Consider the following 72,089-nt stretch of genomic DNA (forward strand, 5'->3'; position numbering starts at 1 on the left):
ACGCCCTCAAAGTGTTAAAGTCCAGAGGCGACCGAGCCTCTAAAATTATGGAAGGCTCTCCCCTCCCACGTCAAATTGGCCCCTTCCATCGAGACTTTTAAATCTCGCCTTAAGACCCACCTTTATACCTTGGCTTTTTCTGTGATGTGTCTCAGTTGTTTTCACTGGTTGTACTTTGTATTATTGTTGTTGTAGTTCTGGGTGGTAGCTATAGTGTATTTGTTTTGATTTTCTCCTGTACAGCACTTTGTAAATCCTGAGTTTTGAAACGTGCTATATAAATAAAGTGGATTGGATTTACCCCCAATCCCACCCTTTGACACTGAGTGCCAAGCAGGGAAGCACTGGGTCCCATTCTTATGACCCTGATGGGGATCGAACCCCCGACCTCCCTGCAGTCTCGGGGTAGAGTTGACACTCTAACCACACACAAGGCTGCACTGACTACACTATTTTGGTTGTTATGTCCCCATGTGGAGGGCTCTATGCGTGATCGTGTCGGTACGCATTCGTAGCGTAGCCTCCGAGGCTTTATCGGTATAAGCCAGATGTGTAATAAAGCGGGAGAAGGTGGTAATTACAACGTCGGGGACTATGGCAAGGACACACAGAGGTCCCCCCCCCCCCCCCCCCATGCACCCCCCCCTCATCGGCTGCGGATGAAGAGTTGTAAATGTGACATGGAAGTCATGTGCTGCGTCGTCCCCCCCCCCCCCCCTTCCTCCACGCTGGGAGCTTGTAAACTCTCCGCCGCCGCCAACCACAACCGTGCCCTGCTTGGTTTGGCACTGTCATCGCCAGCTCATTAAGTCTTATTAGTCCCATAATTTGTACCCATCATGTGATGAAGATCTTTTACAATGGAGCATTTGATGCTGACCCCTGTGTCCTGTGTTCCTCTGTGTGTGTCCGTGTGTGTGTCCGTGTGTGTGTCCGTGTGTGTGTGTGTGTGTGTGTGTGTGTGTGTGTGTGTGTGTGTGTGTGTGTGTGTGTGTGTGTGTGTGTGTGTGTGTGTGTGTGCGCGTGTGGTTTCAGTCCCCCACAATGCTTTGCGTCACTCTGTGTTTATGTGGATGTTGTTTTTATGCGACATTTCTCGGTTTATTTGTATTTTGTCGGTGGTCTCTCTGACTGTGTGTGTGCGTGTGTCTGTGTGTGTGCGTGTGTGTGTGTGTGTGTGTGTGTGTGTGTGTGTGTGTGTGCGTGCCCGTGTTTGTGTGGTAGCTTTGTACTGTAGGTTATCCCATTTTGTGCCGGAACCGCTTTTGTTGTTTAAGTATTATGTTGTACTTTAGCTATTGAAAAATAGCAGATCTACAAGTTCATAGTGCGGCACCGAGTGCCGCGCTACGAGCTTGTAGGTCTGATATTTTTGAAAAATCGTGAAAATGTGGCGCAAATCTTTGAATATATATTCTTTCAGAGCGAACGTTTTTAACTCAAATCTTTGCTTCTGGGGGGTCCCTGGAGGCTGGAACAACATATTTTCAGATGGGGGGTCGGCGGCAAACCTTCCTTTTGAGAACCACTGACATAGAATCATGTTTTTTTTTTAGAAAACTGTCAGGATTTAGAAGACATTTAGTAGAATCTGTCCTCCGGTCTAAACGGGTTATATGAGTTTACGGAGCCTTCTTCCACATCCAGAGCTCGTAGAGACAATATACCAGAGTGCAGCAGCAGCAGCAGGAGGAGGAAAGAGTCCCCGGCCAGGACGCCACGCTTGTGATTCAATACGCAACACCCCCACGGACCCACCCAGGCTCAGGGGGAGTGCAGACGCTGATGAAAAAGTAATGTTCTGTGTCTGTGAGGCACCGCGAGGCCCACCCGCACCACTGTCACCAGTAGCCCCCCTTTCCCCCACCCCCCCTCTCCCCTCGAACTTACAGTATTTAGGACTGAGCCCAGATTCTACAAAAATGTGTTTTCTGAAAAAAGACCATGTTTCGTACGTCAGTCGTTCTCAAACATTTTCATGTCAAGGACCACCCAAAAATGATATGTATAATTGCCCCGCCGACCCACATCTGAAAATGTGTTGTTGTCGTCCCCCCGTCCCCCCCCCCCAGAAGCAAAGATATGAATTAAAATTATACAACAGGTCCTTTCGAGGAAGCAATCTGATTGGTTGAAACAGCCTTCTAGCCGTGGTTCAAACGAGCACCACTCCACACCTAATCAAAACAAAGAATTCAGCTGCTCTGTTTTCCCAGAGCGCTAGCAAACTCGGTGGCTAGGCTAGCTAGTTTCTTGGGACATTTGTGGTCGTTGTGACTATACATCTGTCATTAAAAAGATGTTTTTTCAGCGATTTTCTTAGTTTTAAGGGTAACTGTTGTATAATTGCAATATTACACTCGAGGGTGTGGTTTAACGTGATTATTGCCACTTCAGTGTCTCGTACGTCTCGTTCCTGACCGCATCACTGTCGTGTCAATAATCATGTTAAACCACACCCTCTCGTGTAATATTGCTTAAACGTTCGCTCTGAAAGAATATATATTCAAAGGTTTGCGCCACATTTTCAAGATTTAAAAAAGAAATAGCAGACCAACAAGCTCGTAGCTTGTAGGTCTGCTATTTTTCAATAGCTATAGTATAACATAATGCTTTAAAACACGAAAATGGGTTCCCGTACAGAATGTGTTAAGCCCAGGCCAGTAGTCTCTTCTGCCAGCCCAAACCTGGGTCCTCCTTTCCTTCTGCAATAAATAAATGACTACGTTACCCAACATGCCATGCTACAGGCTCCGTCTCTATAACATCTCTCACTTTGTCACTTTCTCTCACTCACGTTTTTCTTTCCCTTCCCCACCCACGCACGCCCGCACGCACGCACGCACGCACGCACGCACGCACGCACGCACGCACGCACGCACGCACGCACGCACGCACGCACGCACGCTGCTTCTATTTACAACAAATCATTCCGTTTAGAGTTATGGGAGAGTGTGTGGTTGAACCCATGTGTGAATGGGAGTCAGTGTACAGTCACACGTGAGCCATGATGTGGTCCTGAATACAAATTCTGCAACCATTAAAACCAGAAATAAAATGGTTTTATTATAAGTATGACACTTTTACAACCACAGCACTTTTTGTTTAATCCCTATGAGAACCAATTTAGCCAAAATTGTGACTTAATTAATATGCAAATGTGTGCAGGGAATATTTCTGAAATGATGACCAAAATAAAGGAGGGGGTGGGTGGGTATTAACCCATTTTGGGCGGGAACCCCTTTTGGTGTTTTAAGCATTGAAGAGTGCCGCGCTACGAGCTTTCAGATGTGGGTCGGCGGCCAAATACATATATTTTTGGGAGTCCTTGACATGAAAATGTATGAGAACGACTGACATAGAAACATCGACGTCAGGTCTAAATGGGTTAACAGCCTTTTTGAGTTGTGAGAATGTTTGGGCTGCGTGCGTGGCTTCGTGGCTCGTGTTTCTGTCACAATGCAAGCGCAGCAGTACATTTCGCAAACATGCTTTGCAGAATGGAGCTGGAGGGCTGGCATCCATCCTGCTTTAGCTCCACCGTTCAACACACCAACATGCTGTCAACAAACGCATATACGAACGACAAATCAACGAATACAAAAATAAAAAGATGCCGTTTAAAACGGGCCTGGCGGCGCCATACCACCAGCCTGTGTCAGCTGTATGTCATGTGGGATAGGATTTTATTCCTCAAAATAGCATTTATTTGGGTTATTGAGATACGAATATTGGCCTATTCATAATGAATTATGGTTATTGAAGTCTGATGCCTCTCAAAGCATATCTTATGCACCCCCAAATCACACAAAATGACCCACTCTTGCTGTTCTGATTTTGCATGGTGTTCTCTAACTTACAGCAGATTTCATACAGTATGTCTATTGTGCCATAATCCATAAGTATGTATAGTGCATGGGGCCTTGGGCCTATAATGAATTGCATTTTTATAACGCTTTTCCAAGTGCTCAAAGTGCTTTACAATGGTTCATTCATTCATACATTGGGAGGTGAAGCGGCGAACAGTCGACGCCAGCGTCCTCACTTCCCACATTCACACACCAATGGTGGCGAGCTTACACCAACCAACTCATTGGAGGCAATGTAGGGTTCGGTGTCTTGTCCAAGGACACTTCCACATGTGGACAGGAGGAGGAGCCGGGGGTTCAAACCTCCGACCCACGGATCATTGGACGACCTGCTCTACCTCCTGAGCCACATGCAGGTCAAAAAGGCAGTGCCCATTGGACTGCACACGGCCTGCAGTTCAAGTTGAACTTTTTTTTTTAAGATCAAAGAAAGTAAAACAAATCCCTCCCTTGTTCCTCTCTCTTGTTCCTCCTACGTCTGCCTCGAGCCCTGCTCCCTCCGTCCTTCCCTCACCCTCTTAACCTCGCTTTGCACACTCTCATAACTGACACCTTTAATTTGTGTTAAGAGCGATAATTCAGTGGCGGCGATATTGCGGGCTTGATAAGGAAAGTGAAATGATGGCGGCAGCCTTTATCACGACACGTTCCTCTCTTTTTGTTCCTCTCAGTATGATAAAAAACAACACCTAAATGCCATTGTGTCTTTTCCCCTTGACTCTTTCAACTCTAGCAACTCTAGTTTTCATCTTTTAGAAAGTCATCCGATGATTGATGTACAGGTGGGTTGGGGGGGGTCAGCGGATGGGAGGTATAGGTGGGGTGGAGGCAGAGGTCACGTACGGGTTCGATATCACAGGAGACTCGAGGTCCAGGTGAACGAGGAGGATAGGAGGAGGAGGGAGGGTGGCTAGGGACTCGTCCTGCAGTGAAAGTTAAGCCATTTAGGCCTGACGTCGAAATTTAAAAAATGTCTTCAAAATCCTGACAGTTTTCTGAAAAACCTTATGTTTCTGTATCAGTGGTTCTCAATATTTCATGTCAAGGACCCCAAAAATTATATGTAATAATGCCTCCGCCCCCTCATCTGAAAATATGTTGTTCCAGGGACCTCCCCAGAAGCAAGGATTTGAGTTCAAATGTTCACTCTGTAATAATATATATTCAAAGATCTGAGGCACATTTTCACGATTTTTCAAAAATAGCAGACCTACAAGTTCATAGCGCGCCACTCGGTGGCGCGCTATGAGCTTGTAGATCTGCTATTTTTCAACAGCTAAAGCATAACATAATGCTTTAAAACACCAAAAGGGGTTCCCGCCCAAAATGGGTTAAATCCATCTTCCTCACCTCGTCTTCTTCAGCCTGTGTGCTCCTCTCTGTATACCTGGGTGGCGCGCCGCTGACTCAGCGCAGTTTGTCTTCATCTCCCCTCTCCGAAAGAAAGAGACGAGTACCAAGACTCTGCAACCTTGTTGCAAAAGTTTTACTCAAGGATTTGGTGTCCAAAAATAATCTTTGTTCTTTGTTTGATGTGAGTGAGTGTACTCCACCTTGTTCGAGAACATTGTTAAGAGTTTGAATAGTATAACGTAAATCGAAAAGACTCACCGAGCCGTATACGCTGAAGCCTTCGCTTCAAGCTCTCTACGTTACCTCGCTTGATTTGTTTTTTTTCTCTTTTCAAATTTTGAATGAAAAATAAATGCAAAGAAAACAGGGCTATGTGCACATACTTTTGGAATGGAAGGGGGCCAGATGTAAAAGACCCTTCTTCTTCTAGTCGTGATGTCCACAAGACAGTCAGTTACACACATAAAGTAGCTTATACAGTACATCCACATATTCTTTACAAGCATGGAGGACAGTGGAACGATTTTGAAACCAGAAGAATAGTAGTCAAACATCACATATTAGTGCAAAGCAAAGCAAAGCAAAGCAAAGTTACTATATTTACCCAGGGTAACTGGACTAAGCATCAGATACTTGTTTACAGCCAGGCCCTGCTCATAGAGCATTTCATGGTAGTGGTTTAATGCCTTGCTCAAGGGCACTTCAGCGGTGGTAATTTGAACGTGCCGGTCCGGGGATACGAACTGGCGACCTTCCGGTATCAAGACCGCTCCGCAAACCGTTCGGCCACCGCTGCCACTTAAATATTATATGCAGTCACAGTGTGTGCATATAATATTTTATCTTGGCGTTCGGCTCTGCTACATTTTTCTCCCTGCTCGGCACAATCAAACACCATCATTAAACATTAATAGCAGGGAGATAGATAAACAATAACAACCCCCCATGGGGGACATAAATAACAGAGCCCACCGGTGGTGCTGGGGTGGTGGTGGTGGGAGCAAACATCACATAACCAGGAACCATAGCAGAAGGAAGGCAGGAAGAGCACGCAGTCTAGTGAGCTTAAGTAGCCCACCCAAATTGGTCAGCTGACTGCCACATCAGCCAATGACATGTGGGTCTTTCTTGCACACACTGAATACACCCACATAGTAAAGCAGCATATTAACCCCTTGAGTACTGTATGTATGCGCCCTTAGAGCACGGCATGAAACCCCTCGAGTATATCTGACTGGACTAACTCTGCAAGCTACGTATAATTTATTTACAAATAAACATGGAAGGTAATAATTCAATCAACAGAACACAGAAAGTTCACACTTTTGAGGCATGTCCTGAAACCAGATCTAGGAGTTAACATCCTGTCACCCTGTAAAGTGTAAACTAAAACAGCCTGTAGCCTGTTAGCTGTAGATTGAACCAGCAGTTCAGTCCAGCAAGAGACATATCCGTAAATGAGAGACATTATGTTGGCATGAGAACGGGCACTTTCTCCTATAGAGGGTATGTGTGTGACATCATCATCAAACCAGGAAGTTATGCAGGAACGCCTACTGAGTGGCAAAAAAACTTTGACAGTCCATAATACATCCAAACAGAAAAGTAAAATATGATTGTTAAACAACGTTAAACAACGTTAAACTCACATTGCCACTCACTTTGCCACTCGATTTGCCACTCGATTTTCCATTAAATTTATGCGTGCGCATACCCTCTATATGAAAGCAATCGGGCAGGCACCGGTTTGACTTCTATTTGTTTAAGTGCCTGAAACAAAGTGACATTTCTGATTCTGATGTATGCTTATTTTATATACAGTAATATTGTATTTTATGATCTATTAAGTATCAATGAGACAAGTGCATTGTTGATCTATCTTTAATATTTTCTCCATTAACATTAGTGGGTCTGCATTCATTGTTCTGTAAACATCATGCCTTATTTCCCCAGCATTCATCACCAGCAAACCATTTCAGTTTCGGCTCCCCCAAGTCGCCTTGCCAATTTCCTTAAGCACACAACGCCACAGTGCTGTCTCTGAATTCGTATGCCGTGCACTATGTATATTCAGCATGGCTTCCTCTCCACGGGGGAGCCAGAGAACCATTTGCTGGCCCGGGCCTCGTTTGGCATCCATGGGGCTCCGGCACATACGGAAGAGGACATTAGCATAAAAAGAGGCACATGCGTTGCAGTGCAGCCCGCCAAAAGACACATAATTGCTATTGACAGAATTAACAAACACATTAAGCCATTCTGGGCGAGAACCCCTTTTGGTGTTTGTGTTGTACTTTAGCTATTGCAAAATAGCAGATCTACAAGCTCGTAGCGCGGCACCGAGTGCCGCGCTACGAGCTTGTAGGTCTGCTATTTTTGAAAAATCGTGAAAATGTGGCGCAAATCTTTGAATACCGGTATATATTTTTTCAGAGCGAACGTTTTTAACTCAAAACTTTGCTTCTGGGGAGGTCCCTGAAACAACATATTTTCAGATGGGGAGGTTGGTTGTCAAATACAGATAATTCTGGGGGGTCCTTGACATGAAAAGGGACATTATTTTGTAGAATGGAGCTCAGGTCTATGTGGGTTAAATCCCCACATTAATTAGAAAGTCAAATGTAAAATCTGTCAGGAGTGGCGGCGAGCCATCGTCCATCATCCTTCTCATTGGAGCTTCGTGATAATTCATTTTTGGAGCGGCTAATTTGCTTAGTTTTTCCACTGGACTTTGCAGAGTATATTTATCGAGAAGTTCAAAATATGCATTCTCATGACATGAGCGTTGGCGGTCCTGTAGGGCGAACGCTGTGGTGGTGTGGCTAGGCTACGTCTTCTGAAGATCAATCAAATGAGCTTGTCGTGCCAATTTAGCCTGTGGACAGTTGATTGATAGAGTGTTTGTCTGGTTTAATTGTTTGATTAGCCGATAAATTAAGTATAAAACGGGCACCAGTTACTAAAACAAATACAATGTCTCTTCCAATCAAATGTGACGATCCAAGTCAATTAATTGGGAAATATACGTTATGTATTACTAACAGCAGGGGAGAGAGAGAGAGAGAGAGAGAGAGAGAGAGAGAGAGAGAGAAGAGAAGAGAAGAGAAGAGAAGAGAAGAGAAGAGAAGAGAAGAGAAGAGAAGAGAAGAGAAGAGAAGAGAAGAGAAGAGAAGAGAAGAGAAGAGAAGAGAAGAGAGAGATATGAAGAATTTGAATCCACCATTAATAACTCATCACTTCAATATGTTCTGGGAGAACAGTCCAAATGCACATTTTTGGCAGCAAAATATGTGTGGAGTTTTCATTGTTACTGTATTGCTTGTGTGTTCATTATTGTCGGGATGTTTGTTGCTGTCTCTGTGTGCGCAATGTTGACATTTGTTTTATTGTATGTATGCTTTGGCCAATGTAGAACATATTTATCATGCCAATAAAGCCTTTTGAAATTGAGAGAGAGAGAGAGAGAGGAGAGAGAGAGAGAGAGAGAGAGAGAGAGAGAGAGAGAGAGAGAGGAGAGAGAGAGAGGAGAGAGAGAGAGAGAGAGAGAGAGAGTTTCCTTCGGGAGGGTGCTGTGTTCATTTATAAGTTTGTTTTTTCTGACTACATGAAAATGACACATTCTCGTTATCATTACCAATTCTAATTATCTCTTGTCTTCTCTTCTCTTTTGCATAATCCTGTGTGGCGCTCGCTGGTGGAATGGTCTCCCTCCTCCCTCCCTGCTCAGGTATGTGAATGGACACCATGTTGTTACTGTGATAACACTGTATCATTTGATGAAAAAACACACATTTCCGCATTCATGCATCTGTGCGTGCAATGTCTCCTGTTCTGGTTGCCTCTTTTTTCTCTTTTCTTGTTCTATTGTTGTCGCAATGGAAACCTAAAATAATAGGCCCGTTAACTGAGCCATGACTCGCATAAAGAAAAATAAGAAAAAGATATGTCTTATAGAGCGTCGCAGTCCCGCCCCCTACCAGGGCCCAGGAAATGATTCCACGTTCATTTTCCTCATAGACATTTCAAAAGGTATTTATTTAAAGACCTTTTAAGCGTCGCACAAAGCCAACTCCAGTTGTGAGAAATCATGACAGTAAACACAATGTTTTGGGCCGAACAAATAATTCAAAAGAAGAAGAAAACGGCACTTTTTTTCTTGTTTTTCTTGTTTTTCTTCTTTGTAATTATTTGTTTGGTATACAAAATATTGTGTTTGTTGTCATGATTTGTCACAACTCGAGTTGGCTTCGTACGACGCTTATAAGGTCTTTAAATAAATACTTTTTGAAATGTCTATGGAGAGATGACTTCCGCACACCCGGTAGGTTTGGAGCAGGTGCGATGATGACGAGGCATATACAATGTTGAAGGAGGGACACCCGCACACTGCCACTTGCTGGGTTCAGAGCATTGAGGAAGGTCGCAAGACCGAAACGTTGCTTGCTTTGCTTTAATAAAAATCTCTGAAACCAGTAAGTGGCAGTGTGCGGGTGTCCCTCCTTCAACATTGAAATGTCTATGGGAAAAATGCATTGGGAATTATTTCCTGGGCCTGGCGTCGTCATGGAAGGGGGCGGGACTGGGCCTGGCGTCGTCATGAAAGGGGGCGGGACTGGGCCTGGCGTCATCATGAAAGGGGGCGGGACTGCGACGCTCTATAGAGGGAGGGGGGGAAAACATCACATGTTGCTGCAGGTTGCATTTTACATTCATAGTGCATACAGTGGCCACACCGTACTGTACATGGTAAATGCATGCAATGCTAAAATATGGATTTTCTTCAGAGATCTTATCAGGCCTTAGTGTTATCTTTGACCTGGCATGTTCTGCCTGTTCTCAGGATACACCATCTTCCCACACATAGGCCTACACATGCACATGCACATGCACATGCACATGCACATGCACATGCACATGCACATGCACATGCACATGCACATGCACATGCACATGCACATGCACATGCACATGCACATGCACATGCACATGCACATGCACATGCACAACAACTCCCGCAAACACCATTGGTCCATTTCATTGTTGCTGTCAGGTGAGAATCTTGTGTGGCCAAAACCTTTCAGGAAATGGAGAAAAACTTCATCTAAATATCCTGTATACTGAATCCCTTTTTGCTGGGTTTGTGTGACATTGTAGTACGAGGTTTCTTCCTGACACCGAGCAGAGGGCAGGTGTGTGTGTGCATGTGCGTGCGTGCGTGCGTGCGTGAGAAGCTGTTCAGCAGCAGCTTGGCGTGGTGAGTGTGAACCAACAGGTACAGCATACATGATGCAAGTGCATCGCTGTCGCATGTTAGGGGAATAGCACTGTATATGCTGCTGGTACTGTAGATGTTACTGTGTACGTGCGACGTGCGTGCGAGAGAGAGTTTCCTATTTAGTTCTGCACTTACTATACTTGACTGGAAAGTTGAGATGTTACACTGCTCTGTTTATACATTTCCTTGTCATAGTAAGCCTATTATGAATTAAGTGTACATACATTTGCTTTGGTTTGTTTCATTTGACACTCACTTTGAATTGAATTGAGTGTATTTAACGCCACACAACTTAGTCTGTTCAGACTCTACCTCACCCCTTAGCCCTCCTCCTTATTCTGTATTAAAGTCCGACGTCATTTTGTAGTCCTATGTTACGTCCGGGTCATTTTGTAGTCCTGCTCTCACGTCACGGCTGAAATACTGAAGTATCTCTGGAGGGGGCGCTCACGTCACGGTTAAAATACTGAAGTATCTCTGGAGGGGGCGCTCACATCACGGTTAAAATACTGAAGTATCTCTGGAGGGGGCGCTCACATCACGGTTAAAATACTGAAGTATCTCTGGAGGGGGCGCTCACATCACGGTTAAAATACTGAAGTATCTCTGGAGGGGGCGCTCACATCACGGCTAAAATACTGAATTTGCTCGTACTGTACCTATAACTACGTGTTGCCTATTTAGGTAGACGCTACCTGTATTTATGTTTTCTGGATAATATTTGTCGGTTACTCTGTAGATAGACGTGTGCTGTTTGCCCTTCCACAAGTATGTTATAGCATGTTATTCAGACAGTTGCTGTATGTTGACCTTGTATCCTGCTCTGAAGCACCTGCAAGTTGTTTTCTTTGCACTCTTTTTACGTGACTCTTACCCTGTTGGTTTTGTTGTTGAGGGTCCGTGCCTTGTACTCTGATCTCACATACACTTTGTAAGTCGCTCTGGATCAGAAAGTCTGCCAAATGTCAACATTTTCCGTTGGCTGCATTTAGAATGCATTTATCCCGGGTTACACATACTGTATTTATGTATACCGTGACTCCTGTCCTGTCAGTCGGGAGGCTCTATGAATACGTGCTTCTTTTCCTTAACCCAAACAAACAACAGCCGTTGCAGACTCAGGTTGATGACCCCTCTTTTCTCCTCTATACCGCAAGTGGTCCAGGACACCTGCTCACCATGGCACGCACACATGCACGCACGCACCGCACGCACGCACGCACGCACGCACGCACGCACGCACGCACGCACGCACGCACGCATTATACACATGCGTCCTTCTGCTCTACGTTCATCTGTCTTTTCTTGTCTCTCTGTCCCTTCCTCCGTCCGTCCCTCTGTCCCTGATCTGCACTCAGCAGTGGTGGGAAGTAACCAAGTACGTTTACTCAAGTCCTGTACTTTAAGTACTGTATACAATTTTGAGGTATATTTGTACTTTACTACTTGAATATTTCCAATTTCCAATACTTTAACTTCTAATCCACTACATCTCGGATCCGAATATTGTACTTTTTACTCCACTACATGTTTTTGAAAACTTTTGTTACTAGTTACTTTGTATATTTTGATTAATATTACGTATATTTCACAATGCGTCGCAGTGCATCACGTTGTAAGCTTGTAGATCGTCTATTTTCAGAGCACAACCAAACACAAAATGACTTAGTTCTACTGGATCTCTTCTCTAGGCTACTAGTCCATCCGTAACATTTAAGTCTAGTTTGTATTTGTTGACGAAGTTGTCAATATATTTAATCTTAGTTTTTGTCATCATAGCTGTTTATCAGAGAGTTTTTAAGTTTTTATTTAATTTTCGTCAGTGAAAATCGGTAGTCGACGAACATTTTTCATCGTAGTTTTAGTCGATGAGATCAACACTGATCCACAATTAAATTAAATTACAACAAACCGAGCCGCAGCTACATGTTTAGAACCTGCAATCTGCTTGTTGCGACGTCCATATGTCTCTCTCTCTATCTCTCTCTCTCTCTCTATCTCTCTCTCCCTGTTGATATTTCTGCAGCGTCTCGAGAACGGCAACACGGCTGCGTCAGTAATGAAACAGGAGTTGCGTTATTGATATGGCTCCGATTGAAATGTCAAAAAACGATGCCATTGGGATGGCGGTACGGCTACGTGATTAGGGCCTGAATATTGGAGCTACTAATCCAACCCAAGTGTCCAAATGGACAGGATGTAGAAACATATTATTACACTGTGCAAATGTGCACATACCCCCCCACCCCCCTCCATGCTCCTCCTCCTCCATATTAAATCTTGGCATGATTGATTCAGCCCTGTGTAAAATTCTTATTGGTTCCTGCCAATGATAGAGTGACCGTATTTCCCATTTGAAGACTCCCAAGACATTCGCCCTTTGAGAGAAAAGGTGAAAAGAATCTCTCAATCTCTCTCTCTCTCTCTACCCGACACCCCCCCCCCCCCCCCCCCCCCCCCACTACCTCTTTACATGTCCAATCGTTTATCTATCCACGGCCAAATTCATTTCAATTAGAGCCCGTCCCGCCTTGCCCCCTATCTCTATCGATTGCTGAACCCACCCCCCCCTCCCCCCCTCCTCCCCATGGCTGCAGCCTCCCCGGCAACTCAGAGCACGAGTGCAGCCTCCCTGCACACTACTGCCACTATCTCCCAACAAACACTTATACGTGCACGCACGCACGCACACACACGCGTTCACACGTGCGCTGATGCTGCTGCTTCCCCACCACACTTCACCCTTCCCGCCCCCCGATACACAGCGGGCACCTTCGGCACCGACGTCAACAATAAATATGAGCAGCGCGGCAAACAATTACCCTCTTAATGAGGGATTAATTGTGTCAAGATGGAGTGAGGTCATCACAGAGGTTGGTCAACGCTGTACATTCCTAATGTGTTTATTTCCATTCGTTAGGAACATTAGTCTTTCCCTTTTTGCAAGCAACACTGTCCATTGATTTGTGCTCCTTATTGTGCGTGCGTGCGTGCGTGCGTGCGTGCGTGCGTGCGGTGCGTGCGGTGCGTGTGTGCGTGCACATTGCTCAAAGTGATATTATGAGTGCCTGAGCAGCAGACGTAGCTCCTCTACTATTGACTCCGTGCAGATCAATATTATAAATGCCTTTAACGGTGGCAGTTAAACTCATTTGTCATTTATTGCGGAGGGGGCGGGATCTTCCTCTGAGACGCCACAAATGTATCAATCTTTCCCCCGCGGTGGTTACTTCCTGCACTGGGTCGTCATCGTCATCATCATCTGTTTTGTCACGCAGTGGTGCAAAAAGTACTCGCATATACTTAAGTAAAAGTATCAATATAGAAATCCTCTGTTTCAAGTAAAAGACTGGAATTCAATGGGTAAAAGTAGCCTACAAAAGTATTGGCTTCAATATGGACGCCATGATATTGGCTTCAATATGGACGCCATGATATTGGCTTCAATATGGACGCCATGATATTGGCTTCAATATGGACGCCATGATATTGGCTTCAATATGGACGCCATGATATTGGCTTCAATATGGACGCCATGATATTGGCTTCAATATGGACGGCATGATATTGGCTTCAATATGGACGCCATGATATTGGCTTCAATATGGACGGCATGATATTGGCTTCAATATGGACGCCATGATATTGGTCGGGCAAGCCGTGCTGCTTGATTATGGATCCTGCCGCAAATGAACAAGGAGGCAGGCGCGGCCTTTGCACTTAGACTTAGAGGCAGGCCCACGGCCGTCTTGAGTGACATGTCAGCCAGACAGGCAGGCACCTCTGTTTTTAGCAGAATAGCGTTGTTAACAGAATATAGTCGTTACTTCGTATTTTAACGCAAGGCCATACAAGGCCATACACAAGCGGCGAAGACGGTCGTGTTTGCCTGTTGTCTCTCCTAATGGTACCACATCAATATGGAATTGTGAACAAAATCTTATCCAACGACAAACAAAATATTCTGTCTAGGTCGATTCAATAAAGGGAGAGGGTTCTTCAGAGGTTCGTCCCGGCCTATCCTTCCCTTCACCTTCCTCCTCCTCCTCCTCCTTCCTCTTCCTTGTCATCCCGGGACCCCCATGGCGTCTCCCCCTAAAGCTGCAGTCAGCTCTATTTATAGAGCAGTATAGCAGGGGAAGAAAGAGAAGAAGGGGTAGAGACCATCAAAGCCGGCTCCATATATCAAAGCCGGTCTCTCTCCCACTCCTCTGCTCAGCCTTAGTGTCCTCCATCCCCGGCTCCACCGTACCGTACGTGCAGCTAAAAATGGGAAAAGCCCCAGAAGGAATCCTGCTCTCCCACTAGTGCCCACCGTGGAGGGCTGGTCTGCTGGGAGAGAGGAGAAGATGAGGGTGAGGGGGTGCTAAGGGGGGCCGGGCGGGAGTTGCCATGAGGGAGCAGGCACGTGCAGAGTGTTGGAGAGGCAGGGGCTGAAATCCCATAAGAGGGCACTTTTGGCCAAAAATAGCAGATCTACAAGCTCACAACGCATCGCGCTGCGACGCGTTGAGAGCTTGTAGATCTGCTATTTTTCGGGGTGCAACCCAAGTACCCAACCCTGCACTCTTTATCTACTGGAGATGTTCATGCACATATTATGTTTTTTCCATGTTTATTATGGAGATGTACATACTGGTATACGACATGGATTTTCGAAACATTTTCGAAATGCTGCGTTCAAGTTCAGGAGGGGAAAAAAAAACAATTATCCTGAATGCTGCCTGGCATTTGCATTTCTTTCACCATGTAGTAGTAAATGGTGCATTCATGGTCTGGAGAGGGCAGTTGTTTTACAGACGGGTAAAAATGGACAGGGGCTGAAGCCCCCTTTGATATCTGAGGGTGGCGGTGGGCGGTGGCTCAGGGGTAGAGTGGCAAGGTTGCCAGTTCGATCCCTGTGGGCTCCCCCAGAGTTAGTGTCAATGTGTCCTTGAGCAAGACACTGAACCCCTAATTGCTCCTGATGTGCTGGTTGGTGCCTTGCATGGTTTCCGCTGCCATCGGTCTGTGAATGTGTGTGTGAATGGGTGAATGTAATGCACCATCTATGTAAAGCGCCTTGGATAAAGGCGCTATATAAATGCACCATTTACCATTTATGTGTGCACGTCCCTGCCTGGGAGTGGGAATAATATGATGAGGGAAGAAGGAAAAAAAAGCAAAACAAGTGTGAGCAAGTGAGTTTGCACACATGCTTATGTATGCATGTGTGACTGTGAGTGCCTTGGTGTGGGGAGCGTGCCGCCCCGCGTGTGTGGAGTCGTGAATAGTGGCGGCCCGGGGGTTTGATGTGTTGATGTGACACGGCGCCGCTCGCTGTCGCCCGCCCGCCCGCCGCCGCCGTGGCTAATGAAATTACGATGAGCCCTGGGAGGCCCCCGGTGGGCCGGCCCACCAAGCAGCCTGCATGGATCCATATTAGCCCGTTTTGGGCGGGAACCCCTTTTGGTGTTAGCATTATGTTATGCTTTAGCTATTGAAAAATAGCAGATCTACAAGCTCATAGCGCGCCACCGAGTGGCGCGCTACGAGCTTGTAGGTCTGCTATTTTTTGAAAAATCGAAGAACGACTGACATAGAAACATAGCTTTTTCAGAAAACTGTCAGGATGTAGAAGACATTTTTAGAATCTGATCTCAGGTCAGAATGTGTTAGACATATAGGCTACACACTCCACAAACCCTTCTTGCGTCACTTCTCCCAAACCACGTGGCGCAGAAAGAAAGACAAAAAAACGAGAGTAGCACTCTGGAGAGATGTGGTGCGAAGGCGTCTCTCATGTCGAGAATTTAATGAGGCTTTAAGCCATTCTGGGCGGGAACCCCTTTTGGTGTTTTAAGCATTATTATGTTGAAAAATAGCAGATCTACAAGCTCATAGCACGCCACCGAGTGCCGCGCTACGAGCTTGTAGATCTGCTATTTTTTGGAAAATCATGAAAATGTGGCACAAATCTTTGAATATATATTCTTTCACAGCGAACATTTTCAACTTAAATCTTTGCTTCCGGGGGAGGTCCCTGGAACAACATATTTTCAGATGGGGGTCGGCGGCCAAATACATAATTTTTGGGGGTCCTTGACATGAAATATTGAGCACCACTGATATAACTCTCCAGATTTAGAAGACATTTTTTTTAAATGTCGACGTCGTCGGGTCTAAACGGGTTAATAGGAGCGCGAGCCGAGTGAACTCGCTGAAGTTGCCGTATTGTTGAGGACGGCTGCTGTTCTGGTTCTGTCAAGTTTCACTCGTTGTAGGATGGATGATGCAATGCAAGCATGCAGCATGCACTGGACACTTCATCAGAGTCCATAACGAATGGCCCTTATAAGGGAGAGTGGCGGCCCCATGTATTTTTTGAGTGGTGCAAACCACTCCAACAACTGGCTTTGTTAGTACCCGTGTGTGTTTGTGCCTGTACGGGTGAGAATGGTTGCTATGGTTAGTATGTGACGTCACTGACATAATGTACTATAATATATAGTATAGTTACTGTATAATGTACAGTAACTATAACAATAAATGTGTAGTTGCACCACTCAGTTCACACGGGTGTGATTTTTCGTAGAGGGGTAAAAGGGAGCTCGGACACGAAGACAGAAAAAACTAATCTAAAAATACTAAACTTTCCAATTACAGCTATTTCTGTTCTGATCTCTTTCTGAAGAGATGCCTTTGGAATAGAGAGTATGCGCATGCTTAAAGTGAATCGAGTGGCAAAGCAACAGGCAAAGTGAGTTTAACATTGTTTAATGTTGTTTAATGCAATCAGATAAGACTTTTCTGTGTGGATGAATGGGCTGTCAAGGCCAGAAAGTAGTTTTTTGCCACTCAGTAGGCGTTCCTGCATAACTTCCTGGTTTGATGATGATGTCACACGCATACCCTCTATGGATTCAGCATCATGAAACCCCCCTAGTTTGACACGTCACATGCTACATAAAGCAGGATGACATTTTGAATATTTTGCCTTTGTTATTAATGGTCACATATTATGCCAATTATGAAAATTGCTCAACATATTATGCAAGTTAGCATCCGGCAGTTTCTACATGCTGGGGACCCATACTCAACATAAAGCTAACTCAACATAAAACGTTGGTGTACTCAACATGTCTGGGTTCACAATGGGGCTCTATGGGCTGTCTACTAGACTACTATAATAGATCGCTGGTATGTAAGTAAATGACATAATAGCCATTTCAAGACAAAGTGGCAGAAGTAAATGACTAAGGAAAAATATTTAGTCATCATACACATCATATCAGGGGTCGCATTAAAACAATACAGTAAATATTAGCCAGCATAATCAAATGATCAGATAAGGCAGTGGTCGGAGTGGTCCATCACAATATCATCAATAACCTCTTTAAAATAAAAAGATACAATCATTTAATTTGAAAGTGCTTTGGAGTGAATTCCGGGACCAGTAAGATTTAGTTCTCTCTCCCATAAATCCAAAGCTGAATGAAAAATAAACATTTACAGGAATCAACTTCATCTGCAGATGACCATCTTGGGGGGAATTCTATTTATATATATTTTTAACCCATTCTGGGCGGGAACCCCTTGTGGTGTTTTAAGCATTATATTATACTTTAGCTGTTGAAAAATAGCAGATCTACAAGCTCATAGCGCGGCACCGAGTGCCACGCTACAAGCTTGTAGGTCTGCTATTTTTGAAAAATCGTGAAAATGTGGCGGAATATATATTCTAACGTTTTTTAACTCAAATCTTTGCTTCCCTGGAACAACATATTTTCAGATGGGGGTCGGCGGCCAAATACATATAATTTTTGGGGTCCTTGACATGAAACAGTTTGAGAATCACTGAATACTTGAAACATGGGGTTTTTAGAAAACTTTAGAAGACATTTGTAGAATCGACGTCAGGTCTAAATGGGTTAAGCTTGAACGTGGCCCTAAATGATCAAAGCGGTTCACCGTTCACCGTTATCCAACCTGGAGAGGTTTCCTTGCATAGTTGATCCTCGTCCAAAGCACAGCCAAAGCACAGTCAGATCCATAATTCATCATAGGTATAAATCAAGAAAGAGGATTTCTCTGAAATATTGGAGCATGATTGGAAGAAGTGGATTGTAAACACAACATACCAGTGGCGTGCAGACATTTAGAGGGGCAGGTGCTCAAGTGAAAAAAGGACACCTTGTGCAGCGCGTGGAACCGGCCGGTTGCCTTAATAGTGTGAGATTTATAGATTTTGGGGCCTAAATAATATATTAGAAGCTTTTTTTTTATCAAGAATTGTCACCTGATGTCACCATGGTCCACATACTGTAGAGTGTACACTGTAAGAAAAAAAAAAGGGCAGGGGGTGCTCTAGCACCCCCTAGTGTCTATCTGTGCACGCCACTGCAACATACAGTAACATTTCTCACACAAATACACATGTACGTACAGAATACAGTCATGCATATCCTCACAAATACACATGTACGTACAGAATACAGTCATGCATTTCCTCACAAATACACATGTACGTACAGAATACAGTCATGCATTTCCTCACAAATACACATGTACGTACAGTATACAGTCATGCATTTCCTCACAAATACACATGTACGTACAGAATACAGTCATGCATTTCCTCACAAATACACATGTACGTACAGAATACAGTCATGCATTTCCTCACAAATACACATGTACGTACAGAATACAGTCATGCATTTCCTCACAAATACACATGTACGTACAGAATACAGTCATGCATTTCCACACAAATACACATGTACAGTACAGAATACAGTCATGCATATCCTCACAAATACACATGTACAGTACAGAATACAGTCATGCATTTCCTCACAAATACACATGTACAGTACAGAATACAGTCATGCATTTCCTCACAAATACACATGTACAGTACAGAATACAGTCATGCATTTCCTCACAAATACACATGTACGTACAGAATACAGTCATGCATTTCCTCACAAATACACATGTACGTACAGAATACAGTCATGCATATCCTCACAAATACACATGTACAGTAGGTACAGAATACAGTCATGCATTTCCTCACAAATACACATGTACGTACAGAATACAGTCATGCATTTCCTCACAAATACACATGTATGTACAGAATACAGTCATGCATATCCTCACAAATACACATGTACAGTAGGTACAGAATACAGTCATGCATATCCACACAAATACACATGTACGTACAGAATACAGCCATGCATTTCCTCACAAATACACATGTACGTACAGAATACAGTCATGCATATCCTCACAAATACACATGTACAGTAGGTACAGAATACAGTCATGCATTTCCTCACAAATACACATGTACGTACAGAATACAGTCATGCATTTCCTCACAAATACACATGTATGTACAGAATACAGTCATGCATATCCTCACAAATACACATGTACAGTAGGTACAGAATACAGTCATGCATATCCACACATATACACATGTACGTACAGAATACAGCCATGCATTTCCTCACAAATACACATGTACAGTGTACAGAATACAGTCATGCATATCCACACAAATACACATGTACGTACAGAATACAGTCATGCATATCCTCACAAATACACATGTACGTACAGTATACAGTCATGCATATCCGCGTGTAATTGCTTTTGCGGTAGCAACAACCCTTTTTGTTCAGTTCACCAGTTAACCAATTTTGGGGCGGGAACCCCCTTTTTGGTGTTTTAAGCATTGTTATGCTTTAGCTATTGAAAAATAGCAGATCTACAAGCTTGCTTGTAGGTCTGCTATTTTAGAAAAATTGTGAAAATGTGTTCTTTCAGAGCGAACATTTTTACTCAAATCGTTGCTTCTGGGGCGTCCCTGGAACAACATATTTTCAGATGGGTGTCCACGGCCAAATACAGATAATTCTGGGGATCCTTGACATGAAATATTGAGCACCACTGGTCCACTGATATAGAAACATAGGTATTTCAGAAAACTATCATGATTTAGAAGATATTTTTTTAAATTTCGATGTCAGGTCTAAATGTGTTAATTTAAATTCAGCCTTCTCCTTCATGTAAACCCACCTGTTGCACTCGCCCCTGTGTATTAATATGTTTTTAGACATGTGTTCTATTTGTTTTGTATCATCTTGTTGGATCCAAATGTCTCCACATGAATAGAAATCCCATAGTATTTTACAGTAGGCTACGTCAATACTAAGTCCTGACAAGTGTAAAAGGGTGTGTGTGTGTGTGTGTGTGTGCGTGTGCGTGTGTTTGACTCTGTGTGACTTGCGCGCTGTGAATACTGTATCTATGTCTACACACGTGCACGGGCGGTCTTCCGGGCACAGGCACCACCAATTGCAAGAGTGTCACCATGGACCCTAGATGTAATTAAGAACCTGTCAAGTTGATGTCAAAGGTGTGCGCGTGACACACACACACGCACGCACACACACACACACACACACACACACACACACACACACACACACACACACACACACACACACACACACACTCATATACTGCACCTTGATGGCATTTGCAGCAGCTGAGTTGTGTTTGTGTTCTTCTGTGGGCGGTGTGTGCGTGTGTGCGTGCGTGCGTGCGTGCGTGCGTGCGTGCGTGCGTGCGTGCGTCCGTGCGTGCGTGCGTGCGTGCGTGCGTGCGTGCGTGCGTGCGTGCGTGCGTGCGTACGTGCGTGCGTGCGTGCGTGCGTGCGTGCGTGCGTGCGTGCTGGGAACACTGTATCTATGTCTACACACGTGCACGGGGCGGTCTTCTTTACAGATGTTGAAATATGGCTCCCATATTTCATTACACCCCCAGCATTTGTAAATGCCAACTGCTCTGCTGCATCCCCATTCCTCTCACCTGATTGGACCGTCCCACATAGAGCCTTCAGCTTTTAAGAAATTGAAGGGATAATCCACCAGGTGGTCTGGAGGGGTGGGGGTGGGGGGGGGGGGGGGGGGGTGATAACGGGGTGGGGGGGTTTGGGGGGCTGCTCCGCCAAAACCCTCTGCTCTCCAAATATCGGGAGGAGATTGTAAACAAAGACAGATGTTCCAGTAACCTCCGCACAAAAAGGGGCAATTTTTTTTTGCACGTAAAGACCCTTCACCTGCCGCTTGAGCCGGCTACAAGCCCCCCTGGATGTTCACATGCCGTGTGTGTGTGTGTGTGTGTGTGTGTGTGTGTGTGTGTGTGTGTGTGTGCGTGCGCGTGCGTGTGCGTGTGCGCACACAGACACAGTGGCAGTGGTGGAAAAAAGTACTCAAATCTTTTATTCATGTAAAAGTACTGGTATCAAAATGTATACTTAAAGTACCAAAAGTAGAACGTCTTATGCAGAATGTTCCATTTCTCAAGTTTAAAATGTATATAAAAATCCTGAAAATAGCAGATCTATACAAATTGTGAGCTTCTAGATCGGCTATTTGCAAATGGCCGAAATGTATATATTGGGTTGAAGTGGATAATGTGTATGTTTTGTAATAATAATCAAATCTACAAATCACTACTAAAATGTTCAAATAAATGTATAGTGGAGTAAACGTACAATATTTGCCTCTGAGATGTAGGGCAGTAAAAGTACCGAATATGTGAAATACTCCAGTAAAGTAAAAGTACCTAAAAAAAAGGGCGCGATACGATACCCATAAAGCACCTTTTTACCACAAAGGATGATGGGATCAAAGGGAGAGAAGTGTTCTACCGCTCTGTTCTCTCCTTTACTCCACTCACGCCCCCTCCTCCCCCCCCCCCCCCCCCCCCCCCTTAACCCCCTCACCCCAACTCTCACTCAATCCCTGCAACCCGTCACGGTAAATGGATCCTAGAGTAAATTTATAACCGCCACTTCGACTGACAATCAAACGCTATCACTGGTTTCTCACTGTCTATCACTTTAGGCCCCTGTTGAGGGAGCGAGCATGATGTGGGCCGTGGCGGGGGCGAGTGGGTGGGGGAGGAGGGCAGGGGACAGAGGGGGGGAGGAGGGCAGGGGACAGAGTGGGGGAGTGGGGGAGGGGGGCAGAGTGGCGTGGGGGCGAGTGGGTGGGGGAGGAGGGCAGGGGACAGAGGGGCGTGGTGGGTTGACAGAGGAGCGAGGGGACGAGAAGGGAAGGCAGGGGAGGAGCGGGGGGCGGGGCAGTGGAGGCGGTCTGACTGTACACCCGATCGATGGGTTTGCTGTGAAAGGAGGTCTCTCCCCGCGTCCGCCACGAATGGCACGCACACACGCACGCACGCACGCACGCACGCACGCACGCACGCACACACGTGCAGACTATTTTTTTCCTCTTTCTCCACCTCCTACATTTATTTATGTTTTCTTTCTTGTCTGTCTGTCTCTCTCTCTCTCTCTCTCTCTCTCTCTCTCTCTATCTCCCACCCTCTTTCTGTGTTGGCCCATGTCAGGGCCTCTGTCTCTTGACCTGGTTTGACATGCCGCTCATAATGGTCAGATGGGTGGGGAATACCTCTCTCTCTCTCTCTCTCTCTCTCTCTCTCTCTCTCTCTCTCTCTCTCTCTCTCTCTCTCTCTCTCTCTCTCTCTCTCTCTCTCTCTCTCTCTCTCTCTCTCTCTCTCTCTCTCATTCTTCTCTCTCTGTTTTATTCTTCGAGCCACCCCCCATCTCTCTGGCTGTCAGCTTGTCACGCTGCCGTAAAATGGGGAAAATCAATCGAACGCCAAGTTCTCTGAATGCTGTCTAGTGTGTGTATAGATGCAGTATATCTCATCATATGGACACATACATTTAGACGTGCGTGCGTGCGTGCGTGCGTGCGTGCGTGTGTGCGTGCGTGCGTGCGTGCGTACGTGCGTGCGTGCGTGCGTGCGTGCGATGTGATGTGATGCGTGCGTACGTGTGTTGCGTACGTGCGTGCGTGCGTGCGTTGGGAGAGAAGAGAGAGGGTTTCTGATGGACCCAAGCTGGGGACATTTGTCGCTGCTTGTCGCTTTCTCCGTCACGCGCTGGACATGACAGCCTTGGCATGCGAGAGACGCACGCTGGGGAAGTGGAGAAGAGTGGGGGGGGGGTGAGGGGGGAGGGGGGGGCTCTCAGGACCTTAGTAGCGACGAGGCCAGAGTGACAGGCGGCCTCTCCTCCATGCTAGGGCCATCATAACGAGTACAGACGAGACAGAGATGGAAGATGACGGACGTGGGTGGGGTGGGTGGGGTGGGGGCTGCTGTTATGGGGTGCGGGCTGGCTGGCTGGGGGCGGGGTTGATCGGTGGTGTTGTGACAATGACAATATCAAAATCCACCAGACATTGTATAGCCCCGCTCTCTCTCTCTCTCTCTCTCTCTCTCTCTCTCTCTCTCTCTCTCTCTCTCTCTCTCTCTCTCTCTCTCTCTCTCTCTCTCTCTCTCTCTCTCTCTCTCTCTCTCTCTCTCTCTCTCTCTCTGTCCATCAGCCTGTCTGTCAGACGTCCTTTAACACATTTAGACCTGAGGTCGATTCTACAATTTTTTTTTTCTAGAAAACAGTTTTCTGAAAAAACGACGTTTCTATGTCAGTGGTTCTCAAACATTTTCATGTCAAAGACCCCCAAAAATATATGTAATTAAGTTAAAAACGTTCGCTCTGAAAGAATATATATTCCAAATTTACGCCACACGATTTTTCAAAAAAATAGCAGACCTACAAGCTCATAGCGCGGCACTCGGTGCCGCGCTATGAGCTTGTAGATCTGCTTTTTTTCAATAGCTAAAGTCTAACATAATGCTTCAAACACCAAAAGGGGTTCCCGCCCAGAACGGATTAAATGGTCTGCCTTGGGCTGTGTGTGACGCTGGCCTGGCATGCACGGGGCTGAAGCATCCAGTTTACGCAAGGTCATGACAGGATCTCCTGACAGACCCCAAGCTTCTCCTTTTATATATAGTTTATATCTATATCTACGAATTCCAGGAATCAATCTGTCTGTCTGTCTGTCTGTCTGTCTGTCTGTCTGTCTGTCTGTCTGTCTGTCTGTCTGTCTGTCTGTCTGTCTGTCTGTCTGTCTGTCTGTCTGTCTGTCTGTCTGTCTGTCTGTCTGTCTGTCTGTCTGTCTGGGCATGAGCAGACAGTCGATTATTTTCGCAGCGAGCAAAACGTCAAGCCCAGGCATGCAGCACTTAAGCCGTTCCTTTGATATCTTTCCGGCGCTTTGAGCAGCTGGTTGGCAGTGGGCAGTGGGCAGTGGGCAGTGGGCAGTGGGCAGTGGGCACTGGGCACTGGGCACTGGGCACTGGGCAGTGGACAGTGGGCACTGGGCACTGGGCACTGGGCAGTGGGCAGTGGGCACTGGGCAGTGGGCAGTGGGCAGTGGGCACTGGGCACTGGGCAGTGGGCACTGGGCAGTGGGCACTGGGCACTGGGCACTGGGCACTGGGCAGTGGGCACTGGGCACTGGGCACTGGGCAGTGGGCACTGGGCAGTGGGCACTGGGCAGTGGGCACTGGGCAGTGGGCAGTGGGCAGTGCCATCCAGAGCCATCTAATAGAAGAGTTACGACATTGAGGGGGCAGAAACCGAGCGCTCGGCCGCTGTTCATTCAGCCTGAACTGAGACAAGCTGGAGTTGGAAATACATTGTCTTAAGAGCTACTGTATTTTAAGCATGTGTGCAACATGACAACTGTTTTAAAGTATTGTACAGTAACAACTAAAGTATCTTAAATGTTTATGTTGTACTATTACTACAAAACAATCATTAAAGCTGGGCTGTTGCCCTGAGTCCAATGCATTTCTGCCTACTTCCGGTCCGTCGCAAGTCCCCATTCTCAATAGAAGTCTATGTAGGAGAGCCGCCATTGGACTGAAGCCCCATGAAGTGAACCCAGTTTGCGTAACTCTGTCTATAAAGGCTCTGGTGCCCTCAAAGGGCCACTTCAAAGAGATCGTCCGCCCAGTGGAGTGGACGCAGGCTGCATCGGTTCCCTCTATCACTGCCGGGTGATAGTTCACCAACGCTGAACCCCACACGTGATTCTTGAACGCCAGTGAGCTGCTGTAGCAACTTGTAGCGTTGTGGGGACCTTCTTTCCCACATAAATGGACTCCTTCTTATACCCACACCAGGAACTGACCCCACCCAGCCACACCATCTAGGGCCAACAACATCAGCACTGACCCCACCCAGCCACACCATCTAGGGCCAACAACATCAGCACTGACCCCACCCAGCCACACCATCTAGGGCCAACAACATCAGCACTGACCCCACCCAGCCACACCAGGGACTGTTCACTCTGTTGTCCATCTATCTATCTATCTATCTATCTATCTATCTATCTATCTATCTATCTATCTATCTATCTATCTATCTATCTATCTATCTATCTATCTATCTATCTATCTATCTATCTATCTATCTATCTATCTATCTATCTATCTATCTTGTCATGGGAATACCCGTTCGGGTTGAGCAACGTCATTCAACATTATGACATCATCAGTAAACGACATCATCATCACAACCACGTGATACAAAACACATTGTACGATAAACGCGACGTGATTTGGCGCATCGTACCGACGCATTTGACCTTTGACCTCGTACCAACACAGTGACCTTCCAAACCGGAGAGAAATGCTTCACTGGACGATACACCTGAAAGGAGGACCTGCTAACGACTCCCATTCTGCTGTGGTGGTGGAGAAGGAGCTGTACTGCTTTGGAGGAGACGGTGGTGTTCACGTCTTCAACACAGTGTCTTTATGCTGGAGGAAGGTGACCCCAGTGGCCCCTGGGAGAGGAGGACGACCCCTAAAGCGTGCAGGCCACACAGCTGTGTTGATTGAAAATACCGTCTACTTCTGGGGAGGGAGAGAATACTACAGATTCTACATGTACATGTACTGCACGCTGCTGTATGCCTTTGATGTGGACGCCCACAGATGGTTCAAACCACAGGTTTCTGGAGCTGTTCCAGAGGAGAGGTGGGAACACTCAGCCTGTGTCTTGGGGAAGGTCATGTTTATCCATGGAGGAGACACCGAGACTAGACTCACTAATGACATGTACAAGTTGGACACCACCACAATGGTCTGTTCTTTTATTAACACCAGAGGAACTCCACCTCCTGCTTCATCACGTCACTCTTCCACCATCATCGGGACAAAGATGTTTGTATTTGGGGGCTTGTGGGGTCAGGACTACAACAGCTGGTGGGCTCAGGACTCTGTGTCAAACAGAATCAGAGTGTTTGACACAGAGACCAACTATTGGCTGAACACACCTTCTACAGAATCTACACAGATCCCTCAAGAACGGAAGGAACATTCAGCCTTTACCTACAATGGAGGGCTGTACATATTTGGTGGTAACAACGGTTGCCAGGTCTTCAATGATGTGTGGAAATTCAGTCCAGAGACCTTCTCCTGGAAGAGCGTTGAGCCCAAGGGGAAAGGCCCGTGTCCGACGGACAGACCCATGTGCTGTTGCATGATGGGAGATCGTATCGTCCTCTTTGGAGGAGACGAAACACCTGATGACCTGTATGTCTTGGACTTAAGTCCTAGTCTGAAGACGTTGTGTGAGCTAGCAGTTATTCAGTACGGTCTGGATCAGTCTGAACTCCCATACGACATCATGTGGGAACTGGCAGCCATGACTACCAACAGCCAATAGGAACTGGCAGCCATGACTACCAACAGCCAATAGGAACTGGCAGCCATGACTATCAACAGCCAATAGGAACTGGCAGCCATGACTACCAACAACTAACAACAACTGAAAAATCACACTTTTGTGAAGTGAGCGGTGCCTTTATCATGATGATGACGACATGACATCATCAACATGACATCACGCGGTGGGGAGGGGCATATCAAATAAACTCTTTTTTGAGGGGTGCTAGCCCCTCCTATGCCCGGCCTTGTGTGTCTGCGTGTGCCCCATAGATGTATCGGGATCACTTGGATTCACCAAGCTGACTTTATGGACTAATGACATAGTGAAGAACTAGGGAACCCGTCTCTTTGAGCAGCTTTGAGCAGCTGGTGGGAACTACATGCAGTGCCCAGTCAAAGTGCCCACTGGGCAGTTTGTAAGAGTCATTTTTTTTTTGGAAAAAATTGTGGCGCTATTAGGGCTGATGTGAAACATTTGGGACAGAGGTTCTGCTCTGGCCTCCAGGGAGAGTGTGTTTAATGTTTCACGTTGTTGCTAGAGATGCCGACGGACACACGGGCACACACACACGGACGGACGGACGGACGGACGGACGGACGGACGGACGGACGGACTGGGTGAGTGTGTTTATAGTTTCACGCTGTTGCTAGAGATGCCGACCGACACACGGACAGGCGGACGGACGGACGGACGGACGGACGGACGGACGGACGGGGGCGAAATCATAGTCGCCTGGCGGAGACAATAATTAAATAAAATTAAAATGACTGTGATACACCTGCTTATATACAAATAAACAAACAAACAAACAAACAAACAGACTAAACATATTATACTCTATATAAACAACGAATATATAGTTCAGTCCAGAGCTCATAAAAAGGTTGAGAATCATTGTAGATAATGGTCTGTCTCAGTGGGAAGCACACATTACTGGATTGTTGTAATGTTCTGTTCGCTCCTTGAACCATCCAATAAAACCCACACTATGGGTTTGTTCTACCAGAGGCATTATTCTGCCAATTTACAGTAGCTCATTAGATTAAACAAATGTGAGGACGCAGGAACTGGAAGGTCATTTAAAATTGTTGGCATTTTCATTTTTACAAAAAAATGACCCAGAAGGTTTGGAAGTAGTGCTTTTATGTGATTTGGAATTGGAACACCTGTAATTATGCGGAAAAAAGACATTCACAAACTTTTCAAACTTTTACATGAAAATGTATTTTATGTTTTGAATTTATATATGTTTTGTTAATAATTTATCCAATGAATGACATTTGGTGGATTTGGTGGATACAATTATAAAAATCACACCCGTGTGAACTGAGTGGTGCAAGGTCTTATATAGTCTGATCAGTTATGTCAGTGACGTCACATACTGACCATAGCAACCATGCTCACCTGTGCACGGACACGTACACTATGGTTGCTAACCATAGCAACCATGCTCGTTTTTTTGGTACGAACAAACACGGGTACAAAGCCATATTAAAACCCTCTTATTGCCCTTGACGCTATTGACATAATGAATCAAGAAATCCCCCACTACCCTTGATGTAATTGACGTAATTGTTTTATTCCCTATAATCGGGGTCTTAATGTAGCATAATGTAGCAACGTTTGGCTAGTTTGGCCATGGCAATCAATTGGCTGAGGCAGAGGCTGGAAATTGCACAGGTGAGGGGATTTAGGCTGATTAGGCCCACTGGCAGAGCCTGACCAGAGCCTTTTGTGGTGGTTCTGGAGAACCGTGGGTCCGACCGACTCGAGGCCGGGCACTGCACTCCCTGTGGGGGTGTGGAACGTGTGTGTCGAATATGAAGTGGGTGGGGCAAACGGTTCTCGAGTTACGCGCATTACAACCGTACACACATTACAACCGTACACACACGCACGCACGCACGCACACATGCAGAGACGTGGCGCATTTATAGTAGGATTAGATGAGGCCCTGTCCTTTCATATATAATACACAGAATTTCACTCGCCCAAACGTAATGTCTATAATCTGTCACTATAGTCCACTTCCACCGTGCTGGAACACGCTATACATCTCCACATGCACAAATTCACTTAGATGTAGATAAAAAACATATGTTACCGTATCTCCAAAGCAACACCACAATCACATCCTCTGACCATCTTCTTGATACGCTAGTGGGTCACACATTCCCTAGATAGATGAGAGATGATATAGAAGATGTCACTTGAATAGATAACAAATAAAGCAACGCCCCTATTTTTTTTGTTTGTTGTATTTCAGACTCTTTCATTTCCAAGTCACTGCCATGGGTTCAATTTCAGACTGCAGGAAATCAGATTGCTTATATAATTTGTTGCAAGTCAAATCTGTGTCAGATTACATCCGACACCAATTGCTCATCATCATCATTCTCATTCAAGGTGGCGGCAGACGGAGCTTTAAGCCATTTAGGCCTGACGTCGAAATTAAAAAAATGTCTTTTTAAAATGTATTTTTTTCTGAAAATGTTTCTGTATCAGTGATTCTCAATATTTCATCTCAAGGACCCCAACAATTATATGTAATATGCCGCCGACCCCCCATCTGAAAATATGTAGTTCCAGGGATTTCCCAGAAGCAAAGATTTGAGTTAAAAACGTTCGCTCTGAAAGAATATATATTCAAAGATTTGTGCCACATTTTCACGATTTTTCAAAAATAGCAGACCTACAAGTTCGTAGTGCGGAACTCGGTGCCGCGCTATGAGCTTGTAGATCTGCTATTTTTCAACAGCTAAAGCATAACATAATACTTAGTTAAAACACCAAAAGGGGTTCCCGCCCAGAATGGCTTAATCTGAAAGGCCCGTACCAGGCAATCAAAGAGCTTTGGCGGTCCGTCAGGCAAAACGACGGGAATGCATGAAAAAAAGAAAAAAAAAAGTCAAAAGACGACGCAACCACAAGAAGGCTTCTCTTTTTCTATTCCGATTCAGGTCACTGAAGTCGAACCAGAAAAGGAAGCAAAGAAAAAAAAAACACAGACACACACAACCTTGTAAGACAAATAGGTTTTGTCATTTCCACAGAAAAGCTCCTTTTTTCTTCGTCAAAGGACCCAGAGGCCTGCCGGGACGATGAGTTGTGACACAAGCCTAATTCCTTTGGAATTGCAGTACAGTCGATAAAGGAGCCAAACGGGTTCTGGCAATGACCTCCACGACGCGTTGTTATTGACCTATTTTGCATACTGGCGCCCGGGAACACTGGGTGCTAGGGACCGGACAGCCGCTTTATGCCATTCTGACCTGAGATCAGATTCTAAAAATGTCTTCTAAATCCTGACAGTTTTCTGAAAAAGCTAAGTTTCTATGTCAGTCGTTCTTCGATTTTTTCGAAAATAGCAGATCTACAAGCTCATAGCGCGGCACCGAGTGCCGCGCTATGAGCTTGTAGATCTGCTATTTTTCAATAGCTAAAGCATAGCATAATGCTAACACCAAGAGGGGTTCCCGCCCAAAATGGGTTATTTGTGGCGTTATTTATTGGCCCAACGACATGACTGTAATGTCTGTCCGGGGACTCGACTGGAGTGCAGTTATAGATTATCATGATTGCTAGTTATTACTGTGTGTGTGTGTGTGTGTGTGTGTGTGTGTGTGTGTGTGTGTGTGTGTGTGTGTGTGTGTGTGTGTGTGTGTGTGTGTGTGTGTGCGTGTGCGTGCGCGTGCGTGGGGAGAGAGAGAAGCGAGCTTATCCGGAGCATTCTGTGTTTGACTAAACAAGACACAGACAACGGTCTTGTTGTGCAAATTGCACAATTGTTATTTTAATCGTCTCATGCTAATAAAGAGGGCAGCTCTTCAAGGACACAAAACTGGCACTTGTCGCAAAGAGTAAGTAGCCTTCGGATCCGACCGTTCCGGAGCCTCTGTGTACAAGTACACCCCCTGGACATGATGGTACTAGGCCGCAGGGACTTACCCCCAATCCAACCGTTGATGCCGGGTCAGTGCCGTCTCTACAGGGGGGCACTGGGGGGCATTGCCCCCCAGATTGAATTTTGTGCCCCTCCAGTCCAGATTGGCCAGTAGTACCCTACCCTACCAATATTTTAATGTTAAATCTATAAGTTCTCCATGATTATTGTAAATATATACATGTTCAAATTAATTGAATAATTAATAGAAATACAAGGTAATATATGCATGCAGAAGACATTATAATGCTCAACATATTTGTATTTGTTTGTTGTTGGTGCTGCTTATTGTAGCCTACTTGTAGCCTTTTTCAAGCATCACTTTGTTAATAGGCGACAATTTGTTATACATAGGGGGGGGGGGGGTTTGACAAATGAAGTGCCCCCTTTGGAAAAAAGTATGCCCCCCTGCTGATTTGTGCCTGGAGACGGCACTGTGCCGAGTGCCGTGCAGGGAGGCATTGGGTTTAGTTTTTATAATCTTTGGTATGATTAGTATGAACCTCCCAATCCCAGGGCAGACACTCTAACCTCAAGGCCACTGTGCTGATTAAAGGAACTTGTCATACCATCAGGTAGGCTAAATGGTAAACGTTTCTCTTGGAAGAGCCACCCATCGACTAATCTAATATACGGCAACCTTCCCCGTGTTTCTTCACTATAGTCCGATCCAGAAGAACACAGTTTGCCGGCCACTGCTACAGAGCTGACAATGAGGTTATATCTTCCCTTCTTCTCTGGAGTCCTGCCTCAAAGCAGACCAGAGGTAGAAAACTGTCGTTCCCTGATGTCATCGCTAGTAGTGACACATGCATCAGTAAGCAGGAACTGGGAATGGCAATGAAGGACCTGAAAGTCCGGCGTGGCATTGTGAAATCTATGATCTCGACCGTGGTCGAAAAATGATTATGATGAAAGTATATAGCGACTTTATCCAGGGCGCTTTACAATGATTGTGCATTACATTCACCCATTCGTACACCGATGGCGGAGGAAACCATGCAAGGCACCAACCTGCTCATCAGGAGAAATTAGGGGTTCAGTGTCTTGCTTAAGGACACTTTGAATCAACAGTAACTCTGGGGGAGCCCGGGATCGAACATGGGAACCTTTTGGTTCCCAAGCGGCCCCTATATGCAGGTGTGCATTACTGCATGACGTTACTGTCTTGATCTCAAACCCTCACCCTAACCCTAACCTCCCACGGGGCAGCACACCTAAACATAACCTTTACCCTCTCCCAACCCTTAACGCACTCCTCACCAACCTTAATCCGGTCGTTTTAACGCACTCCTCACCAACCTTAATCCGGTCGTTTTAACGCACTCCTCACCAACCTTAATCCGGTCGTCTTAACGCACTCCTCACCAACCTTAATCAGGTCGTCTTAACGCACTCCTCACCAACCTTAATCCGGTCGTCTTAACGCACTCCTCACCAACCTTAATCCGGTCGTTTCAACGCACTCCTCACCAACCTTAATCAGGTCGTCTTAACGCACTCCTCACCAACCTTAATCAGGTCGTCTTAACGCACTCCTCACCAACCTTAATCCGGTCGTCTTAACGCACCCCTCACCAACCTTAACCCATTTTGGGCGGGAACCCCTTTTGGTGTTAGCATTATGTTATGCTTTAGCTATTGAAAAATAGCAGATCTACAAGCTCATAGCACGCCACCGAGTGGCGCGCTACGAGCTTGTACCGTAGGTCTGCTATTTTTGAAAAATCGAAGAACGACTGACATAGAAACATAGCTTTTTCAGAAAACTGTCAGGATGTAGAAGACATTTTTAGAATCTGATCTCAGGTCAAAATGGGTTGATCCAGTCGGACCAATGCTATGTCTAACCAAAGTATGCCTCCCCATGGAATTGCGATTGCAGTAGCAATGCATACTGTAGCTAATAGTTTGTTTCTGTTTTCCAAGTAGCAGATGAGAGCAGAATCTTGTCATGCATGATGACTCTCGCTGGCCTTCCTCTCCCCCGTCCGTCCCCAGAGAGACGCAGAGAGAGAGAGAATCATTCCTTGAGCTACAGTACATGTCACAGTGCCAGACACTTAAGCCATGCACTTGTTGTCTGTTCTGTGGCACCAGGATGAAGTCTTCTCCCCTCACAATCAGGAGGAGGAGGGGGGGGGGGGGGGGGGGGGGGAGAGAAAAAGACAAAGGCCGCCCTTCCCTTCCATCTCATCCCTTTTTCATCGCCCTCTCTCTCTCTCTCTCAGCCTCTGAATCAGCATCAAGCGTCTCGCTTAATCCATTCTGTACGGGAACCCCTTTTGGTGTTTTAAAGCATTATACTTTAGCTATTGAAAAATAGCAGACCTACAAGCTCATAGCGCGGCACCGAGTGCCGCACTACGAGCTTGTAGGTCTGCTATTTATTTTAAATCGTGAAAGTGTGGCCCAAATGTTTGAATATATATTCTTTCAGAGTGAACGTTTTTAACTCAAATCTTTGCTTCTGGGAGGTTGCTGGAACAACATATTTTCAGATGGGGGTCGGAGGCATATTATATATAATTTTTGGGGTCCTTGACATGAAATATTGAGCACCACTGATATAGAAAGGTTTTTCAGAAAACTGTCATGATTTGTTTAGACTAGTCATTGGTTAGACATGGGTTAAGGTTAGGTTTAGGTGTGCTGCCCCGTGGGAGGTTAGGTTTAGGGTGAGGGTTTGAGGTTGTAGTTGTAGGACTAATGACTGGTCTAAACCAAAAACTGTCTAAAATAAGTACTGCACCCTCATGATTTAGAAGACATTTTTAAAATGTCGACGTCAGGCCTAAATTGGTTAAGAACCTCTTGGCAGCGGCTCAAGGTCCTTTTCGCCTCTCCCTCCTGTCGGTGGAAAGCCGCCTCTGTAGTATGCTGTGTAATTTACGTTGACAGTGGTATTGACTATATTTAACAGACTGATGAATGGCAAAAATAAATAAGACTTACCGGGGAGGGCCCGCCGCACGGTCCTCCGCGACAATACATTACAATTAATCCATTCTGGACGGGAACCCCTTTTGGTGTTTTAAGCATTAGGTTATACTTTAGCTATTGAAAAATAGCAGATCTACAAGCTCATAGCGCGGCACCGAGTGCCATGCTACGAGCTTGTAGGTCTGCTATTTTTGAGAAATCGTGAAAATGTGGCTCAAATCTTTGAATATATATTGTTAGAGTGAACGTTTTTAACTCAAATCTTTGCTTCTGGGGAGGTCCCTGGAACAACATATTTTCAGATGGGTGGTCGGAGGCATATTACATAAATTTTTTGGGGTCCTTGACATGAAATATTGAGACACCACTGATACAGAAACATAAGGTTTTTCAGAAAACTGTTTTTTTTTTTTTTTTATTTCGACGTCAGGCCTAAATGGGTTAAGGCCTCGGGGGAACGGCTAGGCTAAAGTCATCCACAGGCAATTAGCCCTGAACCTTCAAAGGAGGGAAAAAAGGCAAACCATGCCTCAAATATATGACAGAGGTGTGTGTGGAGCATTTGTCACATCTGAAAGATTTCACCTTTTTTGCCCAATATACCCACCAATGTGGTTGGGTATACATTTATTAGATGGGCAAAAATTATTAGTTAGGTTAACCCGTTTTGGGCGGGAACCCCTGTTGGCATTATGTTATGCTTTAGCTATTGAAAAATAGCAGATCTACAAGCTCATTTAGAAAATTTGTGAAAATTTGCCTGAAATATTTGAATATATATTCTTTCAGAGTTTTTAACTCAAAGGCGTCTCTGAAACAACATATTTTCAGATGGGGGTCAACAGCCAAATACATCTAGTTTTGGGGGTCTTTGACATGAAAATGTTTGAAAACGACTGACATAGAAACATGGGTTTTTCAGAAAACTGTCAGGAATTAGAAGGCATTTGTAGAATCGTTCTCAGGTCAAAATGGGTTAAGGGTGTTTTGGAAATTCTAAGCCTTATAGTTTGCTCCTCTTTTCTCTTTCCTTCGTCAAAAGATTCACAGGTACATGGAAGGTATCTCAGTGGGATTAACCCGTTTAGACCTGAGGACGATTCTACAAAATAATGTCTTCTAAATCCTGACAGTTTTCTGAAAAACCTCATGTTTCTATGTCAGTGGTTCTCAAACATTTTCATGTCAAGGACCCCCAAAATTATATGTATTTGGCTGCCGACCACCATCTGAAAATATGGACCCACCCAGAAGCAAAGATTTGAGTTCAAAACGTTCGCTCTGAAAGAATATATTCAAAGATTTGCGCCACATTTTCACGATTTAAAAAAAATAGCAGACCTACAAGTTCGTAGCGCGCCACCGAGTGGCGTGCTACGAGTTTGTAGATCTGCTATTTTTCAATAGCTAAATTATAATGTTTAAAACACCAAAAGGGGGTTCCCGCCCAACATGGATTAATTGCTCATTTAGCAACTCGGTTCCATATTTCACGGTTGAGAGGATATCCAAATTAGCTCAGCCAACAGAGGTAACCACTTCCACTTGGGGGGGGGGGGGGGGGCTTGGATGACCACAGTACTGAAGGACAGCACAACCCAGCCAATCAGGAGGCCGTTCGTGTTCTGTCCGTTCGGTCGGTCGGTCGGTCGGTCGGTCGGGACGCCCACAAGCTTCACTCCATCTTCTCCAGGTAACGACGTCTGTCTACTTCACGCTAACATCCTGGGCTCAAAACTGTGCGATGACGCCCAGGGAAGGAAGGAATGGATCTTTTTTTTCCTCTTTTTTTCCCCCAGTGGGGGGTGAGAGAGAGAGAGAGAGAGAGAGAGAGAGCGGATGCACTGAGATTAGGGGCACTCGAGCCCCTCGTTATTATGGAAGCCCATTTATTTCCTTGTAAATTAGAGTTTGGCTGAAAGCGTCACAGGGTACCAAATGGACCCAGTCGAAGCTGGTCTGGTGGACTGAGCGAAAGGCGATGGACGGGGTGATGTGGCAGTGGCGTTGTGGCGGTGGTGGCGGTGGAGAGGCTAAGCGATGGTTATTATCCCATTCTCACCTGACGTCGAAATGAAAAAAAAAAGTCTTCTGAAAGAATATACATATTCAAAGATGTGTGCCGCATTTTCACGATTTTTCAAAAATAGCAGAGCTACAAGCTCATAGCGCGCCACTCGGTGCCGCGCTATGAGCTTGTAGATCTGCTATTTTTCAATAGCTTAAAGTATAACATAATGCTTATAGTTAAAACACCAAAACGCGTTCCCGCCGTCCAGAATGGGTTATTCAGATATGGACGGCACGGCGTTGGACTCGACCTAATGGGGTGGGAAGGCACAGTCGACGACTCCCTCCGACGCTCGGCTGCATGGGCTGATATCTCTTCTCCTTCCTCTCCTCTCCCTCTCTGACTTCAGTCCCCCCCCCCCCTGCCCCGCCCGCCCCCCCCCGCCCGCCGCCACACGCATACCTCCACCCAACTATCCATCCAACGCTGGCATATTCTGATGACTCGTGTCATTAAAGCTAACGTCCGCCAAGGAGGTAATTAGCCAAAGTATGGCATTAATCAGCGGGCTAGAGCCCCGCGCGCCTGCCGGGGTGTCTGGTACGTGCCCCCCCCCCCCCCCCAACCCCCCTTCCCCCCCCCTCTCCCCCCCCTCCTTCTCCTGCAGATGCGTTGGCCTCCCGCGGCCCTCTGTTTCACACATGGTGGACATTAACCCGTTTGGACCTAAGTTCAATTCTACAAATGTCTTCTAAATCCTGGCAGTTTTCTGAAAAACCCAAGTTTCTATGTCAGTCGTTCTCAAACTATTTCATGTCAAGGACTCCCAAAAATATATGTAATCGGCCGCCGACCCCCATCTGAAAATATGTAGTTCCAGGGACCTCCCCAGAAGCAAAGATTTGAATTAAAAAACGTTCGCTGTGAAAGAATATATTCAAACATTCGGGCCACATTTTCACGATTTTCCAAAAAATAGCAGACCTACAAGCTCGTAGCGCGGCACTCGGTGCCGCGCTATGAGCTTGTAGATCTGCTATTTTTCAATAGCTAAAGTATAACATAATGCTTAGTTTAAAACACCAACAGAGGTTCCCGTTCAGAATGGGTTAACCTTCGGAGGCTCGGCCATTTGTCTATGACGGACTCTGACATGGTCTTCCTCTCCTGCGCTCTCCCTCTCTCTCTGTGTGTGTGTGTGTGTGTGTGTGTGTGTGTGTGTGTGTGTGTGTGTGTGTGTGTGTGTGTGTGTGTGTGTGTGTGTGTGTGTGTGTGTGTGTGTGTGTGTGTGTGTGTGTGTGTGTGTGTGTGTGTGTGTGTGTGTGTGTGTGTGTGTGTGTGTGTGTGTGTGTGTGTGTGTGTGTAATGCCACGCCGGGACCTAACCTGTAAATGCTATAGCTATATGCACTCTGCATCTGCTGTGCGGTTTTGGCGGGAATGTGTGGTACACTGTCAAGAGTTATACCTTTTTATTTTCCCCAATTTTGTCGATAAGGTGCGCCAATTTCACATTGATTGTGTGTCATATAAGTTAGTTGTCACTGTTGACAACTGACAAAGCACACCCCGTTGTGCTTTGTGCTTTTAGCGGCTGCTAAAATAAATCTTTTTGTGTACGTTTGGACAAAATCATTCTGTAGGAGTAATATCGTACAGATGTGCCGTCATTCCAACACTTTTTTTCTCCTGAAAATACTGCAAATGCCCTCCGTTCTGACTATTTACTGACAGTCCACTGTCTTGCCGATGGCATGACGTGTGAAGTTCTCACGGAAGATGTCTTTCTTCTTCCGTACAGTTCTTCTGAGGCGCTACAGCGACGGCAACAAAAACAAATCTTGTTTTAGTGTTTACATCGACCGATGGGATCATTTCTCTGGTGCTGATGCTCATCATCAGTGTCCTCTTGATGTGACAAACGAATCGACCAACCTCTTTGCCAGGGACAAAATGGCTGCTGCCGCCAACTGCTCCTCCTCCTCGCGAGCGATGACATCTCCATCTGCAGTCAGACGAGCCATTAAAAGTGCAGGGGCAAAAAAATTCAGCCCTGTCATTGCATATAAAGTCTCTCATCTCTCTCCATCAGCACTAGTCTACCATGAGTTACGCACAGCGGAGATAGATGGACTCAACGGCAATCTTCGAAGAAAAAAAACGGACCCCCAAACTGAACATTTTGGATTTCATTACCACCCGTCACTTGAATATTCATACTTTTTCTTTATTTTTTTTCCTTCTTCTTCTTCTTACTAGCTGGAGCCAGTCAGTCACACCTGGAACCAGCAGGATCCCTCATGCATTATTCATTAGCGAGAGGCAATGGGGCGTGGTCTGATAGAGATGACTGGGGTGCTGAGGAGCGCGGGCTCCACTTCCTGATTCATTAATGATGCGTTATCTCCCACCAGTGGTGCCGAGTTCACCTCCTCGCCCACATGACAAGGCCTCTGGGTCCTGGAGGAGACGCTCTGCTCTCCTCATTTAACCCGTTTAGACCGGAGGACCATTCTACAAATTCCTTCTAAATCCTGACAGTTTTCTGAAATACCTATGTTTCTGTATCAGTGGTGCTCGATATTTCATGTCAAGGCCCCCAAAAATTATATGTAATTGGCCGCCTACCCCCCATCTGAGAATATGTTGTTCCAGGAACACCTCAGAAGCAAAGATTTGAGTTAAACGTTCGCTCTGAAAGAATATATATTCAAAGATTTGCGCCCACATTTTCATGATTTTCCAAAAAATAGCAGACCTACAAGCTCATAGCGCGGCACTCGGTGCCGCGCTATGAGCTTGTAGATCTGCTATTTTTCAATAGCTATAAATTATAACATAATAAATGCTTTAAAACACCAAAAGGGGGTTCCCGCCCAGAATGGATTAATTGTTCTCACGTTGGCCCAGCCAGGAGATTAGCGCCAAAGTACAAGAGGCAAGGAAACGGAATACTCCAACTGGCCTCCTGGATTTCATACAGTAGTGACTAAAGCCCTGCCATTGAATTTTTTTTTAATTTTCGTTTTTTTGTGTGATATGAAAGCAGGGAATCATAGCTTCAAATTGACATATTGGTTGTTCAGTTTGACCCACCAGTTTTGGAGATATGGCTTATAGAGTAATGTCTTGCAGAGAAACAGCGAGTTGAGAAAACAGGCTTGAAAGTTACACTTCTGTGGTCTCTAACGTTACACCTAGCTACATGTTTAAGCATTTATTTCATATTTACATGTCGATTTCAGCTCTGACACTTATTTCAGACATGCTCTAGTATGTGAAAAAAATAAGCTTTTCTCCTGTGGTGAAAAGCTGGAGTTTGCGCGATGGCAAATCTGATTACTGTACATACACCATTTACAGAACAACACTACTGTAAATGGTACTACTGTACAGTGCAGTTTATAGCTGATGGGTGCAAATGGCATGGCCTCCATGTCAAATCTTTAGCGCTCAGTAATAAGTTACTATAGTGTGTGTGTGTGCGTGTGCGTGTGCGTGCGTGTGTGCACGGTTTATGAACGAATCCACACAAATCACAACGCAGTGTTTTAGCAACAAATCTCTACACTATACAGGGATTAAAGTCCAGACGACATCGTTATTCCCGCATTGACAAACTGAATGCTTGTGGGCATTTTGACTAGTGTGGTGATGGACGGTCTGATGGAAATATCAATCTTTGTAAAATACGATTATTAGTACAAATGTGCTTCATAAGAACAATGTTGGCGCAACAGAGATCCCGAGGGGTTGAGAAAATACGTGCATAGATGATCAACTATTATGATCCAAATTCTCATCATGAGTTTCAACATTATATTACATACATACAGTACCGAATGTACTGTATAATATTGGTAAATGGTGCATTTATATAGCGCCTTTATCCATAGTGCATTACATTCACCCATTCACACACACATTCATACACCGATTGCGGCGGAAGCCATGCAAGGCACCAACCAGCACATCGGGAGCAATTTGGCGTTCAATGTCTTGCTCAAGGACACGTGTGGACAGGAGGAGGAGCCGGGATTCTAACCACCGACCCAGGGATCATTGGACGACCTGCTCTACCTCCTGAGCCACAGCCGCCCCATAATACACACTAGGGCATTAAGCAACTAGTCGACTATTCAACTAGTCGACTAGTAAATCCACCAGTCGACCTTGTTGGTACTAGTTGACTTGTTGATAAGAAAAATAGAATAAAAAAGATCCCGATTTTGTAGGCCTCAAGATCATGTAGAATAGATTATAGTTATAGTCACCAATGTACACAGTTTTTAAATGTACAAATATTTATTTCCAATTTATTTTTTACATAATAGGTAGTTAAACAACTAGTCGACTAGTAAACTAGGCAACTATAGTCAACTAGTACATTTGACTAGAAGTGAATGCCCTACGCACGCACACACACACAGGCGGCGGTGTATGAATGTGTGTGTGAATGGGTGAATGTAATGCACAATCTATGTAAAGCGCCTTGGATAAAGGCGCTATATAAATGCACCATTTACCATTTATAGGTGTTGGCACTGCCATCAAAACATAAAAACACCAAATTGTTGTTTGTTCATTTTCATTTAACAGAAACTAAATCCTCCTTTTTAAACATTCTTTGCATTTCAACACAAAGAAACTGTGTATAGCCCATAAAACGAGATGCCAAATCGTGCATTGAAAAATGAATTGCATTTGTTTACGAAAAAGCTAACATAAATTTTCATCAACACATTAAATCAGTAAAATACACAACAAGGCCTGCCAACAATAGCAACAAATACTTCTGTATTGACTCCTGCATTATGTTGTTTTCTTGGCAGGAGTCTAGCAGGATGTCTGGACATTTACAATGACGGAGGGAACAGAGAAGGGCAAGAGAATATAGCAAACAATCAGAATGCCATTTGAATACCTAACGCATTCAGGACGGGAACCCCTTTTGGTGTTTTAAGCAGATCTACAAGCTCGTAGCGCGAGTACTTAGTTTAGACAGTTTTTGGTTTAGACTAGTCATTGGGTTAAACCAGTCATTAGTCCTACAACTACAACCTATCTCTATCTCAAACCCTCACCCTAAACCTAACCTCCCACGGGGCAGCACACCTAAACCTAACCTTAACCCATGTCTAACCAATGACTAGTCTAAACTAAGTATGCACCCCACGCTACAAGCTTGTAGGTCTGCTATTTTTCAAAAATCGTGAAAATGTGGCGCGAATCTTTGAATATATATTCTTTCAGAGAACGTTTTTAACTCAAATCTTTGCTTCTGGGAGGGAGGGTCCCTGAAACAACATGTTTTCATATGGGGGTCGGCGGCCAAATACATATAATTCTGGGGCTCCTTGACATGAAATAGTTTGAGAACCACTGACATAGAAACATAGTTTTTTATTTATTTAGAAGACTTTTGTAGAATCTCTTCCCAGGTCTAAATGGACTAATATCCCTATATTAAAAGTTTGTAATTGTCTCCACCAGGCCGAAGGCATGGGGAGAGAGTATGTTTTGCACTCCGTCCGTGTGTGTGTCCGTCCGTGTGTGTGTGTGTCCGTCCGTCCGTGTGTCCTTCCGTCCGTCCGTTACCAGCTAATCTCCGGCACCGTTAACCTGGTCGATGCCAAACTTTGCACACACACTCCCTGGATGCCAACGATGAACCTCTGCCCCACATTTTCCAGAACGGCCTGTTATAGCGCCACCATGAGGCAGCTTTTCACATTGTTTACCTAAAACTGCACCGATCTGCGTGAAACGTTGCATGCACACTCCCTAGAGGCCAAGGACAAACCTTTGACCAATATTCTGATTTTTTTCCTTTTTTATTTTTGAGTGAGCCTCTAAGGCCACCGTACGCTTCGCTCTGCCTTCATATTAGCGTCTTGTTCACCACTAGCCTGTTAGCGCGGCAGAAAGAATGCCTCGTCTCTCCTAATCCAGGGCGCTCTCCGTGGTTCTGATCTGATGGATATACTAGCGCTTCATTACTGCTCCTCATCCGCCTCGTTCAAAATATGAACATGAGCAAAATATTTCTCCAGTTTTTTTCTGGATTGTTCCCGGGGGGGTTAGTGCGTTTAGGGGGTTCAGAGTAAAAGCGGCCATGTCTTTCCGGCACCCCAGAGCTTCTATTTTAAAGGAATCCCGGCGCTGATTGTGTTAAAGACCACTGCTCAGGTCCCATCAACAATCTCTCAGAGCCCGCTCTGCTCTCCCGTCACCGTAAGACAAATCCCATCCCATGTCACACCGCCAGGGAGTGCAATCCCCAGGACAGGACCACCTGGTACGGTGGCCACTTTCACCATTCGTTAGTCTCCTGTCACACATGCCCCTCCCCCCCCCCCCACCCCCCCCCTCCTGTTAGTCTGGGGTCAGGTGACATTAGCGACATCTGACACACACACACACACACACACACACACACACACACACACACACACACAGGGAGGGAGACGGTGTTGTGTCTGGAGCCGCGTGCGCGGCTCATCAGAGATCACATCCTGCCGTCTGTCAGGACCTCTAGAGCCTCCTGACCTCTTGACCTCTTCACCTCCCGGGAGGAGATAGGCTGAGAGGCTGCGTGAATCCTGCCTATTAATCCCCGATAGGCCGGTATTAAAGGCTTTAACTCAGGTCGTGTTCTATCTGTGCATCAGATCTGGTGCCACATGCAGACGTCCCTTTATACCTCCCAACGATAAGTTAATTAACGCACGTTTTGTTCCTTTACTCTGTTTCCCCCGTGCTTTCCACAATTATGGGCACTGTATTTTGCCCGTAAACCTCAAGTTTAGCAGCATATACAGTTAATATACGGTAATATACAGGTGTGATGGTATAATTCTGGAGTTTACCAGAGTTTGTTGGAAAGTTTTAACGGGAGTTTCCTGTAATTTACACATCCGTATTCCATGCTTTTTGCGCAGTGTTCCGTGAGCCATTCCAACATCATCATCATTTCTCGACCGTGGTCGAGATCATGGATTTCACAACGCCAGACTTTCCAGTCCTTCATTGCCATCCCCAGTTCTTGCTTACTGATGCTTACTGTGTCCCTAGTGATGATGACATCAGGGAACGACAGTTTTCTACCTCTGGTCTGCTTTGAGGCAGGATTCCAGAGAAGAAGGGAAGATATAACCTCATTGTCAGCTCTGTAGCAGTGGCCGGCAAACTGTGTTCTTCTGGATCGGACTAGTGAAGAAACACGGGGATAGAAATCAAGATATAAAATCACAGAACACAGATTGCGTGTGAAAACCTATACATTACATTTTGCCCCCTCTGTATTTGCTCGGCCTGCCCCTGGCAGTCCAGGGTGATTGTGTCCTTTACTCTCCCACTCAACCCCATTCCTCTCTCCCCATCTGAGATGTGAGAGGAGAGGCCTGTGCAGGCACCCAGGGGGGGTCTCTGAGAGGAGAGGCACCGTGCGGGCACCCAGGGGGTGTCCCTGACTAACTTTGTGCATGTCCTTCGCGCCCTCCGAGGCTGGCCTTTTGTTTGAGCAGCATCTGGCTAGTCCATCACGGCCCGGTGACCTTTTCCTTCGCCGGGAAAATGAAATATCTTGGTCGGCACCGACCGGGCCTCTCTCTATTAACCAGCTTGTTTGTATGCGATCGCGGTCGCTCATGTGAAATACCGAAGGACCGTCCGCACTCTTGTCTGCATTGAAGGGGAAGACAAAAAACACTGGCATCCAATTATTGGGTAATTGTAGGAGACACAAGAGGACTGTCTTTCCCCCCCTCGACGACAGGAATCCCCATGGCCACAACCTTAGACGCTCGCCAAACGAAATGAATAGATGAATGGAGAGAGAGAGAGAGAGAGAGAGAGATATTGATCATGTTATATAGGCTCACCAGTCAGTTTTCTTTTCCATCCCCAGATCCTCCATCATGTACGCTGATGTCCTCCAAGGTAACAATCAATCTATCAATAGAAAGAAAACAGGCAAAACAAACAAAAGGAGAACAGAGAATGATGCATCACTTTTATGCCTGATTTATACTTTGCTGTGCATCGTACCGTACCGTACGTGCACCGAAAATAGCCGATCTACAACTTAGCACCGGGCTATTTTCGGGCGCACGGCACCAGTGCGCAACAAGTATAAATCACCCTTTAGCAGCCGCCGGCCCATACCCCCCCCTATCCTTCCTCGCTGTCGCAACACAGAAACAGTGACAGCCAAATTGATCTGAGCGAGCATAGGCAGGTCGTACCACAAACGTTTGCAGGGGTGACGTGTTTGTGTGTGTGTGTGTGTGTGTGGGGGGGGGGGGGGGGGGAGGCGGGGGGGGGGGGGGGGTGTACTAAACGCACTAAACGCAATCGAGCCTTATCTAGGCTGCTCTCGCCAAAATGATGGTTTCACTAACCTAAACAGATTGGATGTATCACACATCCTTGGTGTTGATTGAAATAAATCTCCTCTTCTTCTTCGTCTTGTTTTTGTTCTTGTTCTTCCCTTTTCTTTTCTCCCCCCCTCCCTCCTTCCTTCTCCCTCCCGCAGCAATTCTCTTAGCCGCCCGGCCCCCTGACTGAGGGGGCCGGCGGGGGGTGGGGGGGGGGCCCTGACTGAGGGGGCCGGGCCGGCTCTCATAAATTCACTCCGGCAAGTGCATAAATCTCCCTTACTGATAACATCAGGTGTGGATTGAAGAGAGCTAGAGAGACAGGGAGGAGTGTTTGCGTGCTTGTGTTATGAGCGTGTGTGTGTGTGTCTGTGTGTGTTTGTGTGCATGCGCGAGCGTATACGAGTGTGTGTGTGCGCATGTGGATTAACATTCGGTGTGTTGACGGGCGCTCTGAGAGCGTTTAAAGTGCGCGTGGGAGAGAGTGTTTGATCAGGAGAGTGTAGGGGTGTGTCCTCTTGTCATTCAGAACTCAAGTGTTAATTTGTCTGTGGATTGTATTCCTAATCAAAAGGTTGGTTTTAACGGGTGATTATCCACCTGTCACATTGCAATGGATCTGTCTGTCTCTCTCTCTCTCTCTCTCTCTCTCTCTCTCTCTCTCTCTCTCTCTCTCTCTCTCTCTCTCTCTCTCTCTCTCTCTCTCCTCTCTCTCTCTCTCTCTCTCTCTCTCTCTCTCTCTCTCTCTCTCTCTCTCTCTCTCTCTCTCTCTCTCTCTCTCTCTCTCTCTCTCTCTCTCTCTCTCTCTCTCTCTCTCTCTCTCTCCTTCAATTTCCTAAAGTGGATGATGCACTGCATGACGTTTTATGCCTGGATGTAAGAATAATATGTTTGGACCCAGTGTGTCAAATTCTTTATTTTGCTTTCCTAATGAATGCTAGTTCTTTCTTTCTTTCTTTCTTTCTTTCTTTCTTTCTTTCTTTCTTTCTTTCTTTCTCTCTTTCTTTCTTTCTTTCTTTCTTTCTTTCTTTCTGGCCCCTGGTCATTCTTGACTTGTGTGCTGTTTAACCCATTTTGGCCTGACGTCGAAATTTATAAAAATGTCTTCAAAATCCTGACAATTTTCTGAAAAACCTCATGTTTCTATATCAGTGGTTCTCAATATTTCATGTCAAGGACCCACAGAATTATCTGTATTTGGCCGCCGACCCCCATCTGAACACATGTTGTTCCAGGGACCCCCCCAGAAGCAAAGATTTGAGTTAAAAACATTTGCTCTGAAAGAACGTATTCAAAGATTTGAGACACATTTTCATGATTCCTCAAAAATAGCAGACCTACAAGTTCATAGCACGGCACTCAGTGCCGCGCTATGAACTTGTAGATCTGCTATTTTTCAACAGCTTAAAACACCAAAAGGAGGTTCCCGCCCAAAATGGTTTAATAATCATTAGGGAGATTCTCTAACCCTCTAATGAATAAAGTCACACAGGACTAATCGCTCGCCAACGTTTCAAAGATACGAGAGAGACGGAGAGAGTGGAAGGAAGGGAATGAGAGAGAGAGATTCAACGAGAATGCAAAGTCCTTAAATGGTGGAATTTTAAAGAGGTATAATTATAGGCACTTATAGTAGGATGACCAACCACACACACAATGCTTGTTTGTTTTCTGGGGACCTGATACATCTTTTGGTTGATGGAGTGAGACTGCGGCGCCCTGTCAGAGAGAGAGAGAGAGAGAGAGAGAGGGAGAGAGGGAGAGAAGAAGAATTTTGAGACCAGTCGTGGAGAAAATGTGTCCAGCGGGGACACGGACGGAGGAAGCCATTTCTTCCAATGATCTGGACATTCCACTGGGTCAAGCATGACAGCCGTTTGTAAATGTATGTGTTTTGGTGTAAGTAAGTAGCCCAAATAATACAGTCTTTTCAATGATATATTTATTGTCTCCACCAGGCCGAAGGCATGGGGAGAGAGTGTGTTTTGCACTCCGTCCGTCCGTGTGTCCGTCAGTCCGTCCGTCCGTCCGTGCGTCCATCCGTCTGTCCATCTGTGAACAGCTCTAATCTCCGGCACCGTTAACCCGGTCGATGCCACATTTTGCACACACACTCCCTGGATGCCAACGATGAACCTCTGCCCCAATATTTCCAGAACGGCCTGTTATAGCGCCACCAACAGGTGGATTTTTGCAAAACACATTTGGGAACAAAAATGCCTCAAATCATCCAATCCAAATCAATGGTGTAAGAACAAAATATGGCACCCTTTTCACATTGGCCTATTATAGCGCCACCAGGAGGCCACAACCTGACCTGGCCTGGTGGAGACCTGTGCCCCGAGGGGCACTTTTTCTAGTTAGGTATGAAACTACAGTAAAAAAAAAACAAAAAAAGTTGCTGCACGCTGAAAATCCCCATCTTTAGATACAGTGGAGACTGCTTTCACCTCAGTGTCATTATGTTGTGGTGTGACCCATATTTTAATGTGGTGAAAATTGCTTCTTAACACATTCTGGGTGGGAACCCCTTTTGGTGTTTTAAAGCATTATGTTATGCTTTAGCTATTGAAAAATAGCAGATCTACAAGCTCATAGCGCGGCACCGAGTGCCTTGCTACGAGCTTGTAGGTCTGCTATTTTTGAAAAATCGCGGAAATGTGGCGCAAACCTTTGAATATATATTCTTTCAGAACGAACATTTTTAACACAAATATTTGCTTCTGGGGGGTCCCTGGAACAACATATTTTCAGATGGGGGCCGGCGGCCAAATACATATACTTTTGGGGGTCCTTGACATGAAAATGTTTGAGAACGACTGATACAGAAACATGAGTTTTTCAGAAAACTGTCATGATTTAGAAGACATATGTAGAATCGTCCTCAGGTCTAAAATGGGTTAAACAGCTTCTTAAAGCAAAGCACACTGGCTGTCTGGTATTCCTGTGTCCATGATTGGTCCAGAATCTGTTTAATATTGTTTGTCTCACTGTATTGAAATGCATCTGAGGATGCCATGGATTATTTTGGATTATTTTGTGTGTGTGTGTGTGTGTGTGTGTGTGTGTGTGTGTGTGTGTGTGTGTGTGTGTGTGTGGTGCGTGCGTGCGTGCGTGCGTGCTTGCGTGCGTGTGCCTGTGTATATATGTGCATATATTTATGTGATAAGCTTATATTTATCACACATTTTTATCACCAGCAAAATAAATCATTTTTCTAAACAATTATTATTATTATTATTTTAAATAATCAACTAATTAATTCAATTAGTTTGATTACCTGTTGCTCCGCTAATGTAATCTGTGCAACACATACTGTACTGTACAGAGTACAGTATACACAGACTTGCCATTGCGTCATTGTTTGGGTCAGACCTCGCAGTACGACGCGTGTCGAGGGAGAACGTCAAAGTCTCTTTGTTCTGGTGGCAGGAAATTGTAAGCATTGGAAGGTGACGACCCTGTCTCCCCAGATCAGATGTATTAGTGGCCACTGGCCACCTATAAGTGCAAGTGGACAGGTGTGGCTTAGCCCTAAGGCGACACTGCGCGTGTGTGCGAGTGTGTGTGCTCGTGCGCTCGTGCATGTGTGTGTATGTACGTGTATCTGTGTTGCTTTGGTCTGAGTGTTCTATAAAGGAGTGCACAGGTGTATTGATTTTCAACCCTGACATACAAGGCAGCCAGCCACATATTGGCATTAAACCCCTTTTGACGTATGGGTCCCAGTGAATGAACACTACACAATGACACCAGACAAAGCTTTGTGTGCACAAAGTGTGCTCCAGTGTATATTGTTGGCATGTGCTGTATAAGGACACATGCGTGCACGCACACTCACATGCACGCTGTACACACACACACACACACACACACACACGCACACGCACACACATGCACACGCACTGGAGGAGGACTCCTGCAGGGTGTTTTTTTATTCAAATGTACTCAATCCCAGCTCATACACAAATATGTGAACTGTGCAGAGGCAGCCCAGCCACAAACACACTCAAACGTACATGAAAAATATGCACATTTTCATTTTCCATTTTTTTTGCATACACTGCGCACAGGCTGGCGTATATATACCTCCACACCTGATAAGCCCAGCCATGCAAAATGGACTGCCTTCCCCATGGTAATTGTAAAAGATGGCCCACAGCTCTCTCCTCTGTCTACCGCTCCGCTCTCTCCTCCCTCTCTCTCTCTCTCTCTCTCTCTCCTCCCTCTCTCTCTCTCTCTCTCTCTCCAGCCTTCTCCCCCCCCCCCACCCCGTTCCACTATCAAGGCGTAACCAATGGAGGAGCGGATCTGCTCGGTCGCCCTCAGATCCCAGGCAGACTTTTCTTTCCTTGGACCTTTTGATGTCTCTCATCTGAGAGAGAGAGAGAGAGAGTGGCGATCCGGATCGCTTTCCACAAACCACAATGAAAAATGCATATGGATCCAAGTCACTTTGTTCCTATAAGTAAATGACGACTATATTGTCGCCGCTCGTCTTCTTCTCTCTTGCATGTCTCCTCAGTGCACCGCCCCCCTCCCACCATGTGTGTGTGTGTGTGTGTGTGTGTGTGTGTGTGTGTGTGTGTGTGTGTGTGTGTGTGTGTGTGTGTGTGTGTGTGTGTGTGTGTGTGTGTGTGTGTGTGTGTGTGTGTGTGTGTGTGTGTGTGTGCACGTGTGTGTGCGTGCGTGCGTGCGTGCGCGCCGTCCTGAAGTAACGCCTGCGGTATGGATCAATGCTTGAGCGGCTGGTGATGACTCAACCCCTCCCTCGCACCACCTTTCATCGTGTGTGTGTGTGTGTGTGTGTGTGTGTGTGTGTGTGTGTGTCTGCGCGTGCGTGTGTGTGTGTGTGTCTGCGCGTGCGTGCGTGCGTAGCTCATCGCTCTATACTCTTAATTGTGTGGTTAATGTGTTTCTCTCTGCATAACTTCACAAGGCTCAATGCCACTTCAGGGGAGGAACAGCACCATTAATGTACATCTGGCAGGTTGAGGAAAGTGCAGGGAAACCTGGCAACCCCCCCCCCCCCCCCTCCCCCTCCCTCATACCTACCTACAGCACCACAACCCCCCCCCCCCCTCCCCCTCCCCCTACAGCACCACAACCACCACACATGCTACAGTACAGAGAGCATTAAGGCCCAACAATAACCCCGGTGAGTCACAATTGTTCCCTGTTGTGTACTGTGTGCTGTGTACTGTGCACGCACTCAACGCACACACACACACACACACGCACGCACGCACGCAACGCACGCAACGCACGCACGCACGCACGCACGCACGCAACGCACGCACGCTGGCTCCCAACCGATCACTTGACTGCCTTGGTAAAGATCTTGAATGCCACCACTATGTTGTTGTTATTTACTCAGCCCCTGTGGTGGACTCATGAAAAGCTCCGTCCTTTGCGACGTGGAGCCTCAGCCTGCACCATGCTGGTTCCACGGGAGGCTGCGTTGTGGAGCCTCAGCCTGCACCATGCTGGTTCCACGGGAGGCTGCGTTGTGGAGCCTCAGCCTGCACCATGCTGGTTCCACGGGAGGCTGCGTTGTGGAGCCTGAGCCTGCACCATGCTGGTTCCACGGGAGGCTGCAGGAACCCCCAAATGTTTTAACATCTCCTATATTCCATATGAGCCTCATGCTAGCTTGTGGTTTCTAAGCTCTCCGTGTCAGAGGCAGGAGGGGGGGCCCCGTGTGCAGCTCCGCATGGGGGCCCCCACTGTAATTCCGTGAGAAGCAAATGTATCGCGCGGAGTCGGAGGGCCCCCGCTGAATGCCGACGATGACGGCCATGTATGGGCGTGTATGTTTCCTATATTGTGATTGACTGGCTGATGGGTGGTTATTGCAGATTAACCCATTTTGGGCGGGAACCCCTTTTGGTGTTTCAAGCATGTTATACTTTAGCTATTGAAAAATAGCAGATCTACAAGTTTAGGTCTGCCATTTCTGAAAAATCGTGAAAATGTGCCTGAAATCTTTGAATATAGAGCGAGTTTTTAACTCAAATCTTTGTTTCTGGGGAGGTCCCTGGAACAACATATTTTTAGATGGGGGGGGTCGGCCGCCAATGTCATATATATTTGGGGGGTCCTTGACATGTAAATGTTTGAGAACCACTGACATAGAAACATGGGGTTTTTCAGGATTTAGAAGACATTTGTAGAATTGTTCCCGCCCAGAATGGGTTAAGCGTGTGTTGGAGGATATGTTGATCCAGTGTGCATGCACTGTGCATACAAAACATTATGCTTATCCCCTCATGTTTTTCTCTGCTCGTTCCTGTGCGTCGTCCTCCTATATGTCTGCACGCATGTTAGCATGAATGTTACTCCCCTCCAATAGCAGGTGGTGACAAAACACATCATCCTTCATCTGAATGTCAGATTCCTGTTAAGGGATCCAATGTCTTCCCTCCTGCCGTGTTGACCATCGCGTTGAGGTGTGTGTGTGTGTGTGTGTGTGTGTGTGTGTGTGTGTGTGTGTGTGTGTGTGTGTGTGTGTGTGTGTGTGTGTGTGTGTGTGTGTGTGTGTGTGTGTGTGTGTGTGTGTGTGTGTGTGTGTGTGTGTGTGTGTGTACGTGTGTGCGTGCATGCGTGCGTCCACATGCATGCATTAGACAAACTGGACTGCTAAACATGCCACTTGATAAGATCAGAGGCCAAGTTTAAACAAGCGAGTTCATGTCAGTCATGTCAGAACCCTCTTCATTTCCCTAAAGGGTACAGTAGCTGACAGGCGACAGCATACTGGTGTTTGTCATCAGACCCCTCTCTAAAAAAAGAAACCGTCCTAAATAGCAAAAGGAATTTTTGCACCAAGACACCAAAGGCAAATTATAATGATGTCCCAATTCCAATATTATATTCAATCTCCTGATCGCAGTCACACTTGTCCTAATACTGCAGGCCGCCCTTTTTCGACTTGATCTACTTTTTAAAATGACCAGCTCGACTACGACCAGCTCGACTACGCACCAAAAACAATTATGGGGGGCATTGACTATACTTTAAAAGCTGTAAAGCGAGCCGACAGGCCCTTCTTGATGTCAATCAAACAAGTCACATTAACTCAAGTGGCAGATTCCAAAAATATGAAGACCAAAACAGGGACCCAAACAGGGACCCCCATAAGAGAAGATTTTTACGGCTCTAGCAGTGATTTTCAACCCGTATAATTTCAAGGACCCCCAGTTTGACATGCATTAGTCTACAGACCCCCATTTAATGGCATTTCTATCTCTGGGACCCCCAATTTATATTGTAAAACCACTGTTAATACTTTCAGCGCCATTGCCGACGATTAAAGTCAATTGACGCCTAATTTTGATACTGACGCTTAACGTCATTGCCGACGATTGCTCGAGCCATAATGCTACTCACGTTAGCCGGTTAGCTAGCTGTGTTGTTAGCACAGCACTGGATCGCCCATCTTAGATCGTCGTCGCCATAATAATCCATTCTATCCATTTCTTTCAATCGCCTGTATCTCCTATTCCTTGTCCCAGATGGCATTTTGGTCAAAACAGCGTTTCTTTGACGGCACAGATATGACGATCTGGAGCTCTGCAGAGCTCCGGTCTGGCTTCAGATGGTAAACAAGGCCTGTCCGCTCCGTGTAGTTTCCTAGGTTATGACTACTGCTCATGGACCGGAAATGGCGGCTTTTCAAAATAAGAGCTCAAATTAAAAAAATGCTGGCGTGAATTAGATCCTAATTTTTCAATAAATGATAGCGGCCTAAGTGTTAATTTAACTCTGAGAGTGTACAAATGGAACGAGTTACAGACCCATAAGGGTCCATTTGGTTCCTATCTCTAATTGAGCTAGGTACCCCCTGGAACTTCCTCAAGTACCCCTAGGAGTCCTCGGACCCCACTTTGGGAAACCATGCCCTAGAGGTCCTAATATAATCAGTACAATGCAGTATTGATTTTAAGTCAGAATTAATACTCACTCGAAAGGTATGGAGAAATGGGTTACTTGTATGTATTTTGAATGAAAATGATTAATAAACACCAATCGGTCTAGACAAAGCTAGTGTTCTTTAGAAGTGTCTGTGGAGCCTGGCAGGCAAAAAGCATGGCAACGTTTTCCCCACTTGTGCTCTTAACCCATTTTGACCTGGGAACGATTCTACAAAATGTCTTCTAAATCCTGACAGTTTTCTGAAAAGGACCCTATATGTAATTGGCCGCCGACCCCCATCTGAAAATATGTTGTTCCAGGGACCTTCCAGAAGCAAAGATATGAGTTTAGAACATTGCTTTTAAAGAATATATATTCAGATTTGCGCCATTTTTTTTTCACGGTTTTTCAAAAATAGCAGACCTACAAGCTCGTAGCGCGCCACTCGGTGGCGCGCTATGAGCTTGTAGATCTGCTATTTTTCAATAGCTAAAGTATAACCCAATGCTTAGTTAAAACCCCAGAAGGGGTTCCCGCCCAGAATGCGCTAAATAAAACAATGAGTTGGTGAAGCAGCACATGCAGCTGACGGGCTGGGCATTGATCCTGTCCACATTAGAGTCGACGCTCGATGCCAACAAACTTACATCTGCATCCCTCGGGCTTCAAGGGGACGATCGGCTTAGCGAACGAAGGGGGTGTGTGTGTGTGGGGGGGGGGGGGGGGGTTGGGGGGGGGGGGTGTATGTAAACGAGACAACAAGTTGTTATTTGAACAGTCATTTGGCTTTAACTCATTTAGACCTGAGGACGATTCTACAAATACCTTCTAAATACTGACAGTTTTCTGAAAAACCCATGTTTTTTGTTCTCAAACATGTCAAGGACCTCCAAAATTATCTGTATTTGGCCGCCGACCCCCATCTGAGAATATGTAGTTCCAGGGACGCCCCAGAAGCAAATATTTGAGTTAAAAACGTTCGCTCTGAAATAATATACATTCAAAGATTTGTGCCATACATTTTCACGATCTTTTCAAAAATAGCAGACCTCGGTGGCGCGCTATGAGCTTAGTAGATCTGCTATTTTTCAATAGCTAAAAAGTATAACAATGCTTTAAAACACCAAAAGGACGTTCCCGCCCAGAATGGGTTAATTCCATTACCCTGAACACTGGTTGATGAATTGAGTTGGCTGCCGTAGAGACAGGGGTGGGGGGGGTGGGGGTGGGGGGTGTCGGGGAAAACAAAATCAGCAACACAAATACGGGAAATAGGAGTTTCCATGGCTGTAGGGGTGGGGGGGGGTGGGGGGGGGGCTGTAAGGAAGGCCTTCATGTGAGATCTGCGGATTGGAGCAAAACCTCCCTTTGTTGGTATCAATTACCAGGTGACTTGCTGATCAATCGGTGCGACGGCATAATGATTAGTTGTCAGATGTTTGAGGAATGGCCCACGGTGACCCCGGTTGATTTTCTCTCCTTTCTCCTCTCGTCTTCTTTCCTTCTCTTGTGTTTTCCAGTTGACATTTCTGTCGTGCGCGTGCGTTGCGTGCGTGAGTGCGTTGAGTGCGTTGCGTTGCGTGCGTTGCGTGCGTTGCGTGCGCTGAGTGCGTTGAGTGCGTTGCGTTGCGTGCGTTGCGTGCGTTGCGTGCGTGCGTGCGTGCGTGCGTTGAGTGCGTTGCGTGCGTGGCGTGAAGTGTGTGCGTGCGTGCGTGCGTGCGTGCGTGGCGTGGCGTGTGTGCGTGCGTGCGTGCGAGGAGGGGGGGACGGACGGACGGGGGGTATACTTCCTTTTTTTCAGGAGTGGCTGGTTTCATCTTTTATTTTGGATCTGTCTGTTGTTGGGGAACTCATTGCTTTTTAAGTAACAGAACAGAGCTGATTGTTCTAGCTCCCCCCTGTAATCAGCCTCTGATGGGCCCCGCCAGCACCGTCTCCTCTGATGGGCTCCGCCAGCACCGTCTCCACTGCCACAAAAGCCTGCTTGACACACTGACAATTACTGCCACTCAATCGGCGGCGGCAAACGCCCTGATGTTGTTGTTGCTGCATTGCGTTCCCATACAGCCCCCCTTTCCAAATCACGGGGCATTAAATCGCTCTCGACACATGATGCAGATCTGGATGCCATTTGGCAACACTTTCTTAATGATCACAGTCTCATGCTGGTCTGATTGATCGGTTCATCCATGCATCGCAACCCCTGAACCACCCCCACCACCCCTCCACCCCCCCTAAAAAAAAGGGACAAAGATAGAGCTCTGAGTTTTATGTTTCATATATTAATTTCGGGCGGCGGTGGCTCAGGGTAGAGTGACTGGATGGTAACCGCAAGGTTGCCAGTTCGATCCCAGGCTCCCCCAGAGTTAGTGTCAAAGTGTCTTGAGCAAGACACTGAACCCCTAATTGCTCCTGATGTGCTGGTTGGTGCCTTGCATGGTTTCAACCGCCATCGGTGTATGAATGTGTGTGTGAATGGGTGAATGTAATGCACAATCTATGTAAAGCACCTTAGATAAAGGCGCTATATAAATGCACCATTTACCATTTTAATTTTAGTTTTTCAAGGAACTATAGGAGACCACGATGGGGGAATATCAAATCGAATCCCCTAAGCTGGCCTGTGTTGCTGATATATCTTCCTGCTTCCTGAAGTAGTTCCCTTCATTTCCTGTTCATTGTTACACAGATAAGGGGTCTTATTTTATGGCTAGTTAGTTTATGATTAAGAATTAATGGGGCTTTCGAACATGCAGGCCACGCAAAGAAGACGACATGAGGACACCACTATATACAGGGTTGGAAAGTAACTAAAGTATTATACTTAAGGTAATGTTATAACTTTTTTTCCCCAGTAATTACAAACGGCAAGGACAGTGGCGTGCACAGACATTTAGAGGGGCAGGTGCTCAAGTGAAAAAAAGGGCACCTTGTGCAGCGCGTGGAACCGACCGGTTGCCTTAATAGTGTGAGATTTATAGATTGTGGGGCCTAAATAATATATTAGAAGCTTTTTATGAAGAATTGATCAATGTCACCATGGTCCACATACTGTACAGTGTACACTGTACAAAATAAGAAGAAGAAAACGTTTTATTTTTATTTTATTTTTTTCAAAAAGTTTACATACAACCATGTTAAATTGCTGCTCTCAGGGCAGCATTTGAATGCTGGTCTCAGGGCAACTTAAATGCTATACATACAACCATGTTAAATTGCTGCTCTCAGGGCAGCTTTTGAATGCTGGTCTCAGGGCAGCTCAAATGCTATACATACAACCATATTAAATTGCTGCCCTGAGGGCAGCTTTTGAATGCTGGTCTCAGGGCAGCTTAAATGCTATACATACAACCATGTTAAATTGCTGCCCTGAGGGCAGCATTTGAATGCTGGTCTCAGGGCAGCTCAAATGCTATACATACAACCATGTTAAATTGCTGCCCTGAGGGTTTGGAAGCTGGAGCAGAGTGAAGCAATGGCTGCCGCTCCAAAATTCAAAATGCCATTGAACACGCCTCCCACTCTGATTGGACGCATGCGAGGGCCAATGAAATTGAATGCTGCCCTCAGAACACATTCCAAGGCATATAAGTCACATCTGCTGAACGCGTATGGTGGCACTGGGAACTTCATAAATGCTAATAGCTAGCCGGCAGAGAAAGAATTTATGGTAGACTGGGTTGGGATGGACTTGCTTTGCAGGTTGCTGCTCCGGTCTAGATATAGTCTCGCGTAGCCAGACAACTATTCCACAATCTCCGAATGCTATATAGAGTCTGGAACTACACCTCCCGAGATCAGAGTAAGGAAGCTGCCATTTCCGTTCACGAAAATATATTTTAAAATATCTTTACATTTTATTTTTTTATTTCCATTTCTGCTCAGCAGCAAGCTATATACGCTTAGATGATTTCGATTTATATTAGGATCAATTTGTGTGACTGTAAAGACGAAACGGAAGTGGGGAGGAGGCTTCACTTCCGCTTTATAGTTTACTCATGATCAGAGCTTCCGTTGCTCCAGACTGTATGACGGAAGCATTTATATTTTACTCATGATCAGAGCTTCCGTTGCTCCAGACTGTATGACGGAAGCATTTATAGTTTACTCATGATCAGAGCTTCCGTTGCTCCAGACTGTATGACGGAAGCATTTATACTGTATTTTACTCATGATCAGAGCTTCCGTTGCTCCAGACTGTATGACGGAAGCATTTATACTGTATTTTACTCATGATCAGAGCTTCCGTTGCTCCAGACTGTATGACCGAAACATTTATACTTAAAAATCAGACCGTCTCAAGTGAGTGGTGCTGTACTACTGTACTATACTGTAGGCTACTGTACAAGCCCTCCATGGCCTTTTTTCCTTTTTGTGTGTGTGACGTAATGGCTGCTAAAAACTCAGCTTCCCATCATGCAGCTGTGCACTTTGTCACCTGTTGGTACCCTAAACAGACATAGATAGGGAGCCTAAACAGACAAAGGGACACACATTGCTGCAGGGCATGCAATGGAGTGGCTGCACCACTCAAAAAATAATAATAGTGGAAATAGCAATTCTCCAATACGAGTTGCTATATTTCTCCATCACAGCGTTTCCATTATCATTTCACAACATACTGTAACATACGCGTCTTATACTTTTCATGTTGCATATGATAGTCTTCAAGTTTGACTCGTTGGTCCTTTCCTCGTTCTGCCTCTCCATTATGTGTCTGTCTCTGGAGCGCGGAGCACACAGTTCTATTTGGAGCCAGGCAAAGCTCTCAGCTAATGCCCCCAGGGACGCAGCATCATATCTGGCCAGGAGCGAGGCAGAGACGTCTAGTGGTAGAGGCTTTGTGGCTCGCCTTTTTACCAGCACATCTGGCTCTGGAAGATTAGTGCACGGCTGGACCCTGGGAAAATGCCCGTCACGTGTGCTTTAAACCATTCTGGGCGGGAACCCCCTTTTGGTATAATTTAGCTATTGAAAAATAGCAGATCTACAAGCTCATAGCGCGGCACCGAGTGCCGCGCTACGAGCTTGCAGGTCTGCTATTTTTGAAAAATCGTGAAAATGTGTCGCAAATCTATATATATTCTTTCAGAGCGAACCTTTTTTAACTCAAATCTTCTGGGGGGGTCCCTGGAAGAACATATTTTCAGATGAGGGTCGGCGGCCAATTACATATAGTTTTTGGGGTCCTTGACATGCAAATGTTTGAGAACGACTGACATAGAAACACAGGGTTTTCAGAAAACTGTCAGGATTTAAAAGACATTTGTAGAATCGGCCTCAGGTCTAAATGTGTTAAAGCAACAAAGGAGAAAGGAGGGAAAAAAAGAGAATAGGAAAACAATGAAATGCTATAGCATTTGTGGAGTGGGTTTGTGTAGAAGTATAAAACACACTGTCTTTAGGTGGATGTGACTGTGGTAGAAATTAATGTCATCAGAAATTAGATTTAGCTTTGAGCAGGGGATTAATCGAGCAACGCTCTTCAAAAAGGGCGGTCGGTCGCCCGGCGCACCCTCGTCCTCTGTCATCTATACCGCCACTTTCTTTTAACCCTTTTAGACCTGAGGACGATTCTACAAACGTCTTCTAAATCCTGACAGTTTTCTGAAAAACCCCATGTTTCTATGTCAGTGGTTCTCAGAATCAGAATCAGAATCAGGTTTATTTGTCACATCACATTACAAGTAAGGTGGGTGAAATACTTGGTTGTGCAGACACTCATTGTAGTTAAGGTGACAACAAATTGAGCTACACAGCTGCAGCCATATTTCGGCGCTGCCCTCAGCTTACTTGCATCAGAGTTTTGACAACACTCCAAGTCAAGTAAGTTTATAGTTCTCAAACTATTTAATGTCAAGAACCCCTAGAATTATATGTAATTGGCCACCGACCCCCATCTCAAAATATGTAGTTCCAGAAGCAAAGATATGAGTTAAAAACGCTCTGAAAGAATATATATTCAAAGATTTGCGGCACATTTTCATGATTTTTCAAAAAATAGCAGACCTACAAGCTCGTAGCGCGGCACTCGGTGCCGCGCTATGAGCTTGTAGATCTGCTATTTTCCAATAGCTAAAGCATAACATAATGCTTTAAAACACCAAAAGGGGGTTCCCGCCCAGAACGGGTTAATGCGGCACATTTGAAAAATGATCGGCTGACCGGCACATCATCGCATTCCTCTTCAAATGTGTATTTATTTATCTGTGGCGGTGCTTTCCGCGAGCGATGTTGTAAATAATACACTTTAGAATGATGAACAATCCATCGCCGGCCATGTTGCGGCGGGCCGCCGTAATGAACTCAAGTCGTTTGTGGTGGCAGTAATTACACACTCCTCTGATTAAAGATGGCTGTGCTGGATAGTATTTGGGTAATTATTCCCTTTTGCCGCGTGTGATAAGCTCATAATGTCCAGTCAGGGGGAGGAAGGGAGATAACCCATCCTGAACGGGAACCCCTTTTGGTTGTTTTAAGCTTTGGTGTTGTTATACTTTAGCTGTTGAAAAACAGCAGATCTACAAGCTCGTAGCGCGGCACCGAGTGCCGCGCTACGAGCTTGTAGGTCTGCTATTTCTGAAAAATCGTGAAAATGTGTCGCAATTCTTTATATATATTCTTTCAGAGCGAACGTTTTTAGCTCAAATATTTGCTTCTGGGAGGGTCCCTGGAGCTACATATTTTCAGATGGGGGTCGGCGGCCAATTACATACATTTTTGGGGGTCCTTGACATGAAAACGTTTGAGAACGACTGACATAGGGCCGATTCATACTCCTATTTTACCACTGTAGTGCCGAAATGATTTCGGCTCGTCAGAAATTTAGGACTTTAGGACGGTACCCGCCCCCCCCCCCCCGAACCTCAAATGACGTCACATTGTAGGCTCTACAGAGCCGAACCCACTTTTATTCGGCTCTATAATAGGAGTATGAATCGCGCCTTAGAAACATAGGAAATGTCAGAATTTACAAGACATTTGTAGAATGGTCCTCCAGGTCTAAAGGGGTTAATGACATGCAATGGCTGATTGGAGTGAATATCCAGTGGTTTTTCCTCCATCACTCACTCCCCTGGCCTCTGCGGCCCCCGCAGCACCGCTGACTATCTTTATGTGTAGTGGCCCAGCATGTTGGCGTTTGGATGGGCTAACCCATTTGGACCTGAGGCCGAAAAATGTCTTCTATGTTCTCAAACAATTTAATGTCAAGGACCCCCAAAAATATATGTAATTGTCCGCCGACCCCCATCTGAAAATATGTTGTTCCAGTGACCCTCCCAGAAGCAAAGATTTGAGTTAAAAACATTGGCTCTGAAAGAATATACATTCAAAGATTTGTGCCACATTTTTACGATTTTTCAAAAATAGCAGATCTACAAGCTCGTAGCGCGGCACTCGGTGCCGCGCTATGAGCTTGTAGATCTGCTATTTTTCAATAGCTAAAGTATAACATAATGCTTAAAACACCAAAAGGGGTTCCCGTCATGAATGGACTAAAGTAATTGCTGCCCAAATAGCCCCGGCTGCATGCATGCACGGAAGCCCTCGGTGGCTAGAATGCTAATGATGGCTAGTTTTAGCTCTTTGGGGCTATAGCGCTGGCTGGCCGTCCAACAACCCTCTTCTTCATTCTCTCCCCTTGTTCTAATTCCATTTCGTCCTGATTGACCTAATCTCTGTCCTTATTCCTCCTTGCTGTTTGTAATTAACACCTGCCGCCTTCCTTTCTCCATTTAGCCACTCTGCAGAGGTGGAAAAGTAACTAAGTACTCCACTACTTTTTACTTTACTGGAGTATTTCCAATTTCTCCTTTTCCTTTGTCTTCTACTCCACTGCATCTCAGAGGCAGGGCTGGACTGGGACAAAAATTCGGCCCGGTCATTTTCGCGCAAATTTGGCCCAGACCAGCCCACCACAACCAGCGCGCAGATAGCAGAAGCTATTCCGCCCGCTCTATCGAGGCACACACAAACAAACAAGCCCTAATACCACCACTTTTATAGAACAACATAAATGATACAAACCAACAGACAACTAGGCTACACAACCATTTGTTGCTCTCACAAGGATGATGCTGGTAAAAGGATTCAAGATAGAAGAGGGTTTATTTGTCACTCACTGATAACAGGTACAGTGGAATTATCATGATGGCACTGGCAGAATGGCAGCACGCCCGGACCTTTCCTGGTGGCCTGCCGCCTATTGGCCTGCCTGGTCGCGGCCCACCGGGAATATGCCCGGTACATCCTATGGCCAGTCCAGCCCTGCTCAGAGGTACATCCTATGGCCAGTCCAGCCCTGCTCAGAGGTACATCCTATGGCCAGTCCAGCCCTGCTCAGAGGTACATCCTATGGCCAGTCCAGCCCTGCTCAGAGGTACATCCTATGGCCAGTCCAGCCCTGCTCAGAGGTACATCCTATGGCCAGTCCAGCCCTGCTCAGAGGTACATCCTATGGCCAGTCCAGCCCTGCTCAGAGGTACATCCTATGGCCAGTCCAGCCCTGCTCAGAGGTACATCCTATGGCCAGTCCAGCCCTGCTCAGAGGTACATCCTATGGCCAGTCCAGCCCTGCTCAGAGGTACATCCTATGGCCAGTCCAGCCCTGCTCAGAGGTACATCCTATGGCCAGTCCAGCCCTGCTCAGAGGTACATCCTATGGCCAGTCCAGCCCTGCTCAGAGGTACATCCTATGGCCAGTCCAGCCCTGCTCAGAGGTACATCCTATGGCCAGTCCAGCCCTGCTCACAGGTACATCCTATGGCCAGTCCAGCCCTGCTCAGAGGTACATCCTATGGCCAGTCCAGCCCTGCTCAGAGGTACATCCTATGGCCAGTCCAGCCCTGCTCAGAGGTACATCCTATGGCCAGTCCAGCCCTGCTCAGAGGTACATCCTATGGCCAGTCCAGCCCTGCTCAGAGGCAAAGATTGTACTTTTACTCCACTACATTTATTTGAAAACTTTTAGTTACTATAGTTAGTTTGTAGATTCTGATTATTATTACTAAACATACAGTACATTAACCACAATGTTTGGCCATTTGAAAATAGTCAATCTACATTAAGCTCACAAGGCTTAATGTGGGCAATCTGCACAATGAGCACTTTTACTTTTGGTACTTTAAGTAGGCCTACATTTTGTACTTTTACTCAACTAAATGTCTTGTTCTGGACTTTTACATGTAGGTTCTTCAATACTGCAATTTATATCTGACAGTATTGATACTTTTACTCAAGTAAAACATGCAAGTATTTTCTGCCAGGTCTGAACTCCTTTCTCTTCTCCACACACACACACACACACACACACACACACACACACACACACACACACACACACACACACACACACACACACACACACACACACACACAGAGACACACAACTACCATCATCCATCACACACATGCACACACTCACCTGCAGACCTACACAAACAAGCAAACATCCATTTTATAGAACAGCGAGCCGCTAAAGAGACCGTTGAGGCACTGGGGGGGGGGGGCTGGGTGAGATGGGGGGGGGGGGGGGACGTGTAAGGAACGTGTGATGTTAGTGATCACTCAGCTTCATTTTCAATTTCTCTGCCGTTGTTGAGAAGTCTAATCCATTTAGACCTGACTGAGGACGATTCTACAAATGTCTTCGAAATCCTGACACCTCAAGTTTCTATGTCAGTGGTTCTCAAACGTTTTCATGTCAAGGACCCACAAAAATATCTGTAATTGGCCGCCGACTCCCATCTGAAAATATGTTGTTTCAGGGGACCCCCCAGAAGCACATATTTGAGTTAAAAACGTTCGCTCTGAAAGAATATTATATTCAAAGATTTGCGACACATTTTCGCGATTTTTCAAAAATAGCAGACCTACAAGCTCGTAGCACGGCATGATATGAGCTTGTAGATCTGTTATTTTTCAATAGCATAATGTTAAAACACCAAGAGGCGTTCCCGTCCAGAATGGTCTAAAGGCCAAGCGTCCCCGGCTTGGCATGTTAGCCATCATACCTCTGTATACCTGCCCTCCTCCCCGGATCTCGGATTGCGTCCACGCGGCTAGGCCTGCCCACTAGCCTGTGTGTGTGTGTGTGTGTGTGTGGGGGGGGGGGGGTCACCACCGTGTTGTGGCATTAGCTGTGTCAACAAGCGTGTTTGTCATCTCCATGTTCTTGTGTGTGTACGGCTAACCGGGGGCCGGGCCGGGCGAGGGGGTTAGCATGTTGACAATGAAGGATCTTAGTCAGCCAGGCGCGAAATGAGAGAAGGAAGGTAAAGCGATGTGTTGCCTGCCTGGCCAGCACCACCTCAGCACCCCCCCCCCCTTCTCCCCCGGCCCCCCTCCCCACCAGCACCGCCACCACCCCGCTGCCCGTCTTCTCCATTCTTCTAACAAAAAGGAAAAAAGCACGGGAGAATTCAGACATCAGGAGCTCTCCCCTTTGAGGCATGGCGGTGTCGAGTGATGACGCGATCGAGCAGGACAAAATTAGAACGAGGTTAGCATAGGGTGGTTAACCCTCCCCTCTATCATCACCCCCCCACCCCCCCACCCACCCCTCCGCCCCAACTCCCTTCCTAGAAGACAAGCCAGAGGCAACATGAGACCCCCGTCCCAGTGCCCCACTACCCCCCTTCATCTCCTCCCCTCCACTGAGAGAATGAAACTTACCTAACGGCACCGCGTACCGATGACACCCAAGCTCTGGTGATGAACTGTTGCGTGGAACTGACCATATGTAGACCACGGCCATCTTGAACTGTTGCGTGGAACTGACCATATGTAGACCACGGCCATCTTGAACTGTTGCGTGGAACTGACCATATGTAGACCACGGCCATCTTGAACTGTTGCGTGGAACTGACCATATGTAGACCACGGCCATCTTGAACTGTTGCGTGGAACTGACCATATGTAGACCACGGCCATCTTGAACTGTTGCGTGGAACTGACCATATGTAGACCACGGCCATCTTGAACTGTTGCGTGGAACTGACCATATGTAGACCACGGCCATCTTGAACTGTTGCGTGGAACTGACCATATGTAGACCACGGCCATCTTGAACTGTTGCGTGGAACTGACCATATGTAGACCACGGCCATCTTGAACTGTTGCGTGGAACTGACCATATGTAGACCACGGCCATCTTGAACTGTTGCGTGGAACTGACCATATGTAGACCACGGCCATCTTGAACTGTTGCGTGGAACTGACCATATGTAGACCACGGCCATCTTGAACTGTTGCGTGGAACTGACCATATGTAGACCACGGCCATCTTGCCAGCAAGGTGCTAACTATAGGTGCTCATAGACCAGGGGTTCCCAAACTTGTTCATGTCAAGGACCCCCAAATTGAAAAAGGTACAAAGACATGCACATCCAATCCCAACTTGGGCAGGTGCTGAGCGATGAGTAGTAGTATGAGTAGTAGTATGAGTAGTAGTATGAGTAGTATGAGTAGTAGTATGAGTAGTAGTATGAGTAGTAGTATGAGTAGTAGTATGAGTAGTAGTATGAGTAGTATGAGTAGTAGTATGAGTAGTAGTATGAGTAGTAGTATGAGTAGTATGAGTAGTAGTATGAGTAGTAGTATGAGTAGTAGTATGAGTAGTAGTATACACAGATAAAGACAATAAGATACTCGCACACTGTGGCTCCGATGCTAGTGAAGTGCCTTTATTTGCACAAAAAATTTACTGTGACGTTTCGAGCGCAATGCTCTTCCTCAGACTCAAGGACCCCCAAATTGACACTAATTAGCCCGCGGACCCCCATTTGAAAAGATATGCCAGGGACCCCCCATAAGAGAAGATGCTTACGGCTCTAGCAGTGATTCTCAACTCGTTTAATTTCAAGGACCCCCAGTTTGACATGCATTAGTAGTCTACGGACTACTAATGGCATTTCTATCTCTGGGGCCCGCAATTTATATTGTAAAATCAATGTTATTTTAACTCTGAGTTACAGACCTATAATGGTTCATTTGGTCCTAAACTATCATTTAGCTGGGGACCCCCTGGAACTCCCTCGGGTACCCCTGGGGGTCCCCGGGAACCACTGCCATTGACAGCCCATTCATCCAAACACAAAAGTCCTATCTGATTGTATTAAACAACGTCAAACTCACCAACATTGTAGCTGTACGAGAAGCTTGAATGGATAAAGATCCACCGTAGGACATGTTATGAGCTACTCCCTCTCAAGAAAATGTCTTGCACGTAATTATTTTGTTGTTTGTTTGAAAGTGTCTTGAGTTTGGAAAATGCCCGTTATCGTCCTGCTGCCTCCTTGCATTATGTGCACATTCAACAGGTGGTACGCCTGGGCCGTTGAGTGATATCATAACAAGCACTTCCAAACTCCAACACTGCAAAATCACCTGCAATGAATTTCTTCACGGGAAGTAGCTCATTTTAATGAAACAAACACTTTGCAGATTGAAAGTTAAGATACAGCTGCAATGTTGGTGAGTTTGACGTTGTTTAATACAATCAGATATGACTTTTCTGTTTGAATGAATCAATGGGAAATTGCACCTATTGTACCACCTTGCTGGCAAGATGGACGCGGTCTGCATAATTATGGTCAATACCGCCACTGTTGGGCGTAGATCCAAAATGATTACTTGTGACTTGTTTACGAACGACCGGTTAAAACAACACACCTTCCTGTAAAGCCCAAACCACACCAAAGGGACAAACACTTTTTAAAGGTCGACCACACCAATGCAACTCATTGTAAGTAACTCAATGAGTTGCATTGGTGTGGTTTAGCTTAAAAAAGTGGAAGGAACACGTTATTCCGACCAGTTCCTTTCCCCTCCATCAGGCTGACCAGGGGGAGGCAGTTTAGAGACCAGGATTACTGCATGTTTTTTGTGAGGGTACCTACCGTTTTTTAGCTTTTCAAGTTCTCTGTTTCACGTTATTGGGGGCCAAGCACTGTCTGACTGAACAAACCAGGGGAAAATACATACGATAACTAGAAAAAGTGCCCTTCCGGGCACAGGTCTCCACCAGGAGGATAGGACTGTGTGAGATGTTTGGCAAAAAGCATTTTGAACAAAACGGGCCACTCCTTAAAACTTTGGAAGGCAATGTTAGCCAATCAGTGTAGAATCTGAGAAATCCAACAGACTGTCTTGTTCACATGACTACAGAGATCATGTGTACCGATTTGCGTGAGATTTGGATGAAATCTGTGCGACTAATATAAGCAATGTGTTTTGCAGAAATCGGCCTCATGGTGGCGCTATAACCGGTAGATGTGGAGGGATGCAGAGACAATGTTTTTCCATGGCCTCTAGGGAGTGCGCATACATAAGTTGTATACAGATCGATGCAGTTATAGCTAAAAACAGGAATTGGCCTGTTATAGCGCCACCATGAGGCTGATTTGGAAAATAATGAGTGGCATGTCGTCCTCGGCCTAGTGGAAATGTGCGTGTATAATTTCACGGAAATTGCACACTGTGTTTGTGATTTGCGACATTTTGTTCGAAACGGACCAATCATGTGAGCTTTGGAAGCCAATCTTAGCCAATCAGGATGGAAGATGGGAAATGGTGCAGATCCGTGTTGATCACATGACTATGAAGATAGTGTATACCGAATTGTGTGATGTATGGATATAATGTGTACGAGTAATGTACAGAAATGTGTTTTGCCTAAATCGGCATCATGGTGGCGCTATAACAGGCCATTGAAGAATATTTGGGGCAGAGGTTCGTTGTTGGCATGCAGGGAGTGTGTGTGCAAAGTTTGGCATGGATCGGGCCAACGGTGCCGGAGATTAGCTGATCACGGACGGACGGAAGGACGGAAGGAAGGAAGGAAGGACGGACACACACACACACACACACACGGACGGAGTGCAAAACATACTCTCTCCCCATGCCTTCGGCCTGGTGGAGACAATTACATATAAAAGGGTAGGAAAACAGTTGTATACGGTTTGCCCTTTATGAGTTGGACTAGTGACAGCCTGCCTGCATCGTTTCAACTCACAAACAATAAGAAAAAAATAAAATAAAAAAAAACCTGGGGGAAAAAATAAATAAAAACAAAGCCCCCTGGCCTGGGCCGTGGCTCAGCGGTCCAGGCACCTTGGCTGGTAATCCAGTCTGGCAGTGTGCCGCGGGTTCGACTCCCAATCCCGACGGCCTTTACTGCATGTCTTCCCCCCCCATCTCTCTCCCCCATTTCCTGTCAGCCTACTGTCTGTCCCTCCATAAAAAATATAAAATAAAACTAAAAAAATAACCTGGGGGGTAAAAATAAATAAAAACAAAGCGCCCCCGCAGCATAAACGAAGACAGAGAGAGAGAGGAGGGGAGGCAGCCTAGTGCCAACCACCACAGACCAGAGACCAGTGCCCACAGAGGGGTGCTGTGGGGCACCCTGTCAGAGAGAGAGAGAGAGAGAGGTAAGGGAGAAGAGGAGAAGAAAGAAAGTATACCCGGGCAGCTAGAGGTGGCCCAGGTTTATCGGCCGTGGCAGAGGCTTGGCGCGGGCTCCCCGGGGTCTCCTGGGAAGCCCGGCATTACAGCTTTAACCCATTCTGGACGGGGGAACCCCCTTTTGGTGTTTTAAAGCATTATGTTATGCTTTAGCTATTGAAAAATAGCAGATCTAACAAGCTCGTAGCGCGGCACCGAGTGCCGCACTACGAGCTTGTAGGTCTGCTATTTTTGAAAGATTGTGAAAATGCGGCGTAAATCTTTGAATACATATTCTTTCAGAGCGAACGTTTTAACTCAAATCTTTGCTTCTGAGGGGTCCCTGGAACAACATATTTTCAGATGGTGGTCGGCGGCCAAATACATATAATTTTTGGGCTCATTGACATGAAATATAATATTGAGCACCACTGATACAGAAACATGGTTATTTCAGAAAATTGTCAGAATTTAGAAGACATTTTTAAATGTCGACGTCAGGCCTAAATGTGTTAATGAATGTAAACGAGGACTGGTGGGCGAGGGGGGGGGGGGGGGGGTGCTTAGTGGCCAGTGTGTAAGGTACTGGGGTGCTGCTGCTCTGCCACATGCCCAGGAGAGCGGCGCCAGGGGCGCTTTGTTTGACAAGGCCCAGAGACGAGGCTCATGCTACTGTAAGAACAGAGAGGCTTTGTAGTTTAGGCCAGATATAATGGCCACGCACACACACACACACACACACACACACACACACACACACACACACACACACACACACACACACACACACACACACACACACACACACAGACAGTCGCACGTACACACACACACACACACACACAGTCGCGCACACAGTCGCGCACACACACACACTCACACACACACAGTCGCATGCACGCACACGCACGCACGCACGCACGCACGCACGCACGCACGCACGCACGCACGCACGCACGTGTACTATTGTACACTGCACACACGGGCAAAGGCAGACAGACACACACTGTGCATTAGTAGCAGATGTTCCAGGGATGATCGCGTAATGCTAATATCACAAGTCACACACCTACCTACCTGTATATATAGTATACTGTGTATATGCGTACGCACCGGCTCTCACACCTACCTACCTGTATATATATAGTATACTGTGTGTGCGTACGCACCTGCTCTCACACCTACCTACCTGTATATATATAGTATACTGTGTGTGCGTACGCACCTGCTCTCACACCTACCTACCTGTATATATATAGTATACTGTGTGTGCGTACGCACCTGCTCTCACACCTACCTACCTGTATATATAGTATACTGTGTCTGCGTACGCACCTGCTCTCACACCTACCTACCTGTATATATATAGTATACTGTGTCTGCGTACGCACCTGCTCTCACACCTACCTACCTGTATATATATAGTATACTGTGTCTGCGTACGCACCTGCTCTCACACCTACCTACCTGTATATATATAGTATACTGTGTATGCGTACGCACCTGCTCTCACACCTACCTACCTGTATATATAGTATACTGTGTATGGCTGTATGCGTACGCACCTGCTCTCACACCTACCTACCTGTATATATATAGTATACTGTGTATGCGTACGCACCTGCTCTCACACCTACCTACCTGTGTATATATAGTATACTGTGTATGCGTACGCACCTGCTCTCACACCTACCTACCTGTATATAGTATACTGTGTATGCGTACGCACCTGCTCTCACACTTACCCACGGCTACACATGCATATACATACATGTGTATAGGTGTATATGTGTGTATATAGGACCCCCCCTCTAAAACGAGATGCTGCATCTCAAGGGGCTATCCTCTAAATAAATTAAAATGTATTCAAATACATGTATACATGCATGGTGTGAATGTCTGGCGCTGTTAACATGCAGCATTTTTTCTTAATGCACACAATGTGCACGATGAACTCCACTGTATATGAGCATGTTGCTGTACATGCAATGCAATCATCCATAACACATGAATAACAAATGCACACGTTGTCCCACACGCTAACATGACCACTCTCTGGTTTTATCAGGTGTACAGCTACGCAATCGTACACAATCGCACACACTCTCACTCACTCACTCACTCACTCACTCACTCACTCACTCACTCACTCACTCACTCACTCACTCACTCACTCTTCAATTCAATTCAATTCAATTCAATTCAAAGGGCTTTATTGGCATGAGAAAACATACGTTTACATTGCCAAAGCAGAATACAATAGCGCAATACAACAATACAGCAATACAATCAAAATTATGTACATTTGAAAGTCACACACACACACACACACACACACACACACACACACACACACACCCCTACGACACCTTGGCCATTTTTCCTGTCATGATTTAGACAGTTGTTCCAACTCCAGTTCATTTTACTCGCCCCCCCCTCCCCGTCCCCTGCTGAGTACGAAAGTGACATTCTGGAGCCCCCCACGTCCCTCGGGTTGCTCTCTGCGGCTCCGCGGCCTGACAGCGGAACGTTTGAGGTGTTGTCAGGCTGAAATTATACTGTCTCGTGAAAGTCGTTAACGAGGCGAGGGGATAGCGCGTGGCGCCGGAGAACAAGCGCCGCAGCGCCCCAGAGCTGCCGAGAGTCAAACCTTCAGCCCCTTGAAGACTTGACGGGAATCAGTTGGCCGAAAATTAACACGTTTTAGACGGGAACCCCTTTTGGTGTTGTGTATAGCATTATGTTATACTTTATAGCTATTGAAAAATAGCAGATCTACAAGCTCATAGCGCGGCACCGAGTGCCGCACTATGAGCTTGTAGGTCTGCTATTTTTGAAAAAAATGTGGTGCACATCTTTGAATATATATTCTTTCAGAGCGAACGTTTTTAACTCAAATCTTTGCTACTGGGGGGGGACAACATATTTTCAGATGGGGGTCGACGGCCAATTATATATAATTTTTGGGGTCCTTGACATGAAATATTCACCACCAACATGAGGTATTTCAGAAAACATGATTTAGAAGACGTTTTTTTATTTATTTTTTTGACGTCAGGTCTAAATGGGTTAAATGGGAGGGCTTGTGTCTTTTCAGGCTACGTTTATTTGGTGTATAATTATTTCTTTGCCCCACTAGCGACAGGTCCCTAGGAGGGATGGCGATGTCGGTCAGTCGGTCGGTCCAACACTTTGGTCCCAAATACGCTGTATTGAAAACCTACGACTGGATTGCAGTGGAATTTGCTTTGCTCTTTTATACTCCCTGGCGGATGATGAGCCAGACTGATTGTGGTGACCACACACTTGACCTTTAATTTGTCTAGCTTTCCTCTAGTCTGCAATGCCTCAACTTTGCACACAAAATATCTCATTAATTAATAGAAATATTGCATTTCCTTTGCACCACCCTAAAGCCCCAAACCACACCAAAGGGTTTTGGTGTGGTTTGGACTCATTGCAACTCATTGAGTTGCAATGAGTTGTATTGGTGTGGTCTACCTTAAAAAACGTTTTGTTTTTCTCTTTACGAACTTGCTGCTTGCTGTGGCTCGTTAAAAAAGGTAAAATCACGGAAAACACTGAAGACACTCGAGGACAAATTAAATAATACCTGGCACTCAAAGACCTTAATTGGTGCTTGATGATACTCTTGTTATGCAATGTCCTTGAGCAGACACATTAGCTATGCAAATAAGCCTCGGGATGACATCGCCATAGGTCAAAGGTCAAAGTACTTACTCCATTCAGCATCTGGCTCACACTGAGGATAATAAACCTCCACACATGAAGTAATATTTATTACATCAACTTTTACCTCTATACTCTATACTCTATACTCCACTACATCTCAGAGGTACTTTTACTTCTATACTCCACTACATCTCAGAGGTACTTTTACTTCTATACTCCACTACATCTCAGAGGTACTTTTACTTCTATACTCCACTACATCTCAGAGGTACTTTTACTTCTATACTCCACTACATCTCAGAGGTACTTTTACTTCTATACTCCACTACATCTCAGAGGTACTTTTACTTCTATACTCCACTACATCTCAGAGGTACTTTTACTTCTACACTCCACTACATCTCAGAAGGTACTTTTACTTCTATACTCCACTACATCTCAGAGGTACTTTTACTTCTATAGTCCACTACATCTCAGAGGTACTTTTACTTCTATACTCCACTACATCTCAGAGGTACTTTTACTTCTACACTCCACTACATCTCAGAGGTACTTTTACTTCTACACTCCACTACATCTCAGAAGGTACTTTTACTTCTATACTCCACTACATCTCAGAGGTACTTTTACTTCTATACTCCACTACATCTCAGAGGTACTTTTACTTCTATACTCCACTACATCTCAGAGGTACTTTTACTTCTATACTCCACTACATCTCAGAGGTACTTTTACTTCTATAGTCCACTACATCTCAGAGGCAAATATTGTACTTTTACTTCTATACTCCACTACATCTCAGAGGCAAATACTTTTACTTCTATACTCCACTACATCTCAGAGGTACTTTTACTTCTATACTCCACTACATCTCAGAGGCAAATACTTTTACTTCTATACTCCACTACATCTCAGAGGCAAATACTTTTACTTCTATACTCCACTACATCTCAGAGGCAAATACTTTTACTTCTATACTCCACTACATCTCAGAGGCAAATACTTTTACTTCTATACTCCACTACATCTCAGAGGCAAATACTTTTACTTCTATAGTCCACTACATCTCAGAGGCAAATACTTTTACTTCTATACTCCACTACATCTCAGAGGCAAATACTTTTACTTCTATACTCCACTACATCTCAGAGGCAAATACTTTTACTTCTATACTCCACTACATCTCAGAGGCAAATACTTTTACTTCTATACTCCACTACATCTCAGAGGCAAATACTTTTACTTCTATACTCCACTACATCTCAGAGGCAAATACTTTTACTTCTATACTCCACTACATCTCAGAGGCAAATACTTTTACTTCTATACTCCACTACATCTCAGAGGCAAATACTTTTACTTCTATACTCCACTACATCTCAGAGGCAAATATTGTACTTTTACTTCTATACTCCACTACATCTCAGAGGCAAATATTGTACTTTTACTTTTACGTTGTAGATTTAGATTTAGATTTCAGTGGTTTACACATTTTTGGCCATATGAAAATAGCCGATCTACAAGCTCACAATGTGTCCCGAAAGGGACACATTGTGATATCCGATCTCCGATTATTTGCAGGGTCATATCTGCCGATACCGATTCTGACCGATTCCGATATTATACAGAGGACCACAATGAA

The sequence above is a fragment of the Electrona antarctica genome (assembly GCF_951216825.1).
Source record: "Electrona antarctica genome assembly, chromosome: 21".
Taxonomy (NCBI): domain Eukaryota; kingdom Metazoa; phylum Chordata; class Actinopteri; order Myctophiformes; family Myctophidae; genus Electrona; species Electrona antarctica.